The sequence below is a fragment of the Centroberyx gerrardi genome, chromosome 20, assembly GCF_048128805.1.
Source record: "Centroberyx gerrardi isolate f3 chromosome 20, fCenGer3.hap1.cur.20231027, whole genome shotgun sequence".
NCBI classification, from domain to species: domain Eukaryota; kingdom Metazoa; phylum Chordata; class Actinopteri; order Beryciformes; family Berycidae; genus Centroberyx; species Centroberyx gerrardi.
This window is the reverse complement of record NC_136016.1, coordinates 2,118,119-2,190,207: the sequence shown is the minus strand read 5'-3', so window position 1 is coordinate 2,190,207 and position 72,089 is coordinate 2,118,119. Positions and strand designations below refer to the sequence as shown.

Genomic DNA, 72,089 nt, shown 5'->3' with positions numbered 1-72,089 from the left:
TCCTGAATCAACTAACGTTAACGTTATTCATTCCCAGCAAGTCGACATTTCATTTCCCAGATCCACTTTGTTTGAACCAATCTGACGGCATCCAAGCAAATTGCAGGAGAGAACCATGAAGAAGTAACGTTACGTTACTGAGCGCCAGTTAGAAAAAATGATACCAAAGATAATTTTGTTCGTGTACAAAAACTATGCGGTGGTCAACCAAAAATGAATTGCAGTATCCAAAACGTGCGGGTCGAAAATTACAGACGGAGATGCAACAACTTCCAACTTCGTTCGACATTTGAAGCTGCACAAAGAATGGTAAGTCGAGGCTAATATATTAACGTAATTAGCGAGCCAATGCTTAGCTAACGTTACAGCTATCCGTTGCGTCCACCGCAGAGCCACCCCCCTATAACATAGGTTCCATGTTGGCCATTGTACAGCAATGATCTGTTTAAACAGACGAGACTGTTGCGGGTTCCCTCCCCGACTCGTACTTTGATGTTCACCCGAAACTAGATGACAAATCGGCTTCTAAAAAAGCATTCATGATTTGTGTAAATTTAATATATTATTACTCTGTTGTTAAAATGGCATTACATTTGGTGAAGAGCGCATTATGACTTGTTTAGGACTCGAAACTCAAAGTTTAGGACTTGGGACTTGACTTGGGACTTGTCAGTCTTGACTTGGGACTTGACTCGGGACTTGCCTGTCTTGACTTGGGACTTGACTTGGGACTTGAGTGCAAAGACTTGGGACTTATTTGTGACTTGCAAAACAATGATTTGGTCCCACCTCTGCTCTATTCTCAATTTACGTAAAAGAATAAATTGACAATAAAGAATTCTTATACCATATTTTGCTTGTCTCTTTGGTAGGCCTTCAGTGTTTGTTTTATGTTTTTTTTTTTTTTTAAATCAACTAGCAGGTAGGCTACATTGTAATTTTGTAAATTAAGAAAATAAAATGAGTCCAAAAATGACAATTGCAATGTAAATAATTTGCACTCCATTGTCTATACTATTTTTACTTTTACATGGTTATGGTGTGGTGTTACCAATTCTTAAACTATATAAGGATTGGAGCCAAGAAATACATGACCGGAAATACATGACAGACAGAGTCTGCCAACAAAATGTCGAACACTTCTGTGTTCAGCAAACGATTTTCCGGGCAATCAATTTGCAGCCAATCAGAGTTGATACTCCTGCTGAATGCATGCAGGTACCACGCAGGAATCACGCCACAAGAAGGGGAAGAAGATGGCACGCCTGGTATAGCTGGACTATTCAGCCGTGTTCCAGAAAAGAGGAAGCAGCACGTTTGAGAGGTAACGTTAAAAACTATTTATCGACGGATTCAAAAGATACAACTCAAGACTAAAAACATTGCAAACGTCAAAGTCCTAGCTAGGGGTGTACATTTTGATTGACGACCGAAAACAAAGCAAGTAATGTTAGCTAACGTTACATTAGCTAGGTAGCAGCAAAGTTTTAGCTATGATTTTAACGTTAGCTAAACTTTGTTTGGAAAGCTGCATTGCTAAGGTTAAGTACATTATCTTTATGTTAGTGTGTTAGCTTGTATTTGTTTGTGGCCATGTCTGTCTGCCTGCCATGTCGTTGGCTAGCTAAAGTTAGACCACTTGCTAGCAACAACCATAGATAAAAAGATGCCGCGTTAGCCGCTGTTAACCGCGTTAACCGCTGTTGCTAGCGGAGCCAATACGTCGGCGAGTCCACCTTATTGGAGAGGGCAACTGCTGTAATATCTGCCGTCGGGTCAGGTCGGCAAAACCGACTCAACTCATTTCACTGACGGCATTTTAATCGCGAATTGTATCGCTCTGAAGTCACCGGAGCTTCGTGCCTCCGAGTCCGCCTGCTGGTGCGCATATTTAGGGTGAGCTCAGCATCACTATTCGGTGTTCCATGGGTAGACCCGCCCCGTGCAGACCTCTACCTCGACGTGATAAATAGAGAGGCTGCATTTTATGTTGCTTTTCAGTTTTGTTTTATGCAAAAATATTCATTCATTAATCAGTAAATTATACATTTCCATAGGTGAACATTTTATGGCAATAATTTAAAATTATTTTAGGTTACTCTGCAAATGCCCAGATTTAGTGGTGGATTTAGTGGTGTGTGTGGTCATGTCCAAGTGGTGGGTGGGGCGTGCCCGCTTTTGGCGAGTAAAATCTCGTTACTGAAAATAGTAGTTACTGGATGTAACTCCAGTCGTATGAGTACGTTTTATTTTTATATTTTTAAAAAGAGCTCCCAGTCCTTCATACAGGTTGGTGTAAACTACTAAAATGGTCACACTGTAAAGGTTTAAGGAACAATCACAGAATTTTTTTTTTCATTTTGTAAAGGCTTAACGGAACTATACACAGTATGACTGGATAATTTTACACTACGTCATATTATCACAGGGACCTGATTCCTGATTAAGCAGGAATTACTGATTTTCTGATCTAAATATGTGACCCAAGTGAATCATGCAAATCAATTAAAAAAACAGTGTGTGTATGTGTGGCTGTCACATGTGAAAAGTGACTCCTGTCTGTCTTGCTAAGACATTTTGTAATTTCTTCCAGCCGTTTGCTGTACAATGTGTTGGTATTTTATAAATTATCTGATGAGCCTAGCCTCAATACTTAAGTCTGGAATGTTGCCCTCTCAAAGATGGCAGCGCTCTTGACGTGCCTCTGCTAGCCCAGTGCAGCATCTGTATGAGGTTACTTTTGTGTCTTTATTATGCAATCAAACAGAATAGATTTGAGAGCAAAACTTTCCACACTGCAATCAAAAAATAGATTTGAGAGCAAAAGTATCGACACTGCAATCAAAAAATGTTTTATGGCAAGTAAAATAAATTTGTGATTAAAAATGTATTAATGCAAATCCAAAAGTTTTGTTTGCGAATCCAAAAGTTTTGTTTGTGAATCCAAAAATTTTGCTTGCAAATCCAAAAGTTTTGCTTGCGAATCCAAAAGTTTTGTTTGCGAATCCAAAAGTTTTGCTTGTGAATCCAAGTTTTGTTTGCGAATCCAAAAGTTTTGCTTGCTGTTGAGCTGAATCTCGTGGGCGGGACCTACACTGAAAGACGTAAGACACGTCTCTATTGGCCAGTCTCGATCAGAGTGACAGCTTGGCAACATCCACTGTCAGTAAACAAGTGAGGGAGTTTTGAAGTCCATGGAGAAGACAGAAAATCAATGCGCAGGTACATAACTTCCGTCTTAGTAATAGCAAGAATGTTATGGTTGAACTGGTGCATGTAGATTGCTTTTGTTTAACGATCTCTGATATTGTAATGGGTTAAAAAATAACGTTACATATTATTTTGTCAGCCTGTAGCTGCTAGCTTAGCTCAATTAGCTAGTCACTCGTTCGTCATAGTGCCCAGGCTGCCTATTAGCCTGCATGACGTTGTGCATGTAGATAGTTAACAGGACTATTTGTGTTCAACGATCTAACGTTAGTTTATGTTATATTTGTGATGTGCTGTATTATTTTATCAGCCTGTAGCCAGCTTAGCTTAGCTTTATAAGTATGGGAATGTGTAGTGACACGGTATTATTGATGTTACTGGTGGTGAAAATGGCTTAAATACATAGCTAACGTGAGGTATTATGGCCTTTTCCACTCAATGATAATACTTTCCCTTGTCTTCATGGCAGAATGGAAAACCAACCTGGCAGATCACAGGCCCAGGTAGGCTATTGGCTCATTTCTTCAAATTCATATATACATTTGGTCATGGTGTTGTCATTGTGGGAAATAAGAGATAAAATATTACTTGTTTTCCAGTATTGTCCTGCAGTATTGTACAGCTTGTGCATGACCGGAATCAATTGTTAATAACATTTATGCTTTGCTCTGCATGATCACATTACAGTGTTACGCACCTAAATATAACCACATTATGATTTTAAAAATGATAGATGAAATTTCTTGTAGTCAAATCAAGTTTTATGTCTTTACTGTAGATTGTTTTCCAAGCTGGCACAGACATTACTACAATCATGGCTGCTTGTCCGTATCATTCTCAGGGGATCTGTGCAGAGCCTATTCAGGACTTGGTGATGAAGAAACCAAAGCCATCTGCCAGGAGTGTATGTAAATCAACGCTCTATCAAGCATACACAGGTGATGGTCATTATTATTGTACTGTCATACTGTTGGCTGTGTATTCATGATCATATTGTTGTATGTTACCAATTTGAACTTGCAAGAGAAGTGTGGGAGGACGATGAATTTAATACCTGTACTTTTAACATTTTTTTTTTTTTTTTTTTTTTTATGCGTAATTTGTTTCAGGATCCCTCCCTGACCCATCAGTGTTGTCCCTTGGGGAAGGACTAAAAAGCCTCAGACCCCAACCGCTATCCTCGGTGCTGCATGGCTTGTCTGAGCTTTCACTGCTTGGCTCCAGGTTTGGACCTGTGAAAAAAACTACTGAACATTACTGATGCCTTAGAATTATTAGAAGAGACCCCTTAGCTATTTTATTCTATTTTAGTTTATTTTATTTTTTTTGTCTTTTATTAGGTTATAATTCTGTTTACATTGTGTGCTCCTTTTTCTAAAGAGTCTACTACTGATAATGTATCACTTGCCATATATTGTTGTACTATTTCTACTACAAAACTGTAAACTAAGTACATTTAATCAAGTACTGTACTTAAGTACAATTTCGACATACTTGTACTTTACTTGAGTATTTCCATTTAATTAATTAATTAATTTAATGCTACTTTATACTTCTACTCCACTACATTTCAGAGGCAAATATTGTAGTGTAGTTTTTACTCCACTACATTTATTTAACACTTATAGTTACTTTTCTCATAAAAAACATGATATGCTTATATGATATGATGCAGTACTGTGCTACTGATCTACCCAGTGGTATACAAAGTATCTAAAATTGGCTCCACATTGATGAACTACATTAAAATATTCTTACACATATTTGTTAGTGATAAAAACTGAATAATATAATATTCTATAATAACATAACACTTTTAAAGGTGCCATTCTGCATACTGAGTACTTTTACTTTTGATACGTTAAGTACATTTTGCTGATAATGCTTCTGTACTTTTACTTAAGTAACATTTTGAATTCAGGACTTTTACTGGTAATGGAGTATTTTTAGACTATGGTATTTCTACTTTTACTTAAGTAAAGGATTTGAGTACTTCTTCCACCACTGCCTTTAGACACACAAAAAGTATGAATTCATGTTTGATGTAATGTGTTGATTGATATGATGATAAGTTTATGTACCTACAGTGAGCTTAATGCTCATTAGGCCAAGAGCATTTAGTTAGTACATTTTACCCATTTGTTTACAATTGTCTTTTATGTAGTTCTGCAGTAATACAAATACAATAATACAGTAACTATACAATTGTGTATATGTAGAACTTGGCAAGAACAGTCACTCATGTGAGCTAAAATAATAGTTTTAATATTTGATTTTACATTGTTTAACAAGACCAGTTCCAATGACAATTATCCATTTAGTAAAATACTTCAAACCTCAAAACATGTCTCTTGGAATTTATTACATTTATAAATATTTACACATACTGTATAGGCTCCTAGATATACAGGTAAGATATCTGACAAGTATAGGAGACAAAGGGTTACTGGTGTTTACAGTTACCATTTAGCTGTCTGGAGATACACATCCATATATGTACCAAAAACGTAAAGGTCCACCTTTTCTTTCATCTGTTATTTCATCATCCCTCCAGACTCTTTCACTGTTATGTCCTCCTCAGTGTCAGTGAAATCAGATGAAATCGCACCAGCTCAATCCAGTTACTGCCAATTGACCTTGAACCTGCCAGTAGAATTTATGATTTCTTTTCAGTTTTGCCTGGCCATTCACACATTTGACATGCCCCGCCTCAGAAATGTTACAGATGTCTGGGCATTTAACTTCTGCAAGCCCAAAACTAGGAGCTGCATTAGGGTCATAAACCTTTGCATCTGGGCTGGCACCAAGCTGAGGAGCATCAGGATGTATGACAAAGCCACAGGGTGAGACATTTACATTGAACAGTTTTGAGTATTTTTCCAGCACCTGAGGTTCACGCTCAAGGCCCCTTTTCATTGCGCTAGTTTGTCATACTCCCTTAAGTATTCGTGCTGCCAGTGCCTGACCAGAAGACTCCCCTCGCACATGGCAAACCTCATAGAACCTACTGGCTGTTACTCTGGGCTGGCGCATTTCTTTCCATAATGGACACTCAGACTGCTCTTGTGTGCCCTCCTCTGTCATAGCTGCAATCTCCTGTGTGACAGTTAGGCTCTCCAAATGGAAGAACTGGTGGCAGTTTGGGACAAAGTGTACGGCAGTGGAAATTTGGCACCATCCACAGGGAGTTTGGGGAATGCTGGGGCATCTGGGTGTTTGACATGACTTGTGTCCACAACAGGAGGACACTGATATGACAGTGGTGAACCTCGCGGCACAGGTCCAAACCTGGAGTCAAGCAGTGAAAGCTCAGACAAGCCATGCAGCACCGAGGATATTAGCGGTTGGGGTCTGAGGCTTTTTAGTCCTTCCCCAAGGGACAACACTGATGGGTCAGGGAGGGATCCTGAAACAAATTACGCATAAAAAAAAAAAAAGAAATGTTAAAAGTACAGGTATTAAATTCATCGTCCTCCCACACTTCTCTTGCAAGTTCAAATTGGTAACATACAACAATATGATCATGAATACACAGCCAACAGTATGACAGTACAATAATAATGACCATCACCTGTGTATGCTTGATAGAGTGTTGATTTACATACACTCCTGGCAGATGGCTTTGGTTTCTTCACCACCAAGTCCTGAATAGGCTCTGCACAGATCCCCTGAGAATGATACGGACAAGCAGCCATGATTGTAGTAATGTCTTGCTTTAATATATCATCAATTATTGTCATAGGGTTTTACACAATGTTGCACAAAGTTACCTGTGTCCGTGGCCGATGCTATGTTTGCAGAGTGCTTGTGCAGGCCATAGTTGGTGGTACCACCTTCACCTGCATCATGCTGTAATGGGCACTCTGAAACAGCATGGCCACGAGATGGTTGCATAGAACTTTGCCTGCTGCACAGGTGCATGATGATCCATTCAACTGAATAGGCTCTGTGCCAGCTTGGAAAACAATCTACAGTAAAGACATAAAACTTGATATGACTACAAGAAATTTCATCTATCATTTTTAAAATCATAATGTGCTTATATTAAGGTGCATAACATTGTAATGTGATCATACAGTGCAAAGCATAAATGTTATTAACAATTGATTCCAGTCATGCACAAGCTGTACAATACTGCAGGACAATACTGGAAAACAAGCAATATTTTATCTCTTATTTCCCACAATGACAACACTGTTGGACTTTGATAGGGGCAGGTTTGGTTATTAGCAATCAATAATTAATAATCGTGAAATTATTAATATTCCTAAAATTATTGACGGGGGTCAATATTAACGGGGCACCACTCTGGAATCAGGGACCAATAACCGAACCTTTAATGTAGTCTCAAAATGGCTGTTCACCCCCAAATGACAGTGTTTAAGTACCACTGTACATTTATGAGTGAACAGTGAAGGGTGAATTCGTATACAGGCCCTCACAACCAGCCGTTATTACAACACATATGCGCAAGAAATCACAGACAACTTCTCTTTAAAAGTATAACAGAGTTTATTTAACTTCAGCAATATCAATCAATAATCAATAACACTTAAGTTAATCAACAACTATTACACAACTATAACTATAGGTCTAAACTAGCAAGCATAAAGGCATAAACAGCATATGGCACATATGGATGCGTGCATATGTGTGTGTGTGTGTGTGAGAAAGAATGAAAGAAAGAATTCTAAGAAAAGGGAGGAAAAGGAAAAAGGAAAGGTGGTTAGTGGTTAGTAGGCTTACTCCTTGGAAGGATTGGAGCTGGCCAGTGTGATGGTCTCAGACTGGTGTGCGAATCGTGGTGACACGAATAGGAGGGAGTCCAGTCTGGCTTGTAGCTTCCGGATGTATCTATACATGAAGTGTGCGACAATAGCCGTGATGATCCAACCACTAAGGAGGAGCCCGAGGGCAACCACACTGATAGAGGGTTCTTGGTAAGGTGATGACCTACTCACATGATTGGAGAATGTGGTGGTGAGTCCAGACGGTTTGAGACTGAACTGCACCAATTTAGTCCCTTCAGCCAGAAGCTGCTGTTGAAGGTCGTCGTTGATTGTGAAATTGTGACCTCTGAACGCGTCCATAATCTCAATCTCCACGTCATGTCTGTCGGGGTTGAGATGATGGAGGACAATGTCATTAATATGCAGAGTGGCTCTTTGGGGAACTGTCAGGAACACTGTCTGGTTTGGCAAAGTTAGTTTAGTGGCTGTATCAAGGGCGGTCGTAAGACATGAGGGCTTCGTTAGCAGGTGTGCTAACTAGCCATCAATTTCCGGCTCGCTCTACCCTCGTCCCCATTCCTTCGTCCTTAACGGACATGCTACCTTGGCACTTTTGCTCAGGGGATACGGCTCTCAAGCCACAGAAATAGTTAGCGACATCTCTAATGAAGGATTACTGGGGCAAACCCAGTGGATGTCTTTTGTTTTGGTACACATGTTTAGGTTGGGGATGAAGTAGAGTGAGGGGTCATCGTCATGGTAGGCAATGGTTGGTGGGGTTTTGAGGTGTATGTGTGTTTTATCCTGCCAAAACCCAACATTTAATACAGACTTTAGTCGGTATATATTTTGCGTTTCGATAATGGGTAGATTAAGGATAAATCCTATCTCTAAGTTCCTAGGGTCTATGAAGATAGGAATTGCACTGCCAAGACTATATGCCAGATGTACCTGTGAGGGTTGCACAACAGTGGTAGTAGCTGATTTTAAGATTTGTTCAACAAGGTCTAGGGAGACCAGATAGGATGAAATTCTTCCACCACTCAGACTGTTGACTGAGGAGCTTACTTCCCTAGTGAGGTCCTGCATCAAATCTCTAACTACCTGCACATAGGTTATGTCTTCCTGGACAACTTCTGACAGAGTCTCTAAGGCATGCAAGGTGTCTTTGAGGAGAGCGGAGTGGAGATTCACCGCGACTATGGTACCCTGCAGGGTTTTACCAAGCCCTGTTCACCCATGTGTCGTTGAAGCGCACTGAGGCTGACTGAGTTAGCGGCGGAGAGGCCGATAGAAAATAGAGACCCGATAGCTGACGCTGCGGCAATTAAACCACCCAGAAACCGTTTTGGTCGTTTCTTGGCACTGAGGTCTTCCTCGGTGACTAGGAATTTCTGTAATTGCTCCAGGACATGGGCAGTTGTCTGCTTGGCATGTTCAACTGTGTCATGGGTCTGGATCCCGCTTAATCTTCCCTCGGTTAATCGTGGGGGTAGGCGGACGTGTTTGCGATACACATCCCAGGGATCTAGGCGTACGCAGACTCTCTGGGTGTAAAGGCCGCAGCGGGTGATTAAAAGTCTGGGTACTCCTTGCAGGACGATACCAGTCGGTGGACCGGGCTCGATCACTTCGACAGGTAGGGCGACCAATCTGGACAGAGAGGGCGCACACTCCAATTGCCTTACAGAGAGTCTGTGGTGACTCTGCTGAAAGGAGGCGGTGGCTTCGCTGTGCGAAGGCTGGCGGAGGGTTCTGTCGGCACAGGTCGTTGTACAGGTCCTGACTGATGGCGGATTTCTCGGACCAGGGCGCTAGGACCACGTCCGGGGTCGTGAGACCGTTGAGGTGTATGCCTCCGACCACACGGGGGCTGTACAGTGCTGCGTTAGTGTTCTTCAACGAGCACAAGAAAGACCTGTGATTGTGAAACGGGTTCAGGCTGCCAGCCTGCGGCATACATGGGCTCATGGGCGGCCTAGAAGACTCGGAGCCAGGATCAGGCGCCGAAAGAGGCATGAGCATCGGTAAGGGCCCTTTTGACCCCTGGATGACAGCGACTTGTCTGTCTGAATCTGGCAGACTGCTTCTGGGACCAAGTGGTTTCGGGGAGTCAACCTGAGCCCAAATGTGTCCATGGTGGCAGTCCATGAGTGGTGCCAGCCGGTCCAGAAGGTCCTGGCCGATGAGCAGCGGTTCTGTGTTGAGAAGACAGATGTAGATGGGATGCACAAGCTTCATCCCTTGAAAGGTGATGTCGACCCAGGCGCATTTGGTGATGGGCGACTTGTCCTGAGTGTAGCTGGTGATGCTAACGTTGCAGGACTCGACTTGGAATGGTTTACTGAGGGAAAGCATCGCTCTGGTGACCTTTGCAAAGGTGTTGGAACACATCAAGCTGATCTCGGAACCGGAATCGAGCAAGGCAAGGGTGCTTACACACACCCCTATTTCCACAGAGGTGTATATGCGTCAGGCGTTGCCCTTGCGGACAAGGTCGCCCAAGAAGGTTAAGAAAGGTGGATGCGGGACGTTTGGAGTGGTGGTGCCGGGGAGAGCCCTGGGCTCTCTTGGTTCCCTACCCCAACCTACAAGGTAAACCTTGGCGTCAGGAGGGAAGGGCGCTCGCCTAGTCATGCCGAAGGAGGACTGTTGTCGGGCCCCGTGGAGGGGTCCAGCAGCGCTGGCGGTTGACGGGACGTCTCAAGCTGTCTCACCGTCTCTGTTACGCATCTCCTGAGCAGACTCTCCAATCCCTCCATCGAGTTCTCTCTTCTGGGGAACTGGGGTTTTCTACTTTCATTCTTACCTTGGTACTCACCTTCTTGTTTGGAGTGCTTCTCAAAGCTAACCTTTTTGTTTTGCTGAAAGGAGTTCTGTTGCCTGTGTCCAAACTGTCTTTGTGGTTGTTGGTTCCCTTCCCATTTGTCCTGTCGCTCACCCTGTTGGCGAGGCGAATGACGCCTCTGGGGGCCGGTTTTCGCGGTTTCCTTAGGGCGAGGCACTTTGTTGCCTTCAAGCGATAAGTCGGGGACTTCTGAGGTCTGGACCCCCAGGACTCGGGCGTCGTCGTCGTACTTCCTGACAGGACGCACACGTGTCTCCCATGACAACTGTGCATACCTCCGGATCGCCTGCATGGTGAGGTTGTTCACCCTGTAGTGCATGTTGACGTCATGGCGCATGCTTTTGTGGAGGTTATGTAGGAACAAGGACTTAAAAGCCGGATCCTCTTCCATTCCTGGAGCACTGCGCCCTTGGAAATACGTGGCTCTCAGGTGCCGGTAGTATTCCCTAGGGGGTTCCTGCTTCTTATGCATGATGTTGAAGGCACCAAGGGTGGCGGAGGCTGGGTCAGTGTATGGTGAGTATTCCTCCCGTAGGGCCCGACAGAGGGTCGAGTAGCGGTCTTGAGTCCTAGGAGAGAGTGTTTCCATGAATGCATGGACGCTCCTGGCCATGGTTTTCCAGACCAACCTGAGTTTCTTGCGCGTTGAGGCGTGCGGCAGTTCAAGGAGGCAGCGTTCGGCCTCTCGGAGGTAGTCGTCCACATTCGACTCCTGATTAGTTGGGTCGAATCGCTCTATGTCCCTCGCTAGGGACTTGATCAGGTGGACGTGCTGGTCCTCGGGACGGCCGTCGTCCGAGTCGTCCGAAGCTCCGAGTCGCTCAGGTCGCCATAGCGATGAGGACTAACTCTTCCCCTTCTTGGTGGGGAGGGAGTTCGGTCACGGCGTGGGTGTGACCGGCGCGACGCATAAGGCTCACCGGTTGTCAAGGACTCAAAGTCCCTTCGGCCACTCGGTAGTCGCATGTACTCCTCCTCCTCCCTCCGCGGGGGGGATGGAGTTTGATCACGTCGCGGTCGCAAACTGCGCGACTCATAAGGCTCACTAGTGGACAAGGGCTCGAAACCACTTCGTCCACTCAGGAGTTGAGTGCGTTCCTCCCCCTTTTGTGGTGGGGAAGGAGTCCGGTCGAGGTGCGTAACGGCGCAGCAGAGGTTGGGCCGGGGTACGTCCCAGGAGGGTGTGGCGCTTAGCTCCACCTGGCGGCTTGCCGGTGGAGGTGCTCTATAGCTATCCCATGTGATGAACTCAGAGACTGCACTTTCAGGGGCTCTCAGGCTCTTGGGCATGGTCTCCGGATGGGTGTGGATGGCCTGGTTGCTTGGTCGGCCACTTTCAAGCCGTTGGGTCAGGGCCATTTCTCGTCTTTGAGCGGCCTGAAGTTCTTGACGCAGCCGGCTGGTCTCGGCCGGGTCGTCTGGGTTTCTTCTAAACAGGTTTGGACCAGGTGGGTCGAAGAGAGAACCCGTTGGGGAACCAGGGGTCGGCAAATGTACGTACCTGACCGACCTGAAGTTCTTTGCTTCTGGTCTCTGCTGGCCGTCGGGCAGCCTGGAGCTGCTTGACCAGATCTTCACTGTGTCTCCTCATCCGAGAGTTCTCTGATTCGGCGTTTTCTACTTGTTGACGCAGGTGACGGTTAGTCAGCTTCATGGACTCGTAGTTTTGCCTTAGGTGAGCAACCATCTCTTCATATGCTACAGCCTGTAGCTGCATTTTATGCTGATAAAGGAGGTTTATTCGCCCAAGCACTTCCGGCTTGGTGAGCCTCGCTGTTGGATGGTTAATATAACCTATTAGCTTCTTTAGCTCATCCACACACTCACTAAGCGTATAGCTCTTGAGGTTGTTCCTTTCCTCAAGGGTGAGGGAAATAAAGCCCAATGTCCACCAGATGCGGTACGGCTTCGGCACGGAAGCTGTGCGTGTGCCAGAACAGACTCGCGCCCATGTGAATCAGCGCTGCAGTGTCCACCGGGTGCAGATGCATTGCGGTAGCGGCACGGAAGCCGTCCGGAACCCGCACGGCAATTTTGGCCACTCCGTTCTTTTTCCGCGTCTGGTCTATTTTTGCCGGATCCGCTTGCGTCTGACAAGCGTGGAAATGCACTTTATTGACTTGCGGGTGACACGTACAACTCAATTAAACGGGTGTGGTGTACATTGCCTTCCGTTCCGGAGCCGTTCCGATCCTGTGCCACGGCCTTTCCGCTTCCATGCCGCATCTGGTGGACATTGGGCTTAAGACCGGCGACCACATCCAGCAGTTCTGGATCGTCTACCTCCTGGGGAGCTGCAGCTCCAGATGCGGAGGGGTCTTGGCTACTCATTGTTATCTTCCTGATAAACACGTTTAGTAGCCCACTCCTTTGTTATGACAAGGAGTGTCGCTGTGATACCAAACACACGCACAGGGGAGAGGCTTTAGACCTGTGGTTTGTAAGCTGAAGTGTTAAAGCTAATTACTCTTTTGCTATCTATCCTATTAGGACGTTAATGAGGTGACCTCAGTAGCTCTGGTGAGTAACAGCTATGTTAGAGTATGTTAGGGATCTCCAACTCAAGCTCAAACAGTCTGACAAATCACTATTCGTCAATATTTACTAACCAATAGTACACACTGAAGCAATCCACACACCATAACTGACTATATGCTTGGCAAGTCACACAAAAATATTAATTTCCAAAAATCTAAATTTCTGAAAAATTCAAAATTCAAAATTATGGATTATTATGCATAAATATTGCAATAATGCTGGTATTAGAAGGCCTCACACAGGGCACCATTTGTTGGGCTTTGATAGGGGCAGGTTTGGTTATTAGCAATCAATAATTAATAATTGTGAAATTATTAATATTCATAAAATTATTGACGGGAGTCAATATTAACGGGGCACCACCCTGGAATCAGGGACCAATAACCGAACCTTTAATGTAGTCTCAAAATGGCTGTTCACCCCCAAATGACAGTGTTTAAGTACCACTGTACATTTATGAGTGAACAGTGAAGGGTGAATTCGTACACAGGCCCTCACAACCAGTCGTTATTACAACACATATGCATAAGAAATCACAGACAACTTCTCTTTAAAAGTATAACAGAGTTTATTTAACTTTATTTAACTTTAATCAATAATCAATAACACTTCAGTTAATCAACAACTATTACACAACTATAACTATAGGTCTAAACTAGCAAGCATTAAGGCATAAACAGCATATGGCATGTATGGATGCGTGCGTATGTGTGTGTATGTGTGTGTGGGGTTGTGTGTGAGAGAGAGAGAGATGAGAGAGTGAGAGAGACAAAGAGAGAGAGAAGGCAAGATGGCGGACGTGACCATGTGAGTGGGACGTCTCGTGAGAGTTCAAAATGGCGGCTGTGACCATGCAGTTTGAACAAAGGGGCTGTGGAACCAAGATGGGGTTGGAGTTAGGTAGCTAAACCAACACCATCTAATTCTTAGGTAGCAATTAATGTGTAATGAGATGTGGGTGTGTGTATGTGTGTGGGTTAGTAAGAGAGAGAGAGGGAGAATAGGGGGGAAGCACTCAGGGTAAACCTAGAGATTCTACTCGCCGTCTAGAGACACAACAATAGCTTTTTACCACGTAGAAACTCGGGGTACGACTTGAAAATAGTACACCGGGTTACTGGTCTTTGAACTGGTAAAATGCAGTATATTGGCTCTATATGGTGGCTATTAACACAGATGCAAGCTCAGCGGCATGCAATTGAACACAATCAGCTTTACATTAACACAATCAAATCAAGCAGCAAGCATAATGATTGAGGTATCTTCACACATGATATGGACGCAGCGGTCCAATGCGCTTCCCAATAAGCACAATTATAGCTTCTGATCAGTCAAGCTTATTTAACACACCTATTCTAGTCTCTGCCCAGAACCAAAGCCTCTTACTTGGGAATCACTCTCGAGTGATTGGCGTGTGTTTCAGTCCGTCTTATCGATTCGGTGGGGTTTTCCCAGGCGGGTCGGCGGAACCGTTATCTCTCTGTGCACGGAACAACGGCCAGCTGGCTTTCCTCGTAGGCAGCGAAAGATGTCAGCCAGGAGTCGACTTGATTGAAGAAACGTATCCTTATGTTGTCTTCTTGGAGGGAAGGAGTGTCCTTAGCTGTATTCTCTTCCAGTCCACTTCTGCAGGTCCACTACACACGGCAGTGCATGTAAGGAATTAGAATGTCAGATACACAGACGACTAGTCTAATCCTTCTGGATCCAACAGTCTTACAGCTAACACTAAACAGTCTGGGCTCGTCCTGCGAGATGAAGACTCAGCTAAACAAAAGAACAGTTTGAATGTTTCAGGTACCACCTTGTTAGCAACGAAAGTCGCAAGGAAGGGGCGCTGCAGAAAGGTAGCTCTGGAATTTATACTCTTGGTGACGTCATGGGGACATCCCGGGGCTCGTCCGAGTCCAACAGTCAGGGCCTGTTGGAATTTTGGTGCCGTTTTCCTTTGTTTAAGGTCCCAGCCCAGCGGGTGGGCTAGAGTTCAGGCTTCTGATTCCCTTGCTAGGCCGCTGATTTAGGCTTTTAATTTTACATGTAGGCCTTTCCTTTGTTTAACCACATGACCTGGCCCAACAACACCATGACCAAATGTATATATGAATTTGAAGAAATGAGCCTGGGCCTGTGATGTATATATGTATGTAAGTTAGCCATTTTCACCACCAGTAACATCAATATTGCCGTGTCACTACACATTCCCATACTTATAAAGCTAAGCTAAGCTGGCTACAGGCTGATAAAATAATACAGCACATCACAAATATAACATAAACTAATGTTAGATCGTTGAACACAAATAGTCCTGTTAACTAGTAGCTGCATGCACAACGTCATGCAGGCTAATAGGCAGCCTGGGCACTATGACTAGCTAATCGAGCTAAGCTAGCAGCTACAGGCTGACAAAATAATATGTAACGTTATTTTTTAACCCATTACAATATCACAGATCGTTAAACAAAAGCAATCTACATGCACCAGTTCAAACATAACATTCTTGCTATTACTACCTGTGCGCTCACACCAGAAGCGTCATGAGCGCCGCTGGGCGCTCAGCTCGCTGGCAGCTCGCTGGCAGTCGTCGCTAGGGGGCAGGGCGTTCAAGCAGCGCTGCAGACATCAAGTTCGGTTGTGGCCTATATATCAAGTTTGTAGTAGAGCTATTCGGCAGGCCTGCCGTGAACTGTGACAAGCATGATCAAATAAACAAACTTCCACGTTTTCCTGCAAAATATACCTAGTCTGTATTTCATAAAATAATGCTTCTGGCATTTGTATTTAAGCTAGTAGCACAGTAAATTGAATTTTACTACTTCTACACTGTACAGTAGGCCTAATCACGCTTACCAGAAATCCCTACTATCTCTGACACCTTCTTCCATGCATCATTTTTTTTTGTTTATGTCTCTATAAACGAACATGGAGGGGTCATACAGCTCCGGGAAACCGGAGACCGCAACAATCAGTTTCTCCTCCATTGTCAGTATGGAACAAATATTTGCTAGGAACTTCAGTACATAGGGAGACGTTTACAGCGGGAAGAAAATCAAATCCCGATCTGCAATTGGTTGCTGCTTCAGCGCGTCGCTGCTAATTTGCATAAAGTTCACCTCAGCTCAACTTCAACTCGTTGCTCTGGTCGCTGGCATCGCGCCGCTCGCTGCTGCCACGGCGTCGGACGCCTCTCGTCGCCACCTTCCATTGACAATGAATGACTGCCGGCCGCTTTTGTAGCTCATGACGCTTTTGGTGTGAGCGCACAGTAAGACGGAAGTTATGTACCTGCACATTGATTTTCTGTCTTCTCCATGGACTTCAAAACTCCCTCACTTATTTAATAACAGTGGATGTTGCCAAGTCGAGACTGGCCAATAGAGAAGTGTCTTACGTCTTTCAGCGTAGGTCCCGCCCACGAGATTCAGCTCAACAGCAAGCAAAACTTTTGGATTCGCAAGCAAAACTTTTGGATTTGCGAACAAAACTTTTGGATTCGCATTAATACATTTTTAATCACAAATTTATTTTACTTGCAATAAAAAAATTTTGGATTGCAGTGTCGATACTTTTGCTCTCAAATCTATTTTCCACACAAAAGTAACCTCATACGTCTAGTGTTTATTTCTATATCTATGGCAACAACCTTAGCAGTAGGGCAGCAATCGGCACTTTTGTTAACTTGAAAGGTTTTTTTTTGTTTTTTGTTTGTTTTTCCCTTTATATAATTATAAGCATGCCATTGACGATTGTACAAAGTCCCAGTTGAAGTGGTATTACAAGTTAAAGCTATGGTGCTGTGTTATTTAAGTTATTTTTACCCAAGCATGTGCAAACTTGTGTCTCTTTTTTCCCTCAGCTGTTATTTGCAGTACCAGGAATTGGAACGTTAGCTACCTGGAACTCCTGGAATTGACAGCAGCCAGAAGTCCTCAAGCTCAAGCATTACGCTGAAGTAAGATTTGTTTGCATAGGTTGCAATATGACAAGTGTTCTAAAAGCTTTCACATGTCCTACATGTGGCATTGCTATGAAAACAGTGAAAGGGTATGTAAATCATCAAGAATTACACAAAAATGAAGCACATGGTCAATATGCCTGTTGTATAGTTGGGTGCAAATTAAGGTTTACAAAATATAATTCTTTTAAAAGTCACATTTATCGCCACCATAGACAGTCATCCGTGTCACAATGTGAAACAGTACAGGGTCTACTGAAATGTGAAAATCGTCATTGCCAGAAACAATGCGTTGATCTGAAAGATCTTTTAGATCATTTGAAGTCTCATGTTTCAAAGAAAGAAGTGCAGTGCCCATTCAAAGGTTGTGGCAAAGCCTTTTCATTAAGGTCCTCTTTTACTGCACACATTTCTAGAAAATAGGGCAGCCCCCGACCAAAGATTTTCCTAGTCAACTAGTAGTCGTTAGTTCAAGCCATTAGTCGACTAGTCGTCGCACGTTTATGATATTAATTTAATTATGTAAATTTCTTTTTTTTTGAAAAAACACACCCAAGTCGCGGCTACTCGCGGTCAGAAACACCGGTGAAATACACTCTGGTTCACGGAAAAAAACACACCCAAGTCGCAGCTTCTAGCGGTCAGAAACACCGGTGAAATACACTCTGGTTCACGGGAAAAAACACACCCAAGTCGCGGCTACTCGCGGTCAGAAACACCGGTGAAATACACTGTGGTTCACCCAAAAAAAACACACAATAGGCGTAGGCTATCAGTCGCTTGCTTTGAGCCCCACTGCTGCACAGAGCGCTGTCCGCTTGTGTATTCAAAGTTTATTAATATTGAACGTGTCATGTGTCCAAATTGCACCAAATCCGACACTGCACGTCCTTGGGTCCCCAGCAATACACCCGCCAAGTGCAACCCTGGTCTAATAACTTTTTAACGACAAAGCGCAGCTCCCGAATGGAGTTTGAGGTTTTGTTTTTTTTCCCCTGCGACTAACTGACCAATGAAAACTTGGTCGACTAAGACTCTTCTAAAAAACGTTTGGTCGACTATTAGGGGGCAGCCCTACTAGAAAACATAAAAATGCTACATCTGTGCAAGTCTCGGCTATGCATTTTGTTCATTCTGTGCCTAGTCAGTCTTCTGATGTTGGTCAAAGTCAGTCAGATATAAGCATTGTATATGACGAGCCTGAGGATACCCTGGACCCAGCTGATATGAAAGGGTTATATATGAGAAATTTGTGTGAGATTCTGGAGGTGTACACATTGGCCCCTCGGCAACATATGGTTACCCAGAAACCCCTGCTCTGTGGAGCTCCGCAAAGATGCAGATGCATACCCAAGCATAAATCAGGCTTTAGGTGTTGAAAGCTAATAGTGAGATGGCTGCCTTGGAAGCTAAGAAATGAAGAATAGATTATTAAAATTTCCTGTTGGGCTGGATTGGGCTCTGGAGAATGTTTGGACTAACACTGGAGTATGATGTTTGTCCTTTTTTTTCTTTCTTTTTTTCTTTCTTTCTTCTTTGTTGAGTCATGGATGATGAAGACAGTGATCTCGCTGGCTTCATTGGCTCTGTGCTGCCAAACTCAAGTGCAAATGAACTAGTGTTGGAGGCTCTCCAGACATTGGGCATGGAAGCCCTGGAAGACCTGAAATATGTCCAGGAGGCAGATCTTGTCAATGTCCTGAGGCCAATCGAAGCTAGAAAAAATGAACCCTACTAACCACGGCTCCAGACTAACTTTTTTCACCACCGTCCCGAAAAATAATTTCAACCGTCCCAAAGTCAGTGTAAACCGTCCAAAATTCGAAATGTTATCCTTTTACTTTGTTATTGTCATCTATTGTGGTTATTTGCATAAAAACACACAATTCAAATGATTAGGAAATAAATGATTGTATATTTATTTATTTATTTATCTATTTATTTTTGAAGTCTGTTTATTAGATTTTTTAAGGACAGGTAGTGTATACATTACAATGGCAGCACTCTGAGAAAAACATAGAGGCAGGATAAAGAAATGTCCAGTTAAAACAAAGCACAAGAATTAAGAAATATATACAGTTATAATAGAACAAGCAGCAAACAAAAAAGGAAAAATGAAAAAGTTACATAATTGACTGGTAAATGTTATTCAGGAATTAGAGAAAACAAACAAAAAAAAACACAAAGGCAAAACAAAAACTAGCATTGGCAACAACAGTGATCCCAAAGATATGTGAATGTAATAGGCTACAGCATGAATAGGACCTTATCACAGAGTTTCCGTTAAAAAAAATTGGTGCTGGTCCACGTGTCCTGGAAGATTTCAATGTCCCGGACAAATGGGAGAAATTCCGGTCAAATATGTGACGTGTTCTATCATTTTCAGTCGGAAGTCGCAACGCCGCATTTGTGGATAAAACGTGATTTTATGAGAAAAGATCGATTTTTGGCTGTTTTGGGGTTTCATCAGATTTTAATAAAATAAACCCTTGGCTTTCATTCTGTGTAAAGATTATTGTGAAATTCAAACGCTAAATATAGCTTTGAAGCTCATAAAGGTGGGTGACAAGCAGAACTACTAGCTTAGTTTGTCAACAAAGCTCGCATTCCTCATGTTGCCAGGTTCACGGTTTTTAATGTACTTGGAAATGTTATAAATGCTGTAGGACTTAAAACGCTGTTTGTAAAGTTTGTCAGGGTTGTATTGTGGAGTTTTGTTATTGGTTTGTTATTTTGGACTAGTTTCGTTGATCATTGGGCTGTTGTTGGGTTGGGTTTAATTGGCACTGGGAGGGTTTTGTCGCTAAGAACCTGGCGACACTTCTCCCTGTCCCTCTCTTCCTTTACTATGTGTCCCTTAAAATTATGAATGAACATCTGCATAGTAACAGGTTGACCATCGTTCACTTTGTCTAATCAAAATTATTGTTTCATCCGCGGGAAAACGTAGTTGTCAGGCATCTCAACCTGTGTGTGAGTGAGTGAGTGAGTGAGTGAGAGAGAGAGAGAAAGATTGAATTGAATTGATATTATTAAAAGACATAGAAATTAATTCCCGTGAGGCAGAAATTGCTAGATTACTAAACTCAATTCCTGTAAAAGGAGCAGCGATTGACGCGCAATGGACTGATATAATATCAGACTACTTTTTAACTCGTCTAGAAGGTGCCTATGTAAGCGAAGATTGTGGCCACGAAATCCAAAAGGCCTGCGACTATAGGTGCCACTATAAGACAGAGAGAGATCCCCGTCGTTTTAATAGAAGGATATGTGGAAATTTAATTTTAGCCTATTTTAATACAATTCAAATTGTGCTTAGAGGGAATTATTTTCACCGGACATTATGACTGGAGAGATTTAAATATGTCGGACTTCAACAGATTTTCCCAGTAAAAAAACGGTAATTACCGGATAACGGAAACTCTGCTTTATCACATCATATCAAGCACATGAGGTATATGAGTCAGTTCACTTCTGCTGGGATGTCGACCATATGTTGAGGAGCGGTTTTCAGATTTTCAGGAAGACATTTTCCTTATTGGCAAGTTTATATCGAAGGCCTTCCATATGAATCACATTTCCAAGTTCCCTCAGCCATTGGTGGAATGTGGGGCTGGACTCAGATTTCCGTTTCGCTGATGATTCGCTAGCAGAGTGCAGAGTGAGATGGCCTGAGTAGTGGGATTATCTATGACAGAGTTCACAGGTAACCCGAATATGGCGAGAAAGGGGTCTGGTGTAATTGTTTTACTGTAAGCCTTTGATATGTAGTCAAATATAAGAGACCAGAAGGAGTGGAGCTTGGGGCATAGCCACAGCTGATGGGCAAGCGTTCCTGTGTCCTGTTTGCACTTATCGCACAGGGGGGAGACGTTAGGATATATAGCATGGAGTCTTGATTTTGTGTAATGGAGTCTATGTACAACCTTAAATTGTATAAATCGATGTCTAACATTTATGGAACTGTTGTATATCTTAATTAGAATTGCCCTCCATGTATCGTCAGTGATTTCAGTACCCAGCTCTTCTGCCCACGCGCTCCTTAATTTAGCATCAGACAATACAACATGGGCTTGCAAGGATGAATATAGAAAAGAGATTGATCCCTTACTGTTAGAGTCATGGCGAGCAAGGCTGTCGAGTATGGTATGTTCGGGTATATTTTCATAATGTGGAAAGTGAGTCCTAATATAATTTCTTATTTGGAGGTATCTAAAAAAGTGCATTGATGGTAGGCTACAGGACTGTTGCAATTGTTGGAAAGATGCCAGTTTACCCCAATATATAAGTCTCCGATTGTGACTATGTTTTTACCTTTCCAGCCGGAAAAAATTGAATCATCTAAACCTGGAGGAAAAGCATGGCTTTTTCAGATAGGGCTATCCTTAGGCCTATCTGACCTTGGGCAAAGAGACCTTGGGCCTTAGATCTTGGGCAAATTAAGAAAGGATTGAATTTGCTTCCATGTTCTGAAAGAGTTTAAAATGACAGGGCTGGTTATGCATGATGGAATTTTTACCTTGGCAGGATTGTTCAAAACCGCAGGAAGAGATGTGTGTCCGCAGGCCGCCTGTTCAATCCGAGGCCAAGAGGTTGTAGTCATTACAGTGGGGTCTATTGGTAGGCTTTTGCGCCAGAGGGACAAAACTCTCAAGTTTGCAGCCCAATAATAATGTTGAAATTGAGAGAGGCCGAAACCACCTTTTAACTTATCCTTGCATAGGTGTTTTTTTTTATATTCTGGCCCCCTTATTGTTCCAAATAAATGGTGAGATGATGGAGTCCAGTTTCTTGAAATAGTACAATGGTATATAGACCGGTAGGCATTGAAACATGTACAGGAATCTAGGGAGCATAACCATTTTTATGGTGTTAATGCGGCAAACTAGAGAGATTGGTAATGTATTCCAGAATTCAATACTATGGCGCAACTGTTGGGTCTTACTTTCCCAGTTGGACTTTAAGAGATCACCATATTTTTGCGTAGCAATAATACCTAAACTCTTAATTTGATTATTCCAATCTTAAAGGGCATTGTGTGTCTCTAAGTCTGCCTTATACGATATTGGAAGCAATTCGCTCTTTTCCCAATTAATAGTGTATCCTGAAAGGCTTCCGTAAGTTTCAATTAAACGCAAAAGAGGGAGAGAGACATTTTAGGGCGCGATAAATACAATGTTATGTCAGCCGCAAAAAGTGACAGGTGGTGGGTTGTTTCATGTATTTGAATAGGATTATAATTTGGGTTTACTCTAATTCGACTAGCAAGCACTTCGATGCATAAATTAAATAAATACGGCGAGCAAGAACAGCCTTGACGAACGCCTCTATGTAAGTAGAATGGCTGCGATATCTCCCCATTGGTAATAATGGAGGCTTGAGGTTGAGTGTAGATGATATTAAACCAATTTATAAACGTATTGCCAAAGCTGAAGTGATTTAAGGTGGATAACATGAATTTCCATTCTATATGATCGAATGCCTTCTCTGCGTCTAAGGCGATGACCACACACTCCTCTTTGTGATCGTGATACATTATATTGAGAAGACGGCGTAGATTAGAGTAAATATGGTGGCCAGGTACAAACCCTGATTGGTCAGGGTGTATTAATTTGTCGATGTGTTTACATAGCCTGTTGGACAGCACTTTGCTCAGGACCTTCATTTCCATCTGGAGCAAGGATATGGGGCGGTAGGAAGACATATTTAAGGGGGTCCCTGTCTTTTTTCAGTAGAATGGCTATATTTGCATGGTAGAGCGAGTTTAGCAGTACAAAGGTTTCTTTTGAGTGTTTTAACATCCGTAGAAGTAGCGGGGCAAAATTAGACAGATATGATTTATAGAATTCAATGCTGAACCCATCTGGATCTGGGGCTTTGTTATTTGGGAATTGCATAATAGCAGTCTTGATCTCTTCTAGAGTTACCTCAGAATCTAGAACCTGTACTGCTTCAGCATCCAGCGTAGGAAGCCTACAATTTGCTAGAAATTCGTTGATAGTGTCTGGGTCAACAGTACATTTCGATTGATATAATTCTTGGTAGAATTCAGCAAAGCATTTATTAATCTCACCTGGGGACGTTGTTAACTTGCCATTCTTGTCTCTAATTATGTGAATGGCGCGAGAGGCATGTGTATGTCTTCGTTGTCTCGCTAGAAGACTGTGTAGCTTATTTCCAAGTTCAAAGTATTTCTGTTGTGTTTTGTAGAGCAACACGTTTTGTTAAAATGGTATTATGTTCAAATTTCAATTTGGTAATTGCCTCCAAGGTTGCATCGGAAGGGTTTGCTTTATATGAATTTTTGAGGTTTGTTATATCCAGATTTATTTCTTTAAGTCGATTATTCTCTTTTTTCTTTTTATTAGCTACGAATGACATTATATGGCCCCTTGTAACTACCTTCCGTGATTCCCATAGGATTGAATCATTAACGTCGCCAGTGTCATTCTCGGAAATGAAGTGGGAGATGTGTTTGTCCAGGTAATTTTTAAATTCCATATCTTTTAACAGCATTGCATCAAATCGCCATTGACTATTCTTAAGTGTCTGTTCACCTAACTTTAGCATCATGGATAGTGGGGCGTGGTCGGATATTAAAATGGGGTGGGTATTTTTATTTAAATATTTGCTTTGATTAAAAAAAAATTCTTGGCATTAGTAGTTTTAATTATGTATTATAAGCTGCTTAGAACTAGTGTTAGGAAGTTAAACAGGTCATAATTCCCTTTCTAATATCTATTTTATATTGCTGTGAAAACATCAACAAATTTCTCCTTCAAACAACTGTATTTATTCAAGTTTCTCGCCAAAAACTAAATTTTACAAGATTACATTTGAACACATCATGATAACGTTATAATTTACCTTCGCCCAATACTCATTTTTACTGAATAGAGCTTGAACACATCATAATGTAACTCAATGCAACCTAACGATAACGAGGAGCCGACAGCAGCTCAGTGAGACCCGAGTCTTGGGAAATTGTGACCCTGTTCCAACTAGGAGCCGGTTATGATCCTCGTCCCTGTTCTGTCCTGACTTGTAGGTCGACTTGGGTAAGATTCAGTTCTCTTGTGTTGGTGGTTGGTTCCCAGCAAACATTTAGACGTTGAATGACCGTTGTTTGAACGTCCAATCAAGACGTCCCGTTATGGTTCAAAATAGTTCCAAAATTAAAGTTGTGCCGACGTCCGGGACGTTACCTGGCCATCAGCTGGACGTCCTTCCTGGGCGTCCCAGCAACATCGAAATATGTCGTTACCACGAACGGGCCTATTCAGCTATTCTGCTAAGGTTTATGTACACAGTGTGCATTCAGCAGCTTTATACATCCTATATGTCCAGATTAACAATTTATGCTACATGTTCTGAAATGGTCTAACCAACGTCCCGTCTGACTCGGACGTCTGTTATATGTTTTAACAACGTGTAATTTACATGATAATCCTGATATACTCATACAGAACCACTTTTGGCCAGGGACTGATGTTTGCAGGGTTATTTATATGCACACATACTAAACAATCATGCAAAAACTCTGTCATCGCCATTAATGCATAAACCTTAATTACATTGTTAAGACGTCCCACCCCGACACCAAGATCCACTTTAAAATCAGTCCCAAAATGATCCAATTAACGTCCTAGTCAGAACTGGACGTCTATATAACGTCTTAACAATGTATCCTCTGGACCTGGGACTACTGGTATCATGACTTTTGTCCTATAATAAAAAACAAAAACATTAATCCTGACTGTTTTGAAGTGTGACTTCTAGAGTATAAATTGTCCCAGATGCTGACTGGCAACCACTATAGCATGTCCGGCAAGAACACAATGAGACAGTGTCCACTACGAGGGGTAGTTTAATGAACCTATGCAAAGTTACAGTCCTCTTCTCTTTCCATTACAAGTGTTAGTTATGTGTGGTTTCTACAAAAAACGAGAAATAAAATGTCCCATAAAGTGTCCTATACAGAATGCAAATGATTTATCAAGGCGTAGCAACATAAATTAACTGTTACAGCCAGTACAGAGATGCTTGCAATTCGTATGACTTCATATAAATATCTCCAATTAACTCAAAGGCAAGCTAAAACTATAATATGGATAACCTAAATCATCACAATAGCTAACAAAACACTTAGCTACCACTATGGTAATAATTGAGTCAGCTTAACAAGGCTAGTTAGCTTGTGAATGTCAAAGTCATGCTATGCTAGCGATAGAGCTAATAGCAACATAACAACTCAGCTTAATAGAATACACTAAACACTCATCCAAATACTCATTAACAACAAATGAATAAGTGACTTACACTTAGCTGCATGCACAGACAACACTCCGAAAAGTAGGGGTGACGAAGCAAGGAATAACAACTCGAACATGCAGGAACACCGCAGTACACCACATTATGAAAGTCCCAACTGAAAAGGGGGGTCCTAATTTTGGTGACCATAAGTCTGCCTAACTGTAAGTGTCCGCTAGGGGGCCTTAACTACAGCCTGAACATAATTACAGTCTGACCATAAAAAATAGCTGGCCTTTTTAACACTGACTTTTGGACAATATTTTATTTTTAATACCAACTTGCCAACAACAGCAACAACTATGAACACAGTACCAAAATATAAATAAAATTAAAGCTGCAAGCAGCGATGATCGGGCCCTCGCACTTTGCGCAAGTCGGGGTGTGCCGCAGCCGCGGCGTCGTTACTGGACACCGACCGGTCGACGTGGCTCTGAATTTTCATTATAAAACATGTCATTTCCTTTTGCCAATAGGTGGCGCTATGACTATGATTCAAAATTGGCTTGTAGATGTCTTCAGGCCGTGACACTTAGCAAACATGTGAAGTTTGGGGCAGATTTGACCATGTAGAGTTGAGTTACAAACCACTTCCTGTGTTGCCAGTAGGTGGCGCTATGACTATAACTGAATATTGGCATGTAGATGTCTTGAGGCCAGGACACTTAGCAAACATGTGAAGTTTGGGGCAGATTTGACCACGTACAGTCGAGTTACAAACCACTTCCTGTGTTGCCAGTAGGTGGCGCTATGACTATAACTGAATATTGGCCTGTAGATGTGTTCAGGCCGGGAGTCTCATCAAACGTGAAGTTTGGGGCAGATTTGACCACGTACAGCCGAGTTACAAACCACTTCCTGTTTCGCCAGTAGGTGGCGCTATGACCATAAGTGAATATTGGCATGTAGATGTGTTCAGGCCAGGGCACTTAGCAAACATGTGAAATTTGGGGCAGATTTGACCATGTCCAGCGGAGTTACATACCACTTCCTATTTCGTGGCGAAACATGGAAATTGGAGGCCTAGCCATGCCCACGCCGTTGGAGGAAAACTCAAGCTTTTAACAACTTTTAATCGTCAAGGTGTTTTATAAACGCTGTGCAAGTTTGAGGTGGATCCGATTAACCTCCTAGGAGGAGTTCGTTAAAGTATGACCCCTGTAAATGGGCAAAAATGGCCAAAAATGCCACAATCAATTCAAAATGGCTGACTTCCTGTTGGGTTTAGGTCATGTCACCAATTGACCTTTTTTTTAAGTCTGGACATGATACATGTGCCTGTGAAATTTCATACATGTAGGTGAAACGTAGCGCGAGGGATATTTATTTGAAATTTTGTAGGGGACGCTATTGAGCCATTTTGCCACACCCATGCGCAAGACCCATAAAATATATAATTTTTCACCACTTCTGAGGCCTGGGCAAAGTTTGGTGAGTTTTGGAGCAGCTTTAGCCCCTCAAAAATGCGATTAATTCGGCAGAAAAATAATAATTCCTTGCATTACAATAGGTCCTCACACCGGTCGGTGCTCGGGCCCTAATAAAATAAATTCTGGTCAATGGTGAACATGTTTTATCTAATGCTCAGTATACAGTTCACACTGTTTTCGCAAACTCCTTTTATGCCCACCACCCCCAGCTCTTCCTGGAGCATGTTTGAGGTGTTCCCCAATGGCTGCATCTATGTCATGCTCTGTGGCACTGGAGCTCCACCTCTTCACAGCATCTGAAGGAAGAGAAAATAAACATGTTAATACAAAACAAAAGTGAAAAAGCAAAAGCATGTTTATTATTTTGGGTATTTCCTACTGTTAACTGTTTTGTGTTGTTTATCAGACCCCCCAATTTTTTTTTTTTTTGTATAATTCTATCTAATTCATTTAACAGGTTAATTTACAATTGCATACATATTCATTTTTATGCAGGTAATGTCTATAATCCAAGATGTACTGCCCTAGCATGTTTTTCCAGGATCCAGTGTTCATAATTTAGTATTTGATGCAGTATTGATGTTTGTGGATGTGCTACACAGGTTCCGCCACCAGGTTGTGCCATATTAGTTTTTTTCGGAACCAATTAAAGTCAATGATAGGAAATTTTGATTGGAAACACAATACGTTAAAAGTAATCTATGCATAATGAAGACAAACATCCACTGCATGTGCATAGATCTGAGAGAGTCTTTCAAAACGATTGCTAACGGAGCATTAGCTTGCAAGCTAACGTTAGCCAAATTCAAATCCCCGTTAATTTGCATGGTGGAAATGTTACACCGTGAAAGTTAACTAACGTTACAACTCTGGCCTGTACATCAAAAACTTACCGGCGGACAGCTGTCATGTCGGCCAATGCCTGCAGAATTTCTGTTGAGTTGGTTGAATCTCACAAAATCATACACACACACCTACGCGCCCACCATGTTCTCTCTCGTCTTCTTCAGTCTTGAGCGCGAGACGAGGTGACACAAGAGGTCTCGCAAGATATGATGGTCATATCGCGTGTGTACGGTGTGTATCGCGGGATCAAAGACAGCTTGGTTAAAGGCTCTTACAAACACCACAGGCTTAAAACGATGAGACAGGAATATACTTTACATGTATATATACATAAATGGCATAAACATGTTTTTTATATTTAAAAAATGGGCGTCAAGTAATACTAGTCTTTGTACGTGGAGTGGACGTCACAGTGTGGCCGTCTGATCACAACCATTTCACAACCAAATAAATTGTCAATCAAATGTCTTATTCAACAAAAAAACAAAGACACATGCATTTGCTTTTTTCAGAGCAATAATATGATCAATATTTCTTGGTTTGTAAGAGAGGGTCTGACTGGACCATTATTGGACGTGGAAACAACGTCGCCGTGCGCCTCATAACCACGTTGCAGTTTTTGGCATCTGACCGGAACCATTTTTAACCAAAAATTTCCCTTTCGTCCCGTAAGCGTCCCACGGGAGATGTTTGTCCGTCCCAAACACATTTTTTTCTGTCCCCCATCTCAAGCCCTGGTACTAACCCACGTCACTAAGAAAGTAGACTGCTTCCCCACCTATTAAAAACCTATCTTGGTAGCTGGTAGATCCTTGCTTTTACTTTGAACTCCTCTGAAATATTTTCATTCTACCCATAAGCCAGGTGTATGCATCAAACCAGTCACACGATAAACCATTTAATTGAGCTCTGTGACCAGGTTTAATAGGATTTGTGAAAACAATAGAGGTTTATGAGTTGCATGATAAGAGCTACATCTGGTATAGCTGATGCTTATACAGAGTAAAAAAAAACGAGCCAATCTCTATCAACAATGTTCTGTGTGTTGTAGAAATATTATGTTAAACTTTTAATTATGTTTAGGGTCAATAGTGAATGCAAAAATGTATTGAATCACTATTTGTAAATACTTTTGTGTGCCCTCCCCAGGTGAATACTATGCAGACAATTCCAACTCTCCGCTGTCTACCTCAAGCTCAAGTGCACCCTCAACTCCTCATAGACACACTCCAGTGGACAACAACTGGCACTTCAATTTTGAGATCCCCTGGAGTAAAATGCCATCAGAGATTACTAGAAAGCTCGAAAACAAAGAGCGGCCAACAGGACGTGAAAGACGTGAAGTGATTCGCCTGATAGTAGGGGAGATCCTAACCATCTGCCCTACACCAGGGAAGAAACATCTTAGTGAAATTGCCAGGAAGATTGTTTCAACTTATCCTCTGTCATTCAGAGATGTTATTGAAGATCAAGTTGTAGGTAGCGGTTATGACTCTCTTACCAAGCAGCTGCAGAGCAGAGTTGACAACCTGAAGAGGGGGAAAACCTCTCTTTACCTAAAAAGACAGGCATCCAGCGCAAGTGAGGGAGAAGACCTACCTTCTAAGACGATGAGAGTGGATACCTATGGCTGTATAAACTGGCAACCAAAGCGGCTGCCACCAGGTGAAACCGTGGAGACTCAGAAATTTACACAAGAAGAATTAAAGAACATGCATAAAAACAGAAGCAAGGACACCAAAAGTATTGATAAGAAAATGGTGGCAACTTTCTCCACTCAGAGAAGCAACATAAGTGGAATGGAAACCCCTGTTCTGGTAAGAGAGTGGCCATATCTGTTTGAGATGTGCGGCATGATGGCTCACTTCAAAGAACTCACGGGTATGGATGTTGACAGAGAAGCTGTGTCAAGTAAATGTGGAAGAGTCGTTTCATACCTCATGTCCCGTGAGAAGAAGAGCAAAATAGAGGACATCCTAGCAGGCATGGAAATTGCCAAAGCGAAGCATCTAGATGCTGATCTTCCCAGATGTCTGATGCTGCTTTTGAACCATTTCAATGAAGACCAGGGCAAGATGTTCCTGACGGTTGATGAAACGTGTCTGCCATCTGAAGTTGATCAACTTCCAAGCACACCATGCATCGTTGTGTGTGGTATGATTTTTTTTTTTTTTTTCTTACATTTAAGGAAATGCCATTTTTTTCAGCCATGAACAGGTTGATACTGGCGTATTAGATCAGGGGCTCACTGGGGATCCTAGTAAACTTTTAAGTATAACTTCTCAAAGGGTTAGGGTTACACCAAGCGTTTTCGGCAACTAGGCCTTCATCAGGGTGGTACATGCAAGTGTTTCACCATTCCTTAAATACAATTGATTGCATAATTGGCCATGTGACCACCAGTAAAAATAAATAAATAACTAAATAAACAATCTGCAGCAAATATTTTAGCATTTCATAATTTCAACAGAATTAAGTACAATTTTGAAAAGTTCATTAAGTATATTTTTAACATATTGAGTGGAAAAATAAGTTAAGGTAAAACCTAGGATATGAATGTTTTCTTGTTATTGTGCTAACATGTAAGCCAAATAATGGCAAAATATTTTCACAGTAGTTCCTCATTGTGGTCTTTTGACAGTCATGATGTTAGACTATTCTTTTAACTTTAAATGTTTGTGACTTTTTCCTCTGTTGTGTACCGTAGGGAGTTCTCCCCTGACAGCTGGACACTTCATGATTGCAGTGGACCAGACCATCGTGAATGGCAGTGTTCCAAATTTTGGTGATGCCCTTGTACTGATGTTTGAAACATACTACTGCCTCAACATCACTTATCCAGCAGAACTGGGAGCAACTCTGGAATTCTTGCAGAGGTAAGACTTAAAGTGTAATTATTCTAAGTCATTCTATCTTAAACCAAAGAGTGGAGGTTTGGACACATTTCTGACACGATAAGTGCTTCCGATGATTATGAAAACAAGATAATCGAGATAAAACGATTACTGTGCCGCATTCCGTTTTGCATAATGCTCTCGTTTTGTCTTGGGTTGTAAATCCAGCGCACCCCTTTCCTTTGCAGCGGTGCACTTTCACCCCTCCCTAAAAGCCCAAACTCACTCTCAGCCAGGCTGTGGCATGTTTACTTCAGCTCGATGAAAATGACGGAAAGAGAGCCTTTGGTCGAGAAGAAAGTAAAACCAATTCAGTTATTTGGAAACACTTTGGTTTCAAGGAGTCCGACGAGGAACAACAAATACTATGCAAGATTTGCAGTGTTGGGGAGTAGCGACCCTACCGGCTTAGCTACAATTTTCAGCTTTACGGTAGCTTCGATACTTTTAAAACAATGTAGCTTTCCCTGTAGCGAGCTACTTTTACCACCAAGTAGCGTCATAGCGCGACCAAACGCTATATGTGTCAGAACCTGAGGACAACGGAATCTGACAAGGAAGACACAACTACTTTTTTGCACCGAAATTTGTCTGAAGGCAGTGCTTTGTTGCTTTCTGCAGCCTTCCTGGTCAATGCTTTCCAACCGTGTTTAAGATAGACCAGGGAGTAGTAGACAAAGTTACGATTTTCTTCATGCATAAACGAGACTGGAGATAACTTCTTCGTGGCTGCTCTGTTTATTGCAGTGAACAAACACACTTTTATACTTCTTTCTGTTAACTACTGTGCTTTTACACCGCTCACTCTGCTGCCGACACACACCTCATCTGCCCCAGTTACACACTTACCTCTCAAGATGGCACTCGTAGCTACCCACACTCCAATGCTCTTAAAGTGACAGCTTACTTCTGTTTACAGACCAGCTGCATTGCTGCCCAGTGTGATAGTGATGCCTAGTGACGACTTTATAAATGACAAAACCCCATCCAGTACATATTTTTGAAACCAATGCTTGTAATGTACAGATATGATCATAACAGTTGATGAAAAGTCAATTTAAGATCAGTATTGCCCTTTGACTTCAAGCTGTATTTCATGTGTAAAGTCAATTAATGGCTGGATCATCCACAGAATTTGTGGTAGCACTACATTCAAGTGCACTTCTGTCTTAACAGGTGCCTTTTCAAGATAAATCCAGACAAGGGGACCAAAGTGGAGAAGAAAGAATCTAAAAAACAGCAGTCCATGAATCCCAAGGTTCTTTCATTGATCACAAACATTGCAAACTTTGAATGGAGAGAGTAGAAGGCATCACACATGCAAACACACACACACCCACACACACGCAAGTAAGCAAGCATCTTTCTCTTTCATAGAGATATACACACACACACACGTCACTCTCTTTCATACACAGACAGTTCACAAGTATAACCAAGTGTGTTCCACAAGCCATTTCCAGTTGAATTTGTTAATTTGGATATTAGTTTGTATGCTAATATGTAATGTTTAAATGTTCAAATGTTCCATTGCAGGTTCATTCTGCTTTATTATTATTTTAAATACATTTTATTATTTATTTTTTGTTGTTTTTTATTATTTATTTTTTGTTATGTATATATGTGTGTGTGTATAGTATTATTTGTATCTTGGATGGTTTGATATTATGTTTTCATTCATATTATGTTATGGCAAAAAGGCCATAGTATTTTTTCAGGGGCGGAAAACAAAAGCTGTTGTTCCCACAGCAAAAAACATTTTAGAGATTGGTTTGTCAGCTTTAAAAAATGGTGAACCAATGAAAAAGCAACAAAAGCAATCGTCACTTTTGATTTGACATTTTGCAATCGCCACTTTTGATTTTACATTTTAAAAAAGTGTTAAGTGTGAAAAGTATGCTGAAGCATTTTAAAGCTATTGCTAATGAGTTCTTGTAATATGCTGAACAAAAGAATTTGTATGTTGTGGTGCGAATAATAATACATTTTAAAAAAGAATCAATGAGTGGTGGTGTAATTTTTAATTCGTATTGTGAAATATTTTCAAAATGTTGCTACAGGCAAAAAGTTTTAATTCTATAGCATAACTTTTATGTAAGATTTTTTTTGGGCAACTGCTGCAAAATTTCATTATATTTCACAGTGATTTTAAAGTATTATGCAGACAAATCTTATCCTACTTCAATAAGATAATTCTCTTTTTTTGCAGTTTATATTTTTTAAATGAAGAATGACACAATGTAAAAGTACAGTTAACCAACATTTAGAGAAAGAAAATGCATTTAGTTTGACAGTTTATTAATGTATTTGAATAAAAAAAAAATTATAATTTGACAGATTTTTTTCGCAACACTTCTGACAGTTAATTTAAACTTGGGCTTTTGCAAAGTAAAATTACATGTTTTTTTGTGTTTTATATGTAAATGGTCTTAGATTTACAGTACTTTTTGTAATAACAATATTATCTGTACTTAAGCTTTTCTTTATCATTTTTTAAAGATAATTATTCTGTTTTTTAGAGGTGTATGACTCTATTCTAACAATTAATATATGTTAAAAGTAAAAGATTCATGGAATTATAGGGAGATTTCTTGTAAAATTACAGTAATAGATGTTAATTGTGGTAAAGATAATTACTGTTTTTTTTTACAGTTTATATGTTTTTAATCTGACAGTACTTTTCAACAGACATTTTCCGGCACCCCTGCTGGCAGAAAATTACTGTTTTTTTACACTTTTTTTTTTACAGTGTGGGAGGAATGGCATTTTGTTCTAATGTATGCAAGTACTGAGGAATGACAACAAAGGAAATCTTGAATCTTGTGTAACATTAGTATTTAAAAAATCACAAGCAATGGAACCGCAGCCATTCATGTTCCTTTTACTAGATTAAATTAGATGGAACCAGTGTACACAATATTAGGGTAACTTCAACCAGAACAAATCATGTTAGGTGAATGCATATAAAACAAGTATAGGACGGACACAAAATCAAATTCAAATTACATGATTCACTGGTATTGAATTGAATATATTGTGTTGATTTTTATGATTGGATTACATTGACTCTAATTGAACACAAAAGTAGCTTGAACACAAAAAAATTAAGTAGATCAAACAAGATGATTTGTGTTGATTAAACACATTTCGATAATGTGAAACCGATGTCCACAATTTTTAAGTAAATCCCATGATTTTTTTTTCAGTGTATAATCTTTATTTGCAGAGATATGCCAGTTAAAACATGGAGCCAGTGACTTGGCTTTGGTTGGACTATCATTTTGTTATTTGTGAGAACTCTTTGTTATTTATAAGAAATCTGATCCCTGACATCCAAATATATAGCTACAATGTTCGTAGTCCTAAATTATACAAATTGAAACTAGACACATTTCTTCTATTTAGGCCCACATGGCTCTACTGTTGACTTTAATTAGCATAAATAATATGGCCCTATTTAATAATTCTACAACTTTATTTTTAAGAAGTACATTGCTTTGCCTGTATACTGGGTGCTGTATGGCCACTAGGGCTCAGCAACAATCCAGTCTACTGGAAACGGGAAATTAATAAAAAAGAACATTTGAAATTCAAGTAAAGATTTCAGAAGTCATGACAGTGCTAGCGCTTTTTTAATCCCAAAGGGGAATTAGATTGTCAGCCTGTTCCTGTTTATCTCTGTAATCAGAAGTGTAAAAAGTTAATGAATGGGAATAGAACTGTCTGTTGAGACTCTAGGTCAGTAAATACACATCTGAACTGAACTGATTCAGTCTGACATACTGTGGTAAGATAACTAATAATCCACTTAATAAACTGGGGGGGACACATCCAAGTGCATATGCGGTTACGAGGCTGAATTGTTTTCAGAGTACTGGAGAAATAAAAAAACAAACAAAAAAAAAGCATTATTCTGATTTAACCTTGGTCTCTCAAGTAGGCTACATTTTACATTTACATTAAAAAGCAAGCTGTGAATCCTAAAAACAACAATTTATTGCATAGCTTTAACGTTACTTATTCAAACCGACAGATTTAATTGCCTCGTCTCTGCCATGCTCTGTTCGGACAGGAAGAAAGAAACAATGCAAAAAGCAATAAAAACGCTTTTTTATTTATTGCACTTAAATGAGTAAAACAATTGATACGAAGGTACATGCATTCTGGCTCTAGCCATCTTGATCTGAATTAAAAGGGCCGACTCTCCAGCTAGCCGTTAGTTTGTTAGCCAAATGAACATTGCCACAGTAGGGGCCAAGAATCATCCTTTGTAAACTATTCAACAAAGACTGTCATTTCAAGTTTATTTGTATAGCCCCTATCAAATGTATAGGTCTCAAAGGGCTTTACAGGCCCACATTATTATACAATAAAACAAAACGACACACCCCAACCAGTGAAGACAACAAAAAAACAAGAAAGACCCTTAAGGTGGAAAATAAAACCAATTAAAATCCAAATAAGTCCATTTGCATATGCGTACTTGCTTGCATAATTAAATAACTTAAATACATAAGTATCACATGTAACACCTGACTTATTAATGAAAGAGGTTTGTTGTATGCTCCAACATGCTAAGCAGCCATAAGTCAAACTAGTGTGAGAGCAGGCTAGAGTTGCAATGATATGTCTGGTGGTAAACTAGGTATGCAACCAAATAAACATAATGAGAAGCATTTATTTTGGTTTGGTTTATGCTGAGAGTTTTTGAATAATTTACAGAAGATTCTTGTTCCCTACTGTACCAATGTTAATGTAGCTAAAAATCTAACAACTAGCTGGAGAGTCAGGCAGATGTGCTTGACTCTGCAGCAATAGTGGTGAGTAGCTCAGGATACCTGGGTTTAAAAATTAATTGTAAACTATCTCTTATACTAATGTCTATGCAACCAATAACCACTCTCAAAACATTGCTTGAAGAACACTTCTTACATCAGTTTGTGTTTTCTGATACAGCAAATGCAGCAAGTTCATTCATGTGAATTCATTTGGAATACCCTGTAAATGTTCTATAATTAATATAAGAATTTTTCCAATAATACCAAAAAAGAAGACTTAAAAGGTCTCAAGCCATGAAGGAAGTCTGGGCTGCCCAGAAGGAGGTAACAGCAGGAAATCCATCCTAAAAAATAATTTCAAGCAAAAAAGTGTATGATCTAAAGCCTCTTGTTTCTGACAGGACTGACCTATTTTCATACTGCTTGTTCACTGTATAATTTGTCTTTTTTTTAATTCTACGTAGGTGCCCAGTAAAAAAGGACAGGCAGACCAGAGTGGTTCTGCACCATCCTTGCCCTGTGTTTCGCAATCTGAGATACATAGTGGAACAGACCCGAAATTTAAAACTGAAACCCTGAAACTGAAAACTGAAACCCTGAAACTGAAAACTGAACAAAACTCAATCATATCTGACAAATCTATGAAATGTGTTGATGATAAAACTGCCTTTACTTCTGAATTTCTACAGATATCTGCTATCAAAGGATCGTTTCATCAAGGTTATCCGGAAGTTGGAGTGCAACATTATGCGGGAACAATTTTAGTACCATACTAGAATAACTTTGAGTCACTTTACCAGCATGTATATAATTTTACACAGTCATTAAATGCAAGTGGGAACTCTTTAAATGCAAGTGGAACACAATTTGAAGTAACTGGAGTACAAGCACTTCTGAGATTGTAACAATGCACCAGACCACAGATGAAAATCAGTCCTCTACCTGTCAATATGATCATCATGGCCAACAACTGCACAATCACGGTACTGAGGAAAGTTTAACTGTGGAACTATGTGTCAAAAACAGTCAGCCAGACACTTTACACTGAGGCTTTAATGTATCCATGTGCTAAAAGCGTTGACGTGGTGAAGAGTAATGCTACCAAACAAGAGATGGACATAAAGACGCTGTCTAATTCAAGAGGAGATGAAGTTAACCTAATCAGTGAGTTGGAAAGAGCATGTTTCAAATTCTCCCCTTTAACTGCAGCCACAGAAAATGCTTTGCTCGAAAGTTAACGTCATCTACATCTCACATGGTACTGCTCAAGGACCACTTCCAATGAATGCTAAAATGGATGATCCTTGTGAAACGAAGACCATAGTAGGTGATGACAACTGTTTTTTTTTTAGTTTTTTTTTTAGCTTTGTCATTTGCCATTAGTGGACGTGAAACAATCACAGAAAAAATAAGACTTGCTGTGGTTAGACATATACAAGTATTCAAATCTTCTCAGACAGATATTTTTCAGTTGAGAACAATGTAAAAGCATCAGAGATGACATATGTTGAAAGTTGGGCAACTGAAGTTCAGATTCAAGTCGCTGATCTATTCAGAGTTCATATTTTTACGTACAGTTGCAACACGTGATTGAAGTACTCAACAGCAAGCCAAGAGGATAGAGGCATTTACCTGAAATACTGCACTGAGTGTCGTTATGAAGTTGTCACGTGTTAAACAATAAAATACTGGAACATGCATCAAACAGTGCAATAAATCTGGTGACCTTTCAGTTCAACTAAAATAAACCTAATATGAACAAAACATGCAGTTCAGAGCTGGAATAATTAACAGAGCAATCAAAAGATACCATGATGATGAGAACTACAGGGAAATTGTCAAAAAGAGAAGCATTGAGAAATATGCCACTGATGAGCAAAAAAGGACTAAAAAGAAACAGTACAGTGCAGCGAACACTAACTTAACCACTGACTGAAAAAACAAGACCTGCTATACGCAAACTACGAGAAGATGGAAGGAGATGTTATCTGGGTGTCCAGGCCTTTTATACTGCATACGTATGGCCTGTGTTACCCAGGTCAAAGGTGACTTTGTTGGTATAAGTTCTCGACCCGTGCAATGGGGAATTCAGGTATTAAGCACTGCCTGTGGCGGTCAGAAAGAATGAAATAGAACTAAAGTTACAGGTAGGGTTATGTTAGACAGCAAAGTAATTGGCTCATGAAACAATCTCATATTTAGGAATGTCTTTCTTTCTAGCTGATAGTCAACAGACACTGCGTTGATGAAGTCTGTAAAAGATAAGGGGCCGAAACAAGTGGAAATAATAACTGTTGCTAGCAGGAGGTCAGAACAAAAGCTGGCCCAAATAGCAAGATGTTCTTCCTTGTACGTAGGCAAAAGCATAGTGAATCAGAACAGGAATGGGTATTATGTATTGTTATATGAGCACACAGAAAGGCAGAAGTTTATTTGAGGCCACTGATGTAACACTTTCAAGTATCAGTGGTGACCAAAATTCCGTATATTGTCCTGCTGGGTACATAATCCCATTCAGGAAATCTGCTCAGATTTCATATTGTTTCTGGTTCCCAGTGGACACATTTATAGTGCAGAAAACCAAAAAATATTATAAAAAAACATACTTAAGCTTTAGATAAATAAAAATGAAATTAAAAGGGGCAATAAGTAATATTTTCCCATAGCATAAAATGTAATGTAAAATGTAAAACACAATATATCTGAGGATGGTTGTTGTTAATACCACACACACACACACACACACACACACACACACACACACACACACACACACACTGGTTTTCTGTAAACAGAAGGGGTTTTTCCAGCATGCCTAAAGGACACCTGGCATCCTTTCTTTTCATTATTGAACATGGATGGCCCTTTGTGAATGGTGTTTCAATGCTTACACTGGAGTAAAAAAACAGTGCTAGTACTGGATATTGCATCGTGTCAAGTCCTTTTGGTGTTTGAGTGGATCTGTATGTGTGTGTGTGTCCATGGACGTTTGGCTGGATGTGTGTTGGGGTCCAGGAAGACTGTGATGGGTCTGGGAGGCTTGTTGCGAAGTTGTAGTCGTCAGAAGAGGCTGGTGAAGGGACCAGTCTTGCCACAGTAAAAGACACATCATGTATAGTACTGTCTCCTACTTGAAGGAAACCTCCAGCAGTGTTGCTGTCCTCCTCAAAGTGGTGTTGGACAGGAGCTGAATTAAGGGCATCTGGCAACCACTGGTCTTCTCTGCATTGTGCTGCTTAAGGATGCTTAAGTTGGCAGATAACGGCCGATTCAGTTTTTTTATATCTGAATTGCTTGAAAGTATCAGGATAGCCAAGGCTGTAGATCATCATACAACACTTGTATCAAGGTAAATCCTGAACCAACAGAGCCTACATTACTACAGAGGGTACAAACAGGGTTTAAACAGCAGTATTGACAATAAAATCAGTTCATAACCACATGATGACAGAGGTAGGCTGATGGTGACAAATTGGTAACTGTTGGCTCACTGACAAATATAAACCATAGCTAGGTCTGTAATGGAAAGGTCATCTCCATCTATTTGGAAAGGAACAGGCAGGCTGTAAAGTGTCCATGCTGGTTTGATATCCACTGAAAAGAGAGCGCGTACCTGAGCTGAACAGGATGTCTTTGTGCAACTCACAGCGAGCTATCACCCTAATGCTACCTACAGAAGTTAACAAACACTAACTTACTCATGGCAAGCTATCACACTAATGCCAACTTTACAGAAGTTAGTGATTTATTGTAAAATCGAATAATCTGTATATAGCCCGTAAAAATAAATAATATAACTTCAGAGCCTCTAGAGGGTGTCTTTGATTGTGAGATGCTGTGTTTCCCATACAGAGGCATAAAGTCAAAAGTTGATCAGGGTATAGAAATGAATCTAAATCTATCTCTGATGCGCCTGATGTGCGCATCACGTCATGTTTGTCATGTGGACAGCAGACCAGCAGCATTGAACGCAATCCAACAGAGTCTCTGGTTTGAAAACAAAAGTGAAACTTAACATTCCACAATCTGCTCCAAACTCGCCTGGGATTTGTCGACTGTAACACGTCTTTTGCTGCCCTACAAACTTTAATGGTAGGTAACGTTATTATCTTGTGGTATTTAAGTAACGGTAGTGGAATTAGGTAATTTAACCGCGCTGCAGTGTTTCAGTTGAACACGCGCCGTGGGCTTGTACAGGATCTGTGCTTGTTTAAGAAAGTTTTTAGCAACACTCTACAAAGATGGTAGAGCAATGGTTCAACCTGCTTCAAGACAAAGGTGTCATGACAAATACACGTTAACACCATTAATGCATGGATTAAAAACCAGGGCTACAAATATCAAAACGATCCATTTAGGAACCAAGTGTCCAACCTCCTATAATGAAGGTAACATCATATTTAGATACTAAAATAAAGCACATATACAGCATTCATATATGAGTGTTTATAGTATAAAAATATTTAATAAAAGGGCAGGTGGTACATGGAATAGAGACACACATTCATAGTGCTGTGCATCCTGAGTTCAAATTCCATCCATGCCCGCCAGCTATGGCAGGGGGCCCAAATTGGTGAGGCAACAACTGGTTCAGCCTCGCCAGGGGAAAATAGAGGATGAGCTGATTGAACTCATAAGTCTCATAACTCTCTGGCAACCTCTCTTGGTTGGCCGGGCACCTGCAGGTTTGTGAACGGAACATATGTTGACTTCTCTTTCCTCCAACAGCATAGGCAATATGTGATTGCTGCCTTATCTGCACTATCCAAAATAGCAAAGGCTTGTTGTCAAGTGAATCGGAGGAGTCGAAGCTTGTGGTGGGTGGGGTTAATAACATAGTTCAATTCGCATAGGGAAAGGAAAAATTATAGAATATTTATATTCACTAAAAAGGTACACATCCAATTTAGAGAACACTCCTACATTGTATCCTTTGCACTATGACTAGCAGTTGAACTGAGTGAAAAATGTCTATTTGTGTTTTTTTTACAGTGGAGTGTTGCCACCTGAGAATCTAATTGCTGAAGAAGTACAGTGAAAACTACAGAGATCTTCCACCTCTCTGACGTTCATTTTGATCTGTCTTGATATCTGATATTGATATAAACAGTTGAAGGAACAACTTCAGCAATGACGTCAACTGAAACAAAAAATGTTTTAAAAAAATGGCCTTGTAAACACAGAGCCACATATATTTTTTTGAGGAAAAATGTCAGAAAAAATGTGATTATGAAGGCATGTTCCACTTTAAAACTTCCCCTTTCGAGAACTAAACTGTATAGCCTCTCCGACAAACCCATTCCTTTTGGCTTTGTAAATTTGTCCTAAATCATGTCAGCAATAGCTTATCATATGCCAGAATTTAAGATTCATGTCAAAATGTAATCGGCGTGCCCTATAGCCTAAGGATGACAGCAGGTGTCTCACTCAAGTTTGCAAGCATTTGACGTCTTCAGAGCAACCACTCAGCTCTCCCCTCATCACTTTAAACTTTGTTACAGCCTGTAGGAACTTTTTGTTCTTGTACACACAAACAGTATTCATGTAGTTCATGAGCCGTTTCCCCTTCAGATCCACATTCCGTGTGAAAGTTTCTTTAAGCCCAATTCCAGTGAGTTCCTTGACGTGAACTGCCATGCCAAGTTCGTCGAACCGGCCACTCTTCCAGGAGGTATTTTATATTTTTCCCTTCGTTGACTTGTTTACGCTGTGTGTAGAAAGTCAACTTCATTAGAAGTTTGACCTCCTCTGGATTTGCATCAGTTTGCTGAGACATCATCTTCAGTTTTTCTGTCTTCTCCTGCTGGCTCTCTGGGGTCTCTCCAAGGGGCAGGAATTTTAAATCCCAATAAATGCACCCATAAGTGTCCTGGATTGCTGCTCTCTGTTCTGGAGGGACTTCGTCTGTGTCAGACTCATCAGTGTGATGCTTTCGTTTTCTTATTTTTGGGGTCGTAGATCGCTTCACATTCTCTATCCTATTTTGCAATTGCTTGACTACAGAGTGATACCCTGGCCCAATCACGTCTCCCTCTATTATGTCTTGCAGAGATTTTGGATATTTTGCCACTATCTTTTTGGCAACTTCAGTAGAGATCCTTTTACTTATTTACTTATAAGAACTTTTTCGCATCATCTCACAAACCACAATCCGGACCATCTCCCTTCTCATTTGTGGACTTGGTCGTTTTCCTCTCTCCAATGACTGCATCAGTTCCTCTGGGAACTTCTCCCAAGGTATCATAAAGGTATCCACCCAGTCTATATCAGGGCTTTGGCAGCTGTTGGAAGAGGTTGAGGATGAACTTCTGGGTGAAAGAGACTGCAAGGATGCGGGAGGTCCTGGTGAGGCACCAACAGATGAGCTGCTGGTTTCAGGAGTCTGGCCTGCAAAAACACACACACACACACACACACACACACAAAAAGAGATATCAGGAACACATTGTGAATGTTTCTATATTTCCGACTTGATCTTTTATGCTGGCTACTTTGGGCACTGGTTGCATCCTGTACTGCAATACTTGACTTACATGTCAGCTTCCAAGCAGCAAGGACTTTTCGGGCTTGAATTTGCCTCAACGCTGACAGCAAATCGGCTTCCTCAATAAACCGAAAATCATCATATGTCTCCACCCCAAGGGATTGTAAGGTCTCTTCTAGAATATCTTTCGTCATCTCTGGAAGGTCAGGCAAGACCTCAGTGATGGCGGTATGTAGAAATGTTTGCTCCAAGTCGGTCATTTCTGGAATCAAGGAAGAATGACACCAGTTTTCAAGATTACAAATGAAAGAAGACAAAAGTAATTTAGTCAAGTAACACTGTACATACAGTATATACAGATAAGAGGAACCTCTACTTTGAGTATATAATGTGAGTGAGGATTTACACTTTTTCTTTCTGTACATCTAGAAGGAAAAACTGCTGTCACTTTCATATTTTTCAAATAGTATTTTTATCATTTTTACTAAGCATACATGTGCATTTTTAGTATGGTTTCTCCACCACAGTGGCCAAGATCATCTTTATTTTGACAACACACTGTGTTTCAGCGGAATGACTTGGTGCCCGTCAACAATATATGATGGTAACGGATAAAAATCTACCAAGTCGTTAATGTTAAGACATTGCAACCTTGTACTCTGTTTTGTCACTGAGTACAGATGGTATTCAGAATGATAGTCAGCTTTATGTATATCCATCACAAAATACACAGCTGCATCATTTTGAATTAAAATAATGAGAAGTTCTCCAAACTCCATGGACTCATCATTTTTTGACACAAGGAAATGCCCTTTTTTATATGATGTACCTTTATACTGTATGTCTGTGGAAACACTAGTATTGTTTTCTGAAAAGCCAAACTCTCTCACTGCATGTTTAATTGCGTCACTGTAAAGGTTTGGGTAAAAAGTACAACTGTCTTTGACTTGCAGAAGCTGACTGCATCCTGGTCCAGCTGAAAGATATGCCTGAAACATGCCTGTTTTGGTTTTAGTGTACTCTCAGGAAATAAACACTTTCTTGATTCCAAATATTCTTGGATTATAATGCCAAGATAGGCTACCTGTGACAACGAAATATTTTGCGCACAAATCATATCAACAATATCTTTAAGCTGGAAAGTTAACTGCCACACATCATCTTCTGGATTTTGCACTTTGTCACCAATTAATACAGGCAGCAACCTTAACAAATTCCAGTTCTGAATGGCTTGACCCGAAAGCTTGGACAACTCAGAGTTGACAGCACATGGCTTTGTGAGAGCATCAGATCCTTTGTACTTGAACTGCTTGATGCGCCGGTTCAAAAGTGAATACGTAAGCCATTTCTTTTTCTTAATGAAATACTACAGTGCAACATCATAGGACAAGACACCCTCAAATATGTCATGCCTAAATAAGGTGGGAGACCAGGCTGGTAAACATGAAAAGATTTCAGAGCATTGAAAACAGAGTTTACCTTTATGCCTTTGCTGTGTTGACTGTCTTCAGCTTGTAGATCACCAACAGCAGAATCATAACTTTCAGGGGTGCGCTGTGGACCACATACATTTGGATCATCACTCTGAAACTCACTTCGCGTGATTTCACAGTACCTGCAAAAGTACTGAGACCTACTAAAGTTTTCAGTAAACCCACCAATGCTGTGTGAACCCAAATTATCACCAGCAATACAATACAGGGCCCCTTTGACCGTTTCACCACCTACAGTTATTCCATTTTCCTCCAAATCTTTTAAATCCACTAACATCTCTGAGAAAACCTTAGCACTTCCAAATTGTTTTAGGTCATTCTCTCCACACAATAAGACAAGGGACGTGTGATCAGTATTGGACCGCACATGAGCAGGTAAATTTGCCACAGAAAGATATACTCCAACAACTTTGTGTTTTTTCTTAGCAGAGCCGAGGGGATTGACAATTTCAAAAGCATCCTCGTACAGAATTAGCTTCAGGCATACTGGATTTTCAATGAAGAACTGGTTGGACTTAAAGTTTTTTCCATCACTTATGTCACCTAAATCATCTGAGTCTGTTTCACAAGACTGTTGTGACACTGAATTCTTCCATAATTCTGATTCTAATAAGTTATTTACTGTTTGTTTCACAGGTATGTAGTAAGCAAACCTTTGTGTCATATTTTCATCATTTCCTAATGTTACTTTTTTAGGCTCTATGTATTTGAACATCTTTTTGAACGTCTGAGCTCTTGAGTATGTTGTTCTCAGTGGTCGCTGATGACAGACAGAGAACAGATCTGAATCCGTCACACAATCACAGATTTTAGCAATAGCATCATCTGTTAGACACATGTCATTTTTTAAAAGTGAACGTAGTTTACTTAAAGTGTAATCCTGTCCCAACTCGTCTGTATTGTTGAAGCTGGAAGAAGGAGTTGCCCTTGCAATTTTAGGTAGAATAAACATACATTCCTAAGAAAGGTCTCATTGAAATTCTGTGGCAATTCAATGCTTTCATTTGTTGTTGCATCATTTGAGCTCTGGGAAGCATCTTCACATGCAATGACAGCAGAAGACTGAGAAATAGTTTCCCTGTACATGTCACTTATGCTATCCACCGAACATGCTCTATGTTTCCTGGACATATGAGCAGTAAATTATTTCACAGTGAACGTATTTTTACAACCAGTTACTAGACATGCCACAGGTCGCCCCTTCACTATATGCTCTTTTAAGTGGGATACAAGTTCTTTCACTGTGTGAAATTGGCGCTCACACAGCGAAATGGCACATTTAAAATCTGTAACAACGGCTATAGCAGTAACAGAGGGTGCAGGCACATTGTGAACCCGATAGAAATGAGCTTTAAAAGCTGCGTAAGTAGAAAATGTCCGCTTGCAGTCAGTGCCAACACATTTGAAAAAACAATGGGGTTCGTTCCTATGAACTCTACAATGCAGCACATAACCCCTCAACGTCTCTAGTGTTTTGCTGCAAAAACGGCAGGTAATAATTTTTAGCAAACTAACAAAACCGCCGTTTTTTTAAGTTTTTACCCTCCTCGGATGACGCTGCAAAAACCACCGCTCCACAACAGCATGAAAAAAACAACTGAAAGAGTTCAGACATAGCATGAAACGCCAGACTAATTAAACCCCAGTCAGTCGGCGTTATTATTATGATTGCAAAATATACCCTCGGTAACAAACAGAAGCTAGTATTTTTCTGACAACAAATGGTCATGTATTTCAAGTTTGAAGAAAAGGAATTGTTAGTTTACCAGTGCTACACATCGTGATTCTCCATGTCATCATGTACACACAGCTCCATGCGCTGGCAGACTGGGCAGTGGGCGCACGCGGCACACTCAGCCACGAGCCGTTAACTTCGCCAAGATGGCTGCTCCCGCGATAATTAAGTAGTCCAATGAAAGAACAGAAACAAACTCTACTGCTCAGTGAGTTGACGAGGCAGACCTCATCTAGTTTGAAATTCAAACACAGGCGTTTATTTTCGCGGGAATGTAAAATTTACATTGAAAATCATTACTGTTACATTTAAAATGGCCTTAAGGCACTATAAATATTACCAAATGACATTATTCTGTAATGAAAAAAACAGAAACTTTTCGTTTTATCATTTACAATTGATTAACAATTAATATGATGCAAAAATAAAGAACTGATGAACAGCTATGGAACAGATGAGCAGCTAAATGTCCATTTGGAAGACAAAGATAAAATTTCTGTAATTCCATCACCAGTCATTATTACAAGTTCTACACTTATTTTAGGAATTTATGGTGTATAGACCTCAGTTATCTGTAATAATACCACTCGTTTTTCAGTAAAAGAAATACAATTTACGTATTATTTTGACTATAGTTAAGACCAGAGGAAAATATATTGAGGGATTATCACAGACTGGCATCTGTTTAGCCAGGATGCTGTTTTGAAACCATCTAAAAAAATGTATTGGTACCATAGTCCCATTTGGTGGCTGCCATAAGTGACATCTGTTTCTGGTCAAAACTGACTGATGTGATTTTATTCAGAAAGAACAGTCATGACAACTTATTATATATTATTATTTTATAGATTCAACCTAAAAACAACATGAACATACATTTATATGTGTGTGTGTGTGTGTGTGTGTGTGTGTGCGTGTGTGTGTGCGTGCGTGTGTGTTCATTATGAGGGGCCCTTAGGGACACTATTCAGAATTACCATGCATATACATGTATTTTTCCTCTCACATACACATATGAAACCAAACTCATTCACATACTATACTGAAAACCACACACACATACAAGTGAAATGCTTTTACATACACAACTGAAACACTCTCACACAAACAACTGAAAAATTATACGCTCACATACACAACTGAAAAGCTCTCATGAAAACTATTGAAAAGCTTTCACACATACTAGTAAAGTGTGCTCATATACACAGTTGAAATGCTCTCATATAGTATAGTGAAAACCTTTTACATAAACTATTGAAAAGCTTTCACACATACTAGTAAAGTGTGCTCATATACACAGTTGAAATGCTCTCATATAGTATAGTGAAAACCTTTTATATAAACTATTGAAAAGCTTTCACATTTACTATTGAAAAAAATAATTTTGTATGAAAGCATTTCAGTATGGTGTATGAGAGGATTTGATTTCAGTTAAAACGGAAGGCGTTTCAGTTGAACCGGAAGGTGGTTGGTTTCAAATTTTTCTAGCTGTAGCCTGCAGACTTACAGCGAACGACTGTTGTTCGTTCGTTCGCCACACTGATGTCTGCTCAACAGCCTGCAAGTAGCCTAACCGAAGCAGCGGCGTTACTTAACAATATATTGGCCTCAGCGGAGACCATCAGAACCCTGTCAAATGCGACAACAATCGGGCAGCAACCGGTCGTTGCAACTCCAAGTGTGGACACGCTGGACAGTCACCTAGCATCGCTCTTCCCATCCCGCCAGCGTAGCAGCGTGCCACTGCCAGCTGCAGCTCCAGTCAGGAGAGAATGTGCACCACGTTATCAAGCGCAGCAGTGCTTCGGCACATGGACATCAGGCACGAGGAGAAAAAGGTAATTATAAATACTCGGAATTTGGATGATCTGAATATTTTGATATTCAGGGCCAGGCCTAACTTACTCTATAGCTTAGCTTGATATAATTATAGAATGACAATCGTTTCCAATCTTATGCATTAACAGACCGTCACCCATTATCGACCCCCTTCTGGCAGGGACTGTGAACCAGTGGTGTAGTCTACGTGATACGCAGGTATACGCCGTATACCCACTAAAATCTTTGCGGGCAAACGAGAGGAAATATATAATGTTAGGCAGCGGGAGGATCGGTTCACAGCCAGAGGAGGGTCGGTAAGGGGTGACGGTTAGTATTTTGCTCTCGTCAAACTTGCCATACTTAAGATATCCATGTGATTTGATGCGTAATGGTTTGTACAGGTTTGCATGATGTTGTACTACTGTGGTCTCAGTATTGTATTATCTATGGCAGCATGACTTAACTTGCACTGGCTGTTTTCATGTAGTCTAATAGTTACATTGTTATTTCAGAGCTAGAGCACAGCAGCATGACCATTTCAACAAGGACGTAATACTACTCCCGAATCCATCATGGGGAGTAGTGTGCAAACAACATCCAAAATTACGGTTACACAAACATGGGCACATCCTCAGTGCCTTTGAATTCCAGAAGGCCTGGGACCACCAGACTGTTATGGAACGCATCAGGGATAGCTTTGGTGAGCACATTCCGGAGGATGTCAGGTAAAGGCCTATTTTTTCTTCTTCTTACTTTGTATATTAATAATATAATAATCTTTATTTATAGAGCACTTTAAAAAACAAACAAAAAAACAAACAGGTTTACAAAGTGCAATCATGATTATTACAAACATATATAACAATAGCATTTGTTTTAAAATGTACATGATTCAGTCACACACCTCATAGGAGCAAGAAACCAAGGAGACGGACACGCGCACACACACACCCACACACACACACACACACACTAACAACATATTGTTAAGCTACATAGCCTAAAAGCATTTTTTGTTGTTGTAATATCCCCATCTTCTTTGTAGCCTCCAGTTTCTAATGGCTTGTGGCAATAAGCTGGTGTCCCCTAAGCTCCAGGAGGGTCAGGAGCTGAATGGGATGCTAATCCATAAGGTTTATAAAACCAAAGCCCTGTATGTGAGACCATCAAGGACCCTTTTAGTAAGTTTGCTTTTTTGTTTGTTTGTTTTTTAACCTGTTTTGAAGTAAAACTCCCAGTAAACAGTCAACATGTAAACAGTAAACATGGCCAAAACATGGAGACTGCCTGAGTATATCTTTATAAATTGTATCATAAATGTTGTATTTTGGTGTATTTTCATCAAATTTACAGTTACAGTTGTAGTCAAAGAGTAGAAGAAGACATTCAGTTGCATCATTATCCATGGGATCTATAATGGTGATATTGCCTTTGAAATTTAGATTATATACTAAATATATATATATTATATACTAGGCGAGGATGAAAATCTTATTTTTTCCTTTATTGCATCTACATTTACTCTGGAATGCTAGATATAGGTTTACTTACAATGGATTCATATTCCTTAGCTTCTTACCTATCAAATGAGACCAGAAATATGCATATAGGCCTTATGGTATAACAGGTTTTACGCTAAATATAATTATCTTTTGAAAATGAAATGTATACTGTTTACTGCTTGTAGCAATATACAGTATATATTAAATTAAAGCAAAGGTTTGAGAGCAATCAAAACGGAGAAAAGCGCAAACAAAGGTTTCTCATTTTAATCGGTTAAACAATTACTTGTTTTCAATATGGTTATTTAATTTCAAAGTCGTAATTTTTGCTTTTGATATATATTTTTGGTCTTCTTTCTTTCTCTGTTTAAGACTGACTCGGAAGAAGAAAATGAACTTTCCCACATCACTACCAGATCAACGTTAAGCATGCGTACAACTGCTAAGGACAGCGATGATGATTGTGTTGAAGTTGATGGTCCACAAATCCACACAGGCATGAGCACCAGGGCTGCTACAAGGTTTAGAGTAATGAGAAGTAATGACTACCCCTGTGCTAGCAGTCATGATGGAGATGGCAACCCTGGCACTAGTGGTCATGATGGAGGCTGCCTTGCAAGAAGTGATGGCAACCCTGGCACGAGCGGTCATGATGAAGGCTGCCTTGCAAGAAGTGATGGCAACCCTGGCACTAGCGGTCATGATGAAGACTACTCTTCATATTTAACACTCGTGGCTACTCTTCCTGACGACTCTTCAGATGATGAGGAATTAAACCAGGCTATAATTGCCAGTATGGAGAGTCAAATGTGAGTAGCACACACACAGAATGTGAGCTTGAGAGATCAGGATAACTATTGAGGATGATGTGATCTGATAATTGATATGAACCGTTTTATCTTTAGATTATTATGACATACACATTTTGGATTAATTGGTTGCTTACGACCAACGATTTCACAAAATACGGGTTGTTACAAATTATGTCACATCACTGTGTTTCTGATCTTTCATTTTTGATGTTGTCTTTATAGTGCAGAAAAGGTCCCGGTTCAAGAGATACTGCTGGAACTGTCAAGCAAAATTAGCACAAAACAGCAGTGCAAATTTAATATAAATCGCTCTGCTGTCTGGGAGGGAGCCATGCGGGGCTTCCAAAGGGTATCCTATGACCCCAACTTGATGATCTGTGTAAAATTCTCAGATGACATGGGGAGAAATGAGGAAGGGGTTGATTTAGGAGGGCCAAGGAGGGAATTCTTGAGGCTGCTGATGGAGACCATTGCCAGGTCACCCATGTTTGAGGGAAAAGAAAACAGCAAGAACTTGGCTCTTGACAGTACTGGTAATGACTTGCCATTTTAATTTATGGTGATTTTTACTTGCAACTTTTAGCTTTTGAACTGATTTACAATTGATTTAATAGCACAATGAAATCCATGATTTTATGTAGTAGTGAGTCTTTATGTATTTATCAATATTACATTTCCTTTTATTCCATTGTTTTGCAGCTCTAAGAGAGGACCGGTACTACACAGCTGGCAGAGCCATTGCAGTAAGCTTGGTACATGGCGGTCCACCACCAAACGGTATTTTCTCTTCTGGTTGATGGTTCAGCAAATCCAGTCCTAGAAGACATAGCCGACACGGAACTCTTGGAAAAAGTCAAAAAGGTCAGTTGGTAGTTAGTTTTTAAATGTTATATTGCATTAGAATTAGGTTACATTACAATGTTCTCTTGCCGTTTTCCATTTTGAGAGGGAGTATCGGTCCAGTCCAGTCTGCCCATTGCTGAATGCCCACTTTCCATATGATGTAGTTTGAATTCCACCACTATTCAACGGACAAGTGTAGTCAGCAAAGTGTATTCTCCTTGTTTTTTATCACATTGTAGCAATGTGGAAAAAAACCTGCACTGCTATGAACTGTTAGGGGACCCTTGGGCATCATGTAATTATGCAGACCTCTAGTGTCTGGGTTCTTACTAATAAGTTATAAGACTAATAAGTAGCCTCCATAACAAGCCATCCTGCTGCTACTTGTGATGATAGGTATCTGAAAGTACAACCCTTGAGGACCTTGAGAAGTCAAAGGCACCTCTGCTTGACTACTTGGCCAATGCAGGATGTCTGAGGCCTATGCGGTCGATAAGAGACAGGGATCTGCTGGTACATGACATCGTCATGTTTCAGGTCATCCACAGGGTTCAAGGTCCATTTCAAAGGTATTCAGTGTTGGTTGTTTACAGTCAGGTTAATCAGAATAGGGATCAGAATTTTACCCATTGACCAACATGGTCTAGGACTAACTTCACAAAATCTATTATTTTTATATAAAACTAAGTGACAAATTGACAATGCACAACCCTAATTAAATTCTGCAAAATTAGTACAATTGTTCCATGTTCTTTGTACAGATTCTGTGAAGGACTGAAAACTCTTGGGGTTCTGGAGAAAATCCGAAGGCATCCAGACAGCTTTCGCCCCCTGTTCTGCTATGAGCCAAGCACACTGACTGCTGACCGGGTGGATGATCTTTTCAGCATTCGTCTGTCTCCAGAAGGGAGCAACAAGAGAGCTGCTGAGGAGATGGTCGTTACCTTCTGGAGAGACTATCTCCAGGATGCAGAAGGTAATTGACAGTTTAGTGTACAAGTAAACTGATGCATCTATTTATATTTTATTATTATTATTATTTTTTAATTATAATTTTTTTTTTTTACAAAACATACCTGTATAACAAAAACATTATAGCTTAAACTTACTTATTCTCTTGGTTGTAGTATCATTATCACGTAGCACCTTGAGATTGTTGAAAGATGAAAGGCGTGTTATAAATTCATTGCTATAAGAGTCATTCAGTTTTTTGACGCTTTGGTTTTGAGAAGTAAAATACTCTTATTGAACAATTTATTCAGTATCAGCTGATGTTAATTGCTGTAGAGATGTTTCATATACATGTTAATTGGACCAACTACCACTTATAATGTTTTTCTGTTTTTATAGAAGAAGAAGAAGGGCCATCCAAACTACAGAAGATATTGGCCTTCGCAACTGGAGCATCTGTGGTACCACCTATCGGCTTTTCCCCAACTCCCTCCGTCCAGTTCATTCATAAAGGAGATGACGACTTCTCTTCTACACCAATGTTCCCTATGGCCAACACATGTGTTAACTACATCAAGTTGCCACTACATGTGTCATACCAACTGTTCAAGGAGAAGTTTGACTTTGCATTAGGAAACACATATGGGTTTGGCAGGGCATGAACATATCATGCTCTGTATGCATTTCTCTGTCTGTCTCACTTTCTCTGCTTGTCTCGGTCTGTGTGTCTTTGAAAAAAGTTAAAAAGGACAGTTGTTAGTTGCATTGCTGAATGCCCACTTTCCCTTAAAATTATATTGCCGTCTGCAATAAAGTTTGCAATCATTAGAGAATATTGAGTCATGATGTATTTTATATTTCAACTGACTCAGTCAAACTATGTTTTAAAAAATGCTTACATTTATTTTTAATGACATGTCTCGTATTCATACCGTTTCATACCAACTGTTAAGGTATACTTTAGACAATTAGAATTTAGACAATTAAGCATGAACATATCATGCTCTATATCTCTTTCTGTCTCACTTTATCTGTCTCTTGTATGTCTCTCTCTGCGTGTCTGTCTCTGTCAGTCGTGGTCTGTCTGTGCCTCTCTGTCTCTCCCCCTCCTGTCTCTTATCTGTCGGTCTCTTATGTGTCTGTCTGTCTATCTGTTTCTCCCTCTGCCTGTCTCAGTCTCTGCTTGTCTCTCGGTCTGTCTTTTTGAAAAAATGCTTTGAACAAATGCTTGTTAGTTTTGAACAAATGTTTATTATGTTCATTTATTTTTAATAAAACAATGTTTTAACAAAACTTTAACATAACTCCCATGTAATTCACTGAATACACTGCACAAGTGAAGAAAACAAAATGTTTTAACAAAACCTTAACATAACTCCCATGTTATTCACTGAAGAAAGTGCAGAAGTGAAGAAAACACATCTATTCCATGGTTCCCATCATTTTCAAGTGGATTCACTTGTTGAATAATGTTCATTGTGGTCTCATTAATGGTTATGTCAATGTCTGGAATTATAACATTATTATTGGTTTGAAGTTCAGGTAATGGCCCTTCTTCATCAATGCCATAATAGTTATCAACATCAAAAATGTCATTTATAACCGGATGGATTCCTATGCTGTTTATGACACCTGTATGCCACAGCTGAAGAGGTGTCTGCCCCCCTTGTGTGGAGAGGCCATGGTTGTTCCACTGGTTGATGAATTCTGTTACTGCCCTTTCAATTCTTGGTAAATAAACATAATGCAGACAAAATAGATGTAGTTCATTCAATGAATCCAGTATACCCTGTTCCTCCATGAAGTTAAAAATGTTTATAAAGTGTCTAGATACAACTCTATTGAGTTCTGCCCATAGTCTCTCAATCCTTTGGTTGTGTACTGAAACACCTGTAATAACACTACGACTGTTCAATCCCCTTCTTTCCAACATAAAACGGGCAACATGTATATTTTCCATACCGTGATCACATCTGACCCTTAAGGGCAAACCAAAGTTCTCTACTCCTCCTAAAAATAATGACAAGACACTTGAGGCTCTGTTGTTAGATAAGCACCATAAGTATATAATAGTCCGGCTGAAGCCATCAACACAGCCATGAAAGACCATCCGCCACCTAACCAGCTTGTGGTTGCCGTCAAAATGCCTGTTGGGAGATATACACTACATTAAAGAAAATATATACTTAAAACTTGCCAACTATATCAAAGTGTTGTTTACCTTATAGATAATACAAAACAGTTACAAGTCAACTTACCATAATTGGTAATAATACATTTTTAATAATAATACATATACATAATAATAATATAATAATAATACATTTAATAATAATTATATATATATACATATATATATATGTATATATATATACACATATTATTAATAATAGTAATAATAATAATGATAGTAATAATACATTTTTTTTTTATTGGTAATAACTTACCATAATTGGTTGGGGGCTTGAACACTATAGACCCTTCGGCGTATAGCATGACGACGTCTAATTGACCGCCCAATGGGATCCACTTGATGCAGGCTCTGTCTGACCTGCCAACGCTGAACCCTTAAACCACGTGATCTCAGGCTTCCAAGTACGTATGCTTCACCTGCATTTGGAGTGTTCTGTAGTATATTAGTCACAACGCTGTCCAGGTCTTGATTTGACACTACTGCATATCTTAATGGCTCAACTCCCAGAGTTTGTCTGTGTCTGTATAGGGTTCTTCGACTGATTCCAAAGCATGATGCAATTCTCTGCCATGTCATACCAATGGACACACAGTGAGAAATCTGTTCGGCGGCTATGCTGTATCGGGGCCGACCTGGATGGCCAGTCAAGGTTATTGGGGGTATCAAATTGTTGGTCACATCAGTGGATCTCCGTCTGGCCTCATGTTCATGCAGCAAGTTGAGAAAGCATCTATACAATGATCCTAGTAGGTTACTGACATCCCTATTATCATGATCATATCTGGACACAGCAAGAAATGCAGATAGAGTTCGTGTATGATCATCGAGCACTCTATAAAGCCTCTCCTCACCGAAATGGTTGGACTCTTCGCTTTGCAGTGACTCAATGCATTGCAGAGCACTAGTAAAAAAACTTGCAACATCCTCTTCATTGCCTCTCACCTCAAAAAATAAAGTTTGGATTTGAAAAACAAAGAGGATCAGATGAACATACATTGTGGTTGAAGTACTTCAAATTCAGCAAGAGCACATGCACTTCCTAGTGTGGAGTCTTCCTGTTTCCTTCACATGACAGGAAGGCCTTCCTTTTTAACTGTAATGCTCGTATTCACTACTGAACTGTTATATTTCATAATATTATACGAGAGCATTTCAGCTGTGTATATGAACACATTTTACTAGTATGTGTGAAAGCTTTTTAGTAGTCAATGTAAAAGGTTTCACTAGTTTTTATGAGAGCTTTTCAGTTGTGTATGTAAAAGCATTTCACTTGTATGTGTGTGAGGTTTTCAGTATAGTATGTGAATGAGTTTGGTTTCATATGTGTATGTGAGAGGAAAATTTTCAACTGTGTATATGAGCACACTTTACTAGTATGTGTGAAAGCTTTTCAATAGTTTATGTAAAAGGTTTTCACTATACTATATGAGAGCATTTCAACTGTGTATATGAGCACACTTTACTAGTATGTGTGAAAGCTTTTCAATAGTTTATATAAAAGGTTTTCACTATACTATATGAGAGCATTTCAACTGTGTATATGAGCACACTTTACTAGTATGTGTGAAAGCTTTTCAATAGTTTATGTAAAAGGTTTTCACTATACTATATGAGAGCATTTCAACTGTGTATATGAGCACACTTTACTAGTATGTGTGAAAGCTTTTCAATAGTTTTCATGAGAGCTTTTCAGTTGTGTATGTGAGCGTATAATTTTTCAGTTGTTTGTGTGAGAGTGTTTCAGTTGTGTATGTAAAAGCATTTCACTTGTATGTGTGTGTGGTTTTCAGTATAGTATGTGAATGAGTTTGGTTTCATATGTGTATGTGAGAGGAAAAATACATGTATATGCATGGTAATTCTGAATAGTGTCCCTAAGGGCCCCTCATAGTTCATGAGCATTGTATGATCATTTTGGCGTGTTTGTGTGTGAGAACAAAGGCCCCTCTCATCTGTGTGTATGTATGTGCATGTGTGGGTGTCTGTGTGTGTGGGATTGTTGGTGGTGGGATGGGTGGGGGGAGGGTTGGGTGTGGTGTGGGGATGTATGGGGAAGTCAGACTTGGGTCAGTCAGATGAAATATACCATATTTATCACAGAAGAAAGTTGTAATCGGCCAATTTTGCCCGGAACACAATAGGAGGGTTAAAATTCATTGGCTATTAGCTACACTTACTCATGAGTTCTTTTATCAGGGAGGCTATAAAAATAGTTCATATGTAATGCAATTTTTTTACAGTGACCTACTACTATTATAGTTTTACTAGCCTACTGATATATTGTTAAATATAGGCCTACTCAATTCTAAACAGACACATCACCTGTTTTTTTAAACCCTTCATATTAACATAATTTTACTGTATTTGTACATATTCTTATCTGTAAAGTATAACATATGAATTTGTAAAATGTAATACGGTTTATTTCTGTATAAAAAAAAACTACCTGACAAAAAACATTATTTTAACACTGTCAAGTTGTAATTTTAACTGTACTGTATTGCTTTTTGTTTTACAGTTTTTCTGTGTTTTAACTACAGTAATCTGTAAATTCTACAAAGAAATATGATTATTTTAACATATTCTTACTTTAAAATTAACAGTTGTGTTTGGTTCAGTATTTTACAAAATATTACTGTAAATTAAACACTGCTTCATTGTTTTTCTATTTACACTTTTTTGATGTCATAATTTCACAGCACTTCACTGTTAATTTCACAGACATTTTTTACAGTGTACCTAACACTGAAGGGTCTCTTGTGGGCAGAATAATCTCGTAGACCCTCAGCCACAGGCTCAGGTAGTCCACCCTGAGTTGTATAGGTTCCGTCACCATTGTTGGAATATAGGTCTGTTTGAGAAAAAAAAAAAGAAACATGTTATGAAAGAGTTCAGTTGTTTCAAAGAAAGGGAGATGTAGTAATAGCTCCTAGTCTATTACACAGTCTATGTACCTGTATGTTAGGTGCTCCACTAAGGGGCACTGCAGTTCATGTATGCAGGGGAGCTTGGGAGGTGAAGAATAAACCGGGGCTCATTCTACCTTTGAGTATTCAACTTGACATGATGTGTTACGTGGTTTGTCCAACACACCAAAATTGACAGTGAAAAATGGGCCTGGGAGTTTCTGGGGTGTTTTTACCACGGTTGTCCGTCCTGTTTTCAGCCTCTTGACATCTGTCCTCTGACAAATAGTAGCTATCAAGATTTGCACAAGGCATGTGAGGACAAATTACAAAAGCTACAATCTGTGCACGGTGTAAAAGTGGTAGTGATGAGAGAACACGACTGGACAGAGATGAAAAAATCACATCAGGGATTGCAGGATTTTCTAAAACAATACAAAGCTCCTCAGCCTCTCTCACCCTGAGATGCTTTGTATGGAGGTAGGACGTGCGCTGTACAGCTCAGGTACACAGCCGCTTCTGATGAAACTATACAGTACGTAGACGTGACTTCCCTCTATCCTTATGTAAATTGTAACTATCCTTACCCTCTAGGACACCCCGAAATAATCTACAAAGATTTCAGAGAGCCTCAGGCTTACTACGGGTTGATCAGGGCAGTTGTCTACCCTCCTAGAGGATTATTTTTCCCTGTGTTACCTTACAAAACGGGAAAAGGTAAACTAGTGTTTACTCTCTGTCGTACGTGCGCTGAATTGAATTTTCAAGAGGGTCCTTGTGCACATAATAATGAGGCCAGAGCATTGACGGGGGTCTGGGTCACTCCTGAATTTAACAAGGCCTTGGAGATGGGATATAGGGTCGCTGAGATCACAGAGGTGTGGCACTTTGACAGAAAAAGCGAATCTGTATTTGTCGATTACATTCACACTTTTCTCAAGGGAAAGCAGGAAGCTTCAGGCTACCCCCTTGAAGCATTAGTAGATGAAGAAAGCAGAGAAAAATACATAAGGGACTATCATGCAAATCAGGGCATTTTGTTAGACGCTTCTAAAATCACATTAAACCCCGCCAAAAGACAAGTGTCTAAACTCTGTCTCAACAGCTTCTGGGGAAAGTTTGCGCAGAGAAGTAATCTGACCCAAACTGAACTGATCACAGAGCCTGAAGAATTTTTCAAGTTTATGTTTTCATAACATTATGAAGTCAAGTACTTCTCCTTCCTCAACGACAGAATGGCTCTGCTTCAGTGGTGTCACAGTGATCGCGGCTTTCACCACCACCTACGGGCGTCTCAAGCTGTACAGTTTTATGGAGCCTTTGCAAGACAGGGTTCTGTACTACGATACAGATAGTCTGGTCTATGTCACAAAAGAGGGGCAGACGCAGCTTGAACTGGGTAATTATCTGGGGGAGCTGACGGATGAGCTGACGGATGAGTTATGCTTATCAAACTGTAAACAAAAGAGTAGTGTTGCGAGCTAAGGGCATCACTCAGACGCGCGAATGTAGCGAACGGATCAACTTTGACAGCATCAAAGAGTTGGTAGAAGGTTACATTGAAAACTCTAAAGAAGAAAACGCGATATCAGCCCCACAGCACAACATTGTGCGCAATAAAATGGGGTTTTATCAAAAAAATTCGACAGTTCACAAAAAGTTCAGAGTGGTGTATGACAAAAGGCGCCTCTTACCCCACGGTCGAACTGTACCCTTTGGTTATTAACCTTTGGTCAATTCTGTAAATGAAAATGTCACACCTTAGTGTAATACAGGAAATTTATTTTGATCATAGGCTGTGGTTGCCTTTTTCCTGTCTGATTGTGGGACCCAGCGGTAGTGGAAAAACCTATTTTGTAAAAAATGTAGTGGAAAACTGTGATTATGTGATGGATTCTGTACCTGAAAACATTGTTTGGATTTATACATCTTTTCAGCCCATGTATGCTGAATTACAAAAGTTGAATAAAAAGATAACCTTTGTTCACGGACTACCTGATTCTTTTGAAGATGAACAACTTTTTCCTTCTGCAAAAACACACCTGGTTATTTTGGACAATGTTATTTTTCAAGCCACTGACCATCCTGAAATTGTAAAAATCTTTACATAGTATAGACATCACAGAAATATGAGCGTCATGTTTTTGACGCAGAATATTTTTCACCAAGGTAAATACAGCCGCACCATCAGCTTAAACAGTAATTATCTCATCTTGTTTAAAAATCCTCGTGACAAGTTACAGATGTCTTGGCTCATCAGATATATCCCAGACAAAAAGCCTTTTTTATGGAAAGTTATGACGATGTTACCAAAAACCCTCACGGTTATTTAATGTTAGACTTGACTCCTACCTGTCCAGAACAGTTTAGACAAAGAACAGGTCTACTACCCGGAGAACCGTCCTTCGTGTATTTGCCTAAGAAAAAATAAGATGTCTGTACGTTTGAAAAGAAACCTCCCGCTGCTGAGAAAGCTGGCAAACAGTTCTCCGAGTCGACGCAAAGCCACAATAGGATGCCAAGCCGATGGCATACAGGCTTTAAGTGAAATCAGCCATAATCTTTTGAAAGGAAACATCCCCCTCACCGCCTGTCAATACAAAAAACTAAAACGACACAAGAAACACATCAGACTGATGGCTAATAAAAATACCGGCCTAAGCGAGAAACGAAAATTAATGACTCAAAAAGGAGGATTTTTGATGCCTCTACTCACTTCTGTTTTACCGTTTGTGGGTCAACTCGTCAGCGGGCTCATCTCTCCCAAGCATCTAAAACGTCTACAGGAAACGCAAAAGAGTTCTGAAAATATCAGACAAAAGGCCGAAAATGAGCTGGATGATAAAATGAGAGAGATTCTTAATCAAAAAGGATTATTACCCGACGAGAAAATTAAAAAATACAACATGCTCCTACAAAGATATCTTAATCTCCAGAAACAAAAGGAAGGTGAAACTAGAGAAATTACTCTTAGTCTTCCTAAGGAGACTGAAACGAATCTGACTGAAACTGAATCCCTCAAAGATATCTTTAACAAAGTACTCAGGAATGTTAATCCTCGTTTTCAGAAGAATACGGACTATATTATGCGTAAAATATTAGAGTCAAAAGGAGCGACTGGATGGAACGAGGACGGTGAATATATGTACAGAGATATCCCCGTCAGAGGATCGACATGTTGTATTTAATGAAACATTTAACATCCACCCTTAAAACATCCGCCCGTAAAACCAAGCCAATAAGTTGGGATGTGTTTTTGAAGGCACTGTCTGATCTGAAAATACCTCTTTCAACCGTGACTAATACTCAAGTGCGTCAATATATTCTAAACCTCAAAGACCTCTCAGAAGATTCAGACCTAGACGGGTCTGAATCTGTCGTCGGAGTGAAAAAGAAGAAAAAGAGGAATACTGAACTTTCCCCGCGTTGGTTACAAGTTTCATAAATAAGTTTCAACAAATACATTTTTTTTTTGTTCAATAAAGAACATGTTTTTATTTAAAGACAAATGTCAGCATTTTCATTTTTCCAACACTGTTTCAATTACATTTTTAGTAAAACACAAATACTACATATTTTAAGGACAAAGATCATTTCATTTTTAGTAAAACACAATTACTACATATTATGCAATTGTGACACTCAAAAAATTTTCTAAAATTGTGATGCTCAAAAAGAAGAACATTTCATTTTTAGTAAAACATAAAACTTATTCAAAAATTATGCCAAACATTTTTAAAGAACAGGAGACGTGGTTAAAGGACCCTGCGCGCTGATTTCTTACACAGCGTCTATATCTTTTCACAAAATCTGATACCATGACATCATTTTTCATCGAATCATCTTGATACAAAGATAGCACACATTTGTAGGATAGGCCTCTGGCCCTGTGGCATAAATGCAGTGTTCCCCACAAACCATGGATAGAGGGTGTTGAAGCTCTCTCTCGTGGTAGAAAATTGAACTTTTGGAATTGAAATCCAAAAATTGTGAGATGCTTTTAGGGTAATAGGAAAAAACAGGGGGAAATCCAAAAGAGTCAAAAAAGGTAGCCTTTCTGTCTTCCTGCAGTGTTAGTGCGAGCCAGTGCTGTCCGGGCCGATGTTGGGGGTCCGTGTTTACAATAAAATAGGCTGGAGGCCTAAATGTCCTCTGCAGTAACGGTAATTCGTCGGAGGCCCATACGCCGAAGAATATATCTCCCAGTAAGCCTTCCAATTGATGATTATTCATATTAGGGTCAGGCTTAGTAATAATCCACCAACACTTGTTGTTTGGAGTTTATCTCCAAAATAGAATCATAACAGGCGTAAACAATAAGCGTGGTCGTATGCGGTGGGGAACTCTGAATCTCATTTCCAGTCTTAAATTTCCGTTGGAAACGGGTGATAAGGCGTTGCTGTCTTCTTCCAGGTTTAGATTAAAAACAAATAAGGCGTATCCCCGTTGAAAATCCTCTCGGTCGATACAGAGAGGTAAATCTTTAAGATGTCTCCCCGTGGCTGTAAACATATTGTAAAACTCTCTGACCGACTGGTTGTTGTTAAATTGTGGCTGCCATCCTGACAGAGGGCCATGTAGTCCACATCGTTATGGATAAGGGTGACAAGTCACTTCTCCCCGTAAAGGCTTCATGGTTAACCATTCCGAGTACTAGGTACTTGGGCATGGTCCCGAGAAATAGATTCTCTTGATTACATATTCTCGAATTCTGGGGGATGGAGTATGTTTTCACATTAATACGTGATAACGGGTAGAGCGCGTTACCTTTCAGCAAGGCCGCCGAATTACCTAAACGCACGGCGGGGGAGACTGTGGCTTTCTTGACAAACAGGGAAGCCCCGAGTATTTTTAAACGGTAATCGGTGTTGGCGTTTCCCCGGGTCAGCTTAATTCTCAAATCCACAGAGTTCAAAAGTAACCTCTCGCAGAAAAATATGTCGGCGTGAAGGGGGCCCAGCAAGTGAAACTCTCTAGAGTCTGCGCTGAATCGACCTCTCTGAACTACCCCTTTATTAGGCCCGATATTAGTCACTACAGAGTCCATAGCGCCTGCCGTGTCTTTGTAAAATAGCCCTGCGCTGAATTGACTTTTTAGCGTATCTTCTGAAAAGTTTAGCAGGGTCTTGATCATAGCTCTGTACGGGTGAGTGGCGCTGGCCTGAGATATCAGTCTGTCCCCGAGAATTACGTCGCATTGTGAAAAAATGGTATTCAGAGGATAATTAATGATGCTCACGGTGGTGTCCTGAGCCAGGTCTGTCCTGTCGGCGTTGGTAATTTTCAGGCGGAGATGTAGCAAAGTATCGTAGAGATCTAGGTATTTTTCACCGTCTCCGGGAATAAAGAATTCAATAGGACCTCTATCAGTAATGGCCGATATAGGCATAACTTCTGTGTAGTGTTTTTCTTCGATATACAGCTCCATCATGGTGCATTCAGGTGATTTTTCATGTAAAAGAGCCATTTATCTCCGGACCTTCCAACAGAGTTCCTTCCTTTAGGCTTGCGTCTTTCGGACTGATTTTCTTTTTTTTGATTTGCCTCCTTTTACACGTTGCCTCTTCCTCGCTCTTCTAGCCAGAATCATAACACCCACTCCTTCTTGACCTTCTGTCTTTCGACTGAATTTTGCGAGGGCAAAACCTTTTTTCATCAGGGGTGATACAAAACGAAATAATTTTGAAAATATAGATCCTATTCCTCTCCCGTACATTGCAGGGGCTCCATAAAAACCCTGGAGACCTCCCCCGACTTGATTTTCATAATAGCTCACAAAATGATGAGGATCATTCAGAATCATTTTTATATCTCTATATCTTAAAATGCAGTTTCACAATACTCTTCCCGTAGGTAAAGTTTACAGGAATGTTTTGATCCGTTTTGATCTCAATGTGACTGTTTTCGATGTGTTTCCTCGCCACGGGTAGATAGTCGGCAGGGTTAAAACACTGTGTGACTATGTCGCCGTACGTCCCTCGTATTTCGACCGTTCTCAAGAGCGGTGCGTAAGAGTCTCCTACCATCCGATGACGAACCACATCGCCAGTGACGGACTGGGATCAAAAAACGGCCCTGGCATTTGCGACACAACGGCCCTATTTCCAAACTCAACACCAACCCCAATTGTTAACATATAAAGCTTGAGATAAAACCATACAGACTGACTAGAATGCAGAAATTCGGAACACAGAACACACATGCAACTGACACACTACAATCGCTGGTGAATGCCGACAACAATGCACACAATACTGTGAGCGGCAGAGCGCTACGACATGATACGCCCAACTAGTAAATTAAGGCACATTCGGCATAAGCCTCAGTAAATAATAATACAATAGCTCCACCAAAACATGAAAAGAGCACTGCCATCTGCAAAATTCTTAAATCAAACTCCAGCACAGCAAAGTAATACTTGAATTCTTTAGTTGGCTTTTTCAACTTCAGATGACTCTCTCTCTGCTACCGCAACTATATCCGGGCTCTCAGTTTAGCGGTTTTTCCAAGCATACTACCACTGTGAACCAAGGCCCTCTTGATGAGGCACTGTGGACTGGATGGACTGGCGGGGCCCGAATGGGACTGGACTTTTCTGTTCAGGCTCCCACGGAATGGGCAGAAAACGAACAATTTGTTGATCAATACTGTGTTGGCCTTCGCCAGGCACGCGGCGTGGGTAAGGAGGAACTTTGCTTTATACGAACAGAAGGACATTCATGTGGAAAGACTGTTCGAAAACTTGTTGAAGGCTCACCTGAGGCTGCTGCACGAGGCTAACAGGGACTGCTTCCATGGGCGTTTTATGCAGCGCACTACATTGCTGAGCGAAACGGAGGAGGAGGAGCTAGCTTTTGAATTTTAAAATAGAAATGTGAATGTAAGAGCTGTTGGTTGAATGACTTTTGTGTTTTTGTGTATTGTGGGGTTTAATTTAGGGGTAGGTTTGGTTTGTTATTGTGTGTTTTTTGTTGAGTGCTTTTTTTTTTGTGGGGCTTTTATGTGTGTGTATATATATGTTCTATGGTTTATTATGTGTTTTGTATATGTATGTGGTATGGTTTATTATATGTTTTTGTATGTGGTATGGTTTATTATATGTTTTTGTATGTGGTATGGTTTATTATATGTTTTGTATAAGTATGGTTTATTATATGTTTTGTATAAGTATGGTTTATTACATGTTTCTTGTATAGGGATGAGTATGTTTATATAAAGAATGTATTTTTGATAGTAAAAGATAAAAAAAAAACAAGAGCGCCCCATACTATAACAATGAACCAAGAGCGCCCCCTCATGGACAGAATAAAGCACTATCAAATTATAACATTAGAAACATCACATGTATTATAAGCCATAAACATTACACCAGCCACAGTGCATATTATAATAACTCCACCAAAACATGAAAAGCGCACTGCACAGCCACAGTATATAATAATAAATGTATCTTACCTTCATGTAGTTAGCAAGCTACGAAGGAGTTTGCTTTTCGCTACAACCCTGTCAATCACATCGTCGGAGTCCAGCTTCATTAGGATCTCTTTATCAGTTGCCATCAGCATGAAGGCCTCCAAATTGTCTAGCTAGCTGAAGCAGTGACATTACTGCTAGCAACACCTGCAGAGGCCACAGCGGCGGACTGTTTAGAAAATAAATCTGTTATTTTAGCACATTTTTCACCCTCAGCCAGCAGAGCTTTCTTTGTTTTTTCTCTCTTTTTCTCTGCCCCACCCTTTTGGTCGTGGTGCCCCAATTCATTTTCTTTTAGCCTGGCATAATTTTCCTACCGTGTTCTATCGTATAATACCTCCCATCATCCCTTGTCATTTCCACTAGCTAACGTTGCGTTGCGTACCAACGAGTTGATCGCGAGAAAATGCGTGTGTATTTATTAAAAAGTACAAATATATGAGGGCCAATATAAAATGTTTTGGGCCGCTGAAATAAGTTATTCATCAAAGACAAAATTATTTATTTTTCTCTTTTCTTTTTTAGATCAATGTAATAATCCATTCTGAGTGGCCCAAGCGGCCCATAGTCTGGCGGCCCTTCTGGCATTTGCCGACCTTGCCAGATGGCCAGTCCGTCACTGCACGTCGCTGTAACAGTACAGTTGATAAAATCCCGTCTTTATATCCGTGGAGTAGGGAGCCATCCTTTCCTCGAAGGTGAACTATTCTCCCGGTTTCATGCCCAGCATGTAAGCCACGGGCAGAAAAAAGTAGATGATATTGACCTCCTGCCTGAAATTCAAATCTCTTTTGAATGCCGCTAAAGTTTAAATAAATATCGGTTCCAACTTTTCTAAGATGGGCCTCCAGCTCCCCCAATTGAAAAAGTGTGACTCAACCGAAGAGGTGGTAATCATGAAAAATGACTCTTACAACGAGAGTGTTTTTGGATACATCAGCTAAAAACCCTTTATCCTGCTAGCATGAATGAAGAATATAATTTGATCCCTTTTCTATAAACATAAGTCAAGTGACACTATATCTTCCAGAGTGTTATCTGTTCCTGCCATTCAAAAAAAGTTCAAAAAAGTTTAAGTCACTTTGTAAGGAATAAAGAAAATTGTTCAAAGTTGCATTATACTAAATTAGTAAGTGTAAGCTTTGATAACAGATGTAGCTTTGGAGGCTGTACTGATCCCTTGATTATATTTACATGTTTAAAGGTTTTTGCCAACTATTGGTTTGAACTGATTTATGAACGGTGAGAAACCTGAGGCCCACAGTGATAGCCATAGTTGTTTTGGAATATGCTTTGTGAATAATGCTAATTTTAAATATTGTTATTTCAGTATGTCTAACTGGATGGTGGATGTACTTCAGATGAAATAGTTTGAAATTACAATGCACAGTATTGACTGACAGCGAAATTCTATGTGATTCCATTCTATGTGATGTGTTTCCATGTGATTAGTAATTAGGTTCACCTGGCAATCTACCTGTCCCCTATAAATAAGGAACGTATTCCTTCATTTGTACACACTGATGAAGGCCGGATGGCCGAAAATCTGTCTACGGGGTCTGTCATACTTGGGTGTAAGAGGCTTCGGTATGGCCTCCACCGTGTGAGTCTCTGTTGAAGGTCGGTCTGCTTCCATGTTCCTCATTCTCCGTCCATGTCAGTTGTGTTTTACTGATTGATTGTGGGGCTCGGTCCTCAGCGTAGTATTTCTTCACAAATGTAGTGTTCCTGGAGTATGTAGCTCAAGTTGGTTGTTCAACTAAGTTTTGTTGAAGTTTGTGGAGAACTTGTCTGTCTTGTCCTGTCTTAGTAGAACCTGGTCTCCTACTGCCACATCAGAGTATTTTGCTCTATTCTTGTTGTCTGCATATAGTTTAGATTTCCCTTTTCGTTCAGCATCAGTGTCTCTTGTCTCAAGGTCTCTTTCCGGTATGGCTATGTTTTCCCGTCATCTTCCTCTTAAAGAGCAACTCAGCGGGGCTCTTTCCTGTGGTCGTTAGAACGGTATATTGTCACATACTTGCAAAGCTCCTTTGTCCAATCTAGTCCTTCAGTTTGTGCAATGCGAATCCTCTTCATCAGGGCAGCATTTTACATTTCCACTTCACCGTTAGCTTGCGCCCACTTTGGCATTCTCACATGTAGAATTCCATTGTCCTGGCAGAATGTCTGAAACTGGGAGGACACAAACTGCGGGCCACAATCAGATCTGATAGCAATGGGGAGACCATGGCGACTGAAAATGTTCTCCAGACTATCGATTACCTTGTCTGTGGTAGTGGATTGCAAGACCTCTTATTTGTAATATTGACTATAATAGTTTATGACTACCAGTATAGAATGTCCTGTTGGCAGTGGGCCAAGTAAGTCAGTAGCAACACATCTTGCCACGGCCCATCGGGAAGTGTTGTAGGTTGTAATGGTTCCGGTACATCGGGTCGGGCTACTACCTGGCAACCGTGACATGACTTCACATGATTCTCTGCCACCCTGTCCATCTCTGGCCACCACACCTTGCTCCTAACATGCTTCTTTGTGCCCACTACTCCCAGATGTCCTTCATGGGCCAATGCTAAGGCCCTGGCTCTTAGTGCATGTGGCAAAACAATACGTGTCCCTCTCAACACTAACTGTCCATGGACTGTAAATGGCCTCCATAATAATAATTTTATTTGTATAGTACTTTTCAATACAGGTAACAAAGTGCTTCACAACAGTCAACATAAAACACAACAAACAAACCGAAATAAAATTTAAAAAAAATAAAAATAAACATCACACAATAAAAGCTTTTTTATAAAAATGTGTCTTAAGAAGTGAAATAAAATGGGGAACTGACTCTGCAAGCCTGATCTCCTCTGGCAGATTGTTCCAAAGTCTAGGGGCCCTGACGGCAAAGGCCCTGTCCTTTGGTTTTCAATCTAGACCTTGGAATGGCAAGCAACGCCCTACCAGAGGATCTCAGGCTGCGTCCTGGCTCATAGGGGGATGAAAGGTCAGAAATATAGGGAGGGGCCAGCCCATGCCTGGCCTTAAAAGTAATTAAAATAATTTTAAAATCAATCCTAAAATAAACAGGCAGCCAGTGCAAGGATGCTAAAACAGGGGTGATATGGTCACATTTTTTGGACTGAGTTAAAAGCCGAGCTGCAGCATTTTGAACTAATTGTAGGCGGTGGATTGATTTCTGACTGAGACAGGTATATAGGGAGTTACAGTAGTCGAGGCGGGAGGAAATAAAAGCATGGATGAGTTAAAAGACTTAACCATGGCTATATTTCTCAAATGATAAAAACATGACTGAACAACTTTCTTTACATGGGGCTTGAAACAAAAACTACAAATCCTGATCAAAAACTACACCAAGATTTCTGGCTGAGGACTTAACATAGGTTGCTAGTTCACCTAGGTTTGCTATGATTTGAGTTCTGTTTGCAGGGGGACCAAGTACAATGTAAATGCAAAAATTTACTTCACCCGTTGTGGGTCAAAATGAATAAGCAAGGTTCAAGAGTCTTCTGTGGATTCTTTATTCAGCCATGCATGGTTCAGTTCAGTGTTCCAAACAAGCAACAAAGAAGTGACAAAGAACGGAGTTTAGGATCCACTTATATAGGTTAAAGTAAACAAAACTATAAATCTTGGCTCATAGCCAAACCCACTTGGTTCAAAACCAAACCCACTAGTTCGGACTTTTTACTGCGTGTCCACCTATAGAATCATTTAAAACCACACATAACCATATATAGTTATCATGCATGCATCCAAGCACTGATTACATCATTGTAGTAAGCAGGACAAAAAACACTCCACTTTCCAGGACAAAGGAAAGCAAGAACAGAGTGTACTATCCATATAAAAAAGCACATTATACATTTTATTTCTTACATTCCTCCCTTTTGTCACAAGGTGACAACTAAGATTAAAATAAAATAATGCAAAATGCAGCCTATGCTATATAGTACATCACTTAAACAGTGAGGAAAACATTTCTTCTAAAGTTACAAGCAAGCCATACCCAATGTAGATAAAAACAAAAAATAAAAGAATACAGCTGAAAACAACATTACTCTCAATACATTCAATTCCCTATTCAGCATGAGATTAACAAACATGTCCTATATTGTTTCTCCATAACATAACAATACAGGGTACATCACAGGACTAATCAAATATCATTCGTTTGGTCAGAGAAGTCACAAAGCTATATTCACATTTACGTCTTTGTATTTTCAGACACAATCACTACTGAACTTTAGTGATCATTATCATCACAGTAAGGAGGAATCCACTCTTCTGGTGGAGTTCGCATTTTAACATACTGCTGAACCGCACCACCAACCACACCACCTAACCACCTATACATGAGAGCACGCATACACGTCAAAGTACAAGTACAAAAGCAAAGAACTATGCCTAACACAATTACAACTGGAATCAATAATTGTATCAACATGGCTCCCCAAGGTCCTAATCTATCAGTTAACCATACTTGGAAACTATAACCTGCTGATGCCGAGGGACCAAAAGCATCTCTGATTACTTCCAAAGCATCAATAACACCAGTAAGATTATCTGTATTATCGGGAATCAGAGTGAAACAAACATCACCAGTAAGATTTAAGGTAGTACAAAGTCCTCCTGTCTTAGCCATAATATAATCCAATGCCATTTCATGTTTTAGTAGAGTAAGTCTATGTGATTTACTAGTCTCTTTAAGCCATTTGAACCCCGCAATAGTCTCATTAGCAAAAGCGGACATAGTATAAGTAATGTTGTCAATGTGATCGGCTAGATAAGTAACCCCATAGTGTGGAAAAAGGCCTATTGCCCACTTTTCACCCAAAGATATTCTCCAATGATACGATTCTATATTATGAAACTTAGCCAAATCACGTTTATGCAAACGTTCAGCATGGTGATCAGCCTTAGAGTCAACTGGGACCATATGTAAATTAGTAATGGTCAGATTTGCAAGAAAACAACAGCCTGACCATTTTGCAGGAAGAAACAAGTAAGCTTTAGTTCCACAAATCCAATACACAAAAGGAAAAGGAAGAAAACCTCCTTCCATAGAGTGGGAGAGCGATGTGCGTACTAAGACAGTATTATCTTCTATACGCATTGTAATTTCTAGTGAATCATCTTTAGCAGTATATGCTTGATAACTCCTACATCTAGATATACCCAAATACGAACCTGTACTATTTTGACAAACACAACGTACTTCACGTGCAGGTGGCAACCGAGGGCGTTCAATAGGCACAACAGGATTTAAGTCTTTTGATGGGGCTGGCCACAAATTAGCACAGCACCAATCAAGGCAAGCTTCTAACCTAGGCACATTAACATCCCCTTCCCAATATTTGTTTTCCTTAACACATTCAGAATAATTCATAGACCTATTTGAACGATCCATAATAATATACATAGCAAACAATTCACAAGGGAAAGGATGAGCTTCAAGGTCAAAAGGACGATTAGCAACATGAGTCGTCTTATATGCAGCAATAACAGATTGATTCGGATAAACTTGGTCTCTCATATACATCAGGAAATTGTACCAATGATTATTAGCAGGATTATATGGATCTGTCAAATCAGAAGTAGCATCAAATCCATACGGCTTCCAATTCAGTATAGCCCGCTTCTTTCTTTTCAATGAGGATACCGTGTCTTTCCAAATTGTCAGTCCGTCACTGTGTTCCATGTCTGCGTCATCAATATCAGTGTGCATGTCGGTGTTGGGAGTAAGTGAGCTCGTGCGCTCTGACGACTTCCGCTCTCCAGGATCATCTGGAGGTGTGCTCCATGGTTGCACAACGAGGAGGGTGATGATTACACCCATGAAGAATGCCGCCATCTGGACTCTATGACAGGTATCTTCTCCTAAGCCCCACAGACCAGGCTTACGCCGGGGTGGAGTCATCTCGAGGGAAGGATTTACACTGGGATGCGTGAATCCAGGTGTCTCTCTCAGCTATACGGACTGCAGTTGGTGTAGTCAACAACACCTGGAATGGTCCGGTCCAACGAGGTTGATGCCAGTACTTCCTTCTCAGATCCTTTACCACCACCCAGTCCCCTGGTTGGGTAGTATGGAGTTGTGCTGTGATGGGTTCAGGAAGAGCAGCTTTCACCTTCGGAAAGATAACCTTCAGAACATTGTTAAGGGCACAACAATACTCCATCATATCATCATCTAGACCAACCAGAGTCAGCCTGTTCTGGGGAAAAGGTGTATTAGTCATACGCATGGGACGCCCCGTAACTACTTCATAAGGGGTAAGTCCAGTGGTTTGATGTGGATGACCCCTCATGTACATCAGCGCAAGAGGTAAGACCTCAACCCATGTTAGCTGCGTTTCAGCTATCAACTTTGTGAGTTTTCCTTTCAAGGTCTGATTCGCTCTTTCCACTGCACCTACACTAGCTGGATGGTAGGCACAGTGTGTCTTCAAATTTATTCGCAAACTCTCCGAAAGGCTCTGAATCACATTATTTACAAAATGAGAGCCATTGTCACTAGTCAATTTTGATGGGAGCCCCCATCTTGGAATGATTTCTCTCAGCAGAGCCTTTGCTACCGAAACAGCTGTAGCATGTCTGCAAGGAAAACATTCGATCCATTTAGAAAACATATCTCCCACCACTAGGCAGTATTTATATCCCCTACATGGAGTGAGTTCGATGAAATCCATCATCAAATGTTCAAAAGGGCCCTCTGGCCTTGGATGCGCAGAGAGAGGCATGTCTGTTCCTCTACCTACATTATTTGTAGCACAAATGACACATTTCTTACAAACATTTTCAGCAAATGTTGAAAAACCTGGCGCATACCAAAATTTATTTACAGTGTCTAACATCCCCCTTTTCGATACATGGTCAGAACCATGAGACAATTTTGCCAGGAAAGGGAATGTAGCACGTGGCAAAACAGGCAACCCATCCGGGCTAACCCAGACCCCTGAATCAAGGGGCTTGCACCCGTTCCTCGACCAGGAAGAAACTTCCTCCTTATCGGCTCCTCCCTGCACAAGAGAAACGTCATGGAAAGAGAAAAAATCATCCTGGGAAGATAGATGCATCTGCAAAGTTGGGGAGACAGGTGAAAGAGCAGCAGCTTTAGCAGCAGCGTCAGCAACAGCATTTCCCTGTGAAACTGGATCCACATTACTAGCCTGACATTTACACACAGCAACAGAATTCGGAAGAAGAAGGGCTGACAGAAGATTAACAATGAGAGATCTATGAGCAATAGGTTTCCCATTGGAAGCTATGAACCCACGGTTGCTCCAAAGAGCATGAAAATTATGACACACATTAAAAGCATACTGAGAATCAGTATAGACTGTGATATTCTTACCAGCACCTAGAATAAAAGCACGAGTTAAGGCAAAGAGTTCTGCTGCTTGCGCAGAAAGATGTCCCGGAAGCTTAGCACTTTCAACAACATCATGTGAAGTGCAAACAGCATAAGCAACACAAGGAATCTTCCCTTTGTGCTGAACCATCTACAAAGAAAACACAGTCAGGATTAGTCAATGGTGTATCAAACAAGGCATCCCGAGGTTTCGTAGCAATGTCAATCACTTGCAAACAGCAGTGGGGTTCACCATCTTCCGCTGTAGGAAGAAGTGTAGAAGGGTTAAGAACAGTACAACGCTTCAGAGTGACATGAGACATAGTGAGTAGAACATTCTGCCAATGCAGCATTTTCGCAGGAGTCAAATGAGCAGTCTTAGCCTGTAGGATAAGAGAATGAACAGCATGTGGAACATGAACAGTTAAAGGACACATAGCAACAAGATCGGCAGTTGCAAGAACAGCTTCAGTAGCTGCAGCAACAGACCTGGGGCACAAGACCATTGCTCTCTCAGTTGTAGACAGATGTTTAGAAAAATATCCAACAGGACGTTGCTTATCACCATGGGACTGAGTTAAAACAGCTGACATAAACCCATCTCGTTCAGAGACAAACAGATTAAAGGGTTTACTATGGTCAGGGAGTCCTAAACAAGGAGAACTAGAAAGAGCCAATTTCAAGTCAGTAAATGCTTTGTCAGCTTCAGTAGTCCAAGTCAAGGAGTCAGTCATGGCCAGATGTTTACCACCGAATGTGATATCATACAGAGGTTGAGATATCTCTGCATAGTCACGTATCCATGGGCGGCAATAGCCTACAAGACCCAAAAACGACATCATTTGCTGTTTAGTTTGAGGTTTTGGTACCTCCAAAATTGCAGTAACGCGTTCGGGACCGAGTTTACGACCTTCAGGTGTGACTATATGTCCTAAATACCGCACGGACTGTGAAACCAGCTGGAGTTTGGTTTTTG

The 72,089-nt window shown here is 40.5% G+C and overlaps 1 pseudogene; it reads left to right on the top strand.

The window, feature by feature from the left end:
• Window positions 1–29,720: 29,720 nt before the first annotated feature.
• LOC139911051 (uncharacterized) lies at window positions 29,721–51,839 on the top strand (annotated as a pseudogene).
• Window positions 51,840–72,089: the final 20,250 nt, after the last annotated feature.